The following is a 71,222-nucleotide window of genomic DNA, read 5'->3' on the forward strand; positions in this document are numbered from 1 at the left end:
AATAAAGAGATTCTTTACACTTTCTCCAGATCAGCCCATTCCTTTTGCCAACCATCTTCTACACCTTTAACATCTCAACATGCAACTTACTTTTATTTAACCAAAATCAGCAGCCAACATTCCTCCCATTCCTCCTTAGTTCTTCAATAGCCAAAGAAGAGATTGACTTCATTCAAAGCTCTTACACTAAACCTCAAGAGGTAAAACTTGCTTTAATACTCCATTAATTTTCAGTTTCTAACATTCTGATCCAAGCTATACGTTCTTATGCTTGAATTATAATTCACAGATTCCAGCTAGACACCAAATACCAGCTACATCGAGGTTACTCCAAATTTCTCTTTATATTTTTTTTCTAGTTAATATCGAATCAAGCATCAAAGCAGCAACAAATACACACATACGCATAATCACTATATTTTCCTAACTATTACGGTTAGGAGGTTCCAAAGAATTGATTTTGTTAAGAAAAGAAGAACAGAATAATACACACGCACACATTTTACTATATTCTCTAATCTATTACAAGTACAGATCAGTTTTTGTAAGTAGAAATGATGAAAGAACAGATTTCTAAACAAAACCCTAGCTTTGCTATACTTGTAAATTCTGGACTGAAATTTGGAGAGTTTCTTGTACTTTGTTTTGTGTGTGTGCTGTCGGAGTCGTGAGAGGGGAAGGAGAGAGCAGCAGGCGGCTGCTCGGCGCCGGCAACGGCGGCAGGGTCGCCTAGCCCCTGTTCTGCCAAAACGAGAGAGAGAGAGAGATTAAGTTTTTAAAAAAAAGGGGAAGAGAGAGAGAGAGAGAAGGGAGGACTCATCTTCTCCGGTGACGACGATGCGGCGGCATCGGCAGCGGCGACACGGCGGCGGGAGCAACGGGCTGTTCCTGACCGGCCGGAAAAGAGGAAAAGAGGGGGGAAATTTCAGATCTGGGTTTAAAAATAGAAAAGAGGAGAAAAGGAGGAAGATTTGGAGCCTACTTTTCCGGCGAGGCAAGGCTCGGCCATCCACCACGATTCCGGCCATGGCGGAGATGGCGGAGAACAGGGGAAGCGGCGCGGCGACGCTCGGCTTTTCACAACGGCCGGAGAAGGCACATGCAGCGGCGGAGAGGCCTCTGCCACCCTGTTCCAAGGCTGGGGACGACCAGGCGGCGCCGTGCTTGGCCACGGCGGAGGCGGCAGTGGCACGCGAAGGCGGCGGCGTGCGGCTGACTTCCGGCGAGACAGAGCGATGAGAGTGAGAGGGAGAGCGGAGACGTCCGGCGAGGCGGCGCGCCGGAGGCGGTGCCGCCCTCAACCGAGTGGGAGTAAGAGAGGCGAGAGAGAGAGCCGAGAGGGAGAGTGAGAGTGGCGTGAGGTGTGTGTGTGTGTGTGTTGTGTGCTGATGTGTGTGTTTTGTATATTTATATGAGTGTTATAGAATTAGGGTTTAAATTTTAGGATTTATTATTTAATTTGTGTGGGCCGAAAATTTTTATAAAAAAAGAAAGAGAGTGGGCCGATTTTTATTTCTATGTGGGCCGATTTTATTTTAATTCTGCTGGGCTCTTTTTGTTCTTAATTGATGGGTTTTTATTTTAGTTGTGTGGACTAATTTTATTTAAATGCTTGGGCTATTGTTTTAAATATAGGCCTACGAATCTTGGCCTTATTTTTTTTTTTTTTTTTAAAATGTGTTTGAATTTACACTAAATTATTTAGTGAATTTAAATCTCTTGATTTAAATTTTAATATTTAAAGTTGGGATTATTTATTCTAAATGAAGTCCATTCTATTATTTAAATTATTAATGGACTTTAAAGCAAATATTTTGGGATTAAGCCCCATTTATTATATGATAAAATTATTTTCAAAGCTTACGAGTATGGATTTTTTTTTAATGGTTAAAATGTTTTATTTCATCTCAATGGATTTTAAAATGTTTTATTATTTATAAATGAATAATGGAATTTCTTATTTATTTACATAAAAAAAAATGAAATGTATAGAATATTATAAATATGGCTTCTTTTAAAAGAAAAAGGATTAAATTATTTTATGAGTAATTCCATTATAATGGAATTAAAATGTCCTATTAGAATGGCTTCATGTTTTAAAAAAATATTGAGACTATTTATGTGGAATTGTGTTATAGAATGATTAAGTATATGATTTACTTTATCAAATGAGCTTGGGATTTAATTGAGATATTAAATTGCTAAGCATATGTTTATAAATGATTTATTTATTTAAGTGATGAAAATGTGCGAAGTATGAGAAAGCATGATTTATAATGATTAAATTTTTAGGGTAATAATATATAGCTTGTTCTTAATTGATGGAGTACTTGACTAAATGACGGGTGTAGAAGGAAGTTATGGATTATGTACATGTTGATGTTCGAACAATTGGGTTCGAACCTATATGATAGTTACATGATAAGTGATTACATTTTATTGATTGAATGAAACGAGATTAATATGGATGCTGCTAGAACCCTAAAACTTTAAAAGATACCCTAGGCACGTAGAATTAGACTTTGTCTTATGACAATTTCTTCACGAACTTATCGACTCTTCATCAATGAAGGTCCGGGCGACAGAAAGTGAAGCAGAAGAAGAAACGACTCCACGCCAGCTTTAAGAACAATTGAGGTGGGCATTATTTTATTATTACGTATATAGAGATCCCCTGCGTGACGTAGGCCTCATATGCGAATATATATGCATGATATGTTTTGACTATTTATTCAGTTCTTATGAAATGCTTATATGTTTAATGCCCTTTATGAAAATGAAAATGTTATGAAAATGAAATGTTTATGAAATGATTGACTGCCAAAATGTTTATGTTTTTATATGTATCCTATCTGTGTTGGTTCGCCAACTTTAAAGGAAATCCAATTGGGATCCTATGCTAGACAAAGGTCGCTAGCTAGGGTTAACGTGTACACTCATGGAGACCGCGAGTCGCTTGCGACCGGTCTTGGCGTCCGTGGTAAGGAGGCCTCCTTTCCGGCGCGTGATAGAAAGGGCAGATATGGATCATATAGACTGAAAATGGGATGCATCCACCTTTATGAAAATGAACGAAATGTTTTAGTAAGCGCAGGTCATTTATGAAAACCCCTGTGTGTTACTGTTATGGCAGTTCAATTTATATATGTATGCATGTTGTATTTCGGCTTATGTCACTGAGTATTTTTATACTCAGCCCTGCATGTATTTCTAAATGTGCAGGTTGAGCAGGCGATGGAATGGATTGGTGTTGAGCGGATTTCCCTTTTGATGTTTATGTAATGAAACCTTGAGTATGCATCTCCATATGCATAACTCACACGTTTTTCCGCTGCAAACACTCTGAATTTGTTATCGTATTGTGGAACTTATTACCCCTTCATTTTGTTTAACTTTCATTTGGGGTTTAGTCGTTATGGCTGGCTCATTTGTTAATTACCCAAGTGGTTATATATATATATATACCACTAGTTTGTTGTTATTAATGTTGGTTATTTAGTAAATCCCTTTTAAATTTCCATTTCTTATTGTTCACCCAAGTCATAACCCCGGTTAACCCGTCATTGGGATAGTGGGCTGTGACAGAGTGGTATCAGAGCAGTTCGTTTGCTCTGGCCCTAGAAACCATTTTCTAAAAAGTCATGTCTAGTTTGATTCACTAGACATATGTGGGATCATACGACACCGCTCAACACTCCATTGCATCGTGCTCAATCAAGGAAAAAGGTAACTGCAGTTACAAAGTTTTAAAGATGTTATTATTCTAAACTGTTTCATGAAAATGTTTATGTAAAGAGCATGCTATGATGAAATGTTGAATGTTTTGCCTTTCATTGAAATGTTGAATGTTTTGCCTTTCATGGCATATCATTGCAGTTATGATGTTATGATAAGAGAAGAATGATAGAGAATTGACACATGCTTTCCCCAGAAAACATAGATTGCTATAAGTTGCATGATCACTATTCTAAAAGAACATAGACTGCTGGATTAGTAGGATATCTCTACAATCTAGATTCTTAAAGTGATGATGTAGAAGAATGAAAGAGAACTTAGAGCATTTCAACTCCCACAAGAAAACAATGGTTCTTTTGAACTACAAAGAGGAATGAAAAGACATGTACGCGTTGAAGGAAAAATACGGGATGATGATACAAGACGAATTCAAGGCAAACGCTGCATCAAGGGTTTGAGCATAGTCTCTACGTTCAAATGTTCACACGCGATGGAACACCGAATCGACTTTTAGTACACGATAGATTTTAAGAACAGTATGCTTTGCCTATATATATGTATATATTTGTGTACATGTTATACGTGGGGGTTTGGGTTCAATAGGACATAGAACTTTAAATTAAGCTTTTGGTTTGCCAGTACGAACTTGAGTTTTATTATTATGAATAGTTGTCCACGGCTCTCTAAGTTCGGGATGATGTCTCCCGTGTGACTGGAAGGTGATGATGTTGGACCTAGCCAGTCCACATGATCCAAATATCAGTAGACGTATTTTGGGTTGAAAACCCATGTGTTTCAACTTTCGGTTGAAAAGCCAGATGAGTTTTTACTCTAGATCATTTTGTTCGACCTAGTAGTTACTCCTTTCTACCATCTGGTTATTCGTTTGAGTTTCTCAACAAATTTTTCTGCACCACTTTGTTTTGATACCGTTCAAGAATTGAGCCTTACAATTGTTGAGTTGTCCTAGTACCCTCTTGTGATCAATAAGGATTTAGATGTTTTGTTATGATGCTTTCATGATTAAATCAAGAGGAATATGTTATGAATTGAGGTAAGGAATATACTGAGGATCTTTTATTTTTGAAGCACAGAATGCCTCCCAGAAGAGCCCCAAGAAACAATGTGGGAACCGCAAACGAACCCCCACGAAGGGTTGAGGAACTTTTTCTTAAACAGAGCCCGCCAACATTCAACGGGACCGGCAACCCGACTGATGCCGAAATCTGGATTAGAGCAATGGAAAGGATTTTCGACTTTCTTTACTGTTCTGACCAAGAGAGACTCTCTTGTGTTGCATTCCAACTAACTGGGTCGGCAGATTTTTGGTGGGAAACCAAGAAGAGGGCAATGACCCTCGAACAATTGGAAAACCTGACTTGGGAAGACTTCAAGACGGAGATCTACGATAAATACATTCCCAAGAGCTACAGAAAGAAGAAAGAGACGGAGTTTTTCAATCTGAAACAAAACAAGATGTCCGTGACGGAATACGATCGCGCTTTCTGCGACATGTCTCGCTATGCCCCTCATCTGATCGACACTGATGAAAAGATGGCCGAGAAGTTTCGTTCAGGCCTTAGGCATGAGATCAAGATGGCGCTTGCTGGTCATGGTAATCTCACCCACTCTGAGGCACTTAGCAGAGCCCTGGATGTTGAAGCAGCCATGCCTGAAGACCGCCCAACCCAGACTCAAGCTTCGGGAAACAACGATCGTGGGAAGAGAAAATGGGATGGCAACAACAACAATAATAGGGGTTACTACAACAACCAAGATAACAAGAGGCCATGGCAAGGAAACATGATGCCACAAGGGCAATGGCAAGGACGACCAGTCAATCCAGGATCAGCTGGAAACAATCAGGGCCAGCTCAGGGCACCTTTGTGTCCCAAATGCTCCAAGTCACATCACGGCATATGCTTGGCTGGCAGCAATACCTGCTTTAAGTGTGGCCAGAAGGGCCATTTTGCCAGAGACTGCCAAGGAAAACCTCAAGGAGGAATGAGAGGGCCGAATCAGCCGGGCCAAGTACAACCACTCAGGGCTATCCAAGGCCAACAGTTACTCTACCCACCACCACAGCAGCAGTATCGACCTGCGGCACGTCCACCGCAAATTCCACAGGCAAGAGCCTATGCCTTGCACAAGAATAAGCAAGGAAACAACCAAGGGAATTTGGCAGGTATGGGCACATTACTCGACACACCTGTTATACTTCTGTTTGACACGGGTGCCTCGCATTCTTTTATTGCAAGTGCATGCATAAAAACTTTAAAGCTCCAACCTGAAAAGACTAATCAGGACTTGAGAATTTCTTCACCAATAGGAGGGACGACAGTAGTAACACATGCTTGCTTGAACCTAGAACTGACCATAGGATCGTTTAAGGTCATAGCGAACAACTTGCACGTCATATCGATGGAGGACGTTGATATAATCCTGGGGATGGACTGGCTAGCGGAGAACTATGCCACAATATTGTGCCAAGAGCGGAGAATCGCTTTCAACTTTCCAGGAAGGGACACTTTGAGTTTCCACGGAATATGCAGGAGGAACAGAGTGCCGACTATTTCAGCTTTACAGGCAAGAAAGATGATGAACAAGAAAGACTGCCAAGCCTTCCTCGTATACCTGAACGGGGGAATTGAGACCGAAAAGACAATGGAAGATGTAGAGATCGTGCGGGATTTTCAAGATGTTTTCCCAGAAAATTTGCCAGGATTACCACCTGACAGACAAGTAGAATTCACCATCGATCTAGAGCCAGGAGCGGCGCCGGTATCAAAAGCACCGTACAGAATGGGCCCGAAGGAATTGGAAGAGTTGAAAATCCAGTTACAAGAGTTGCTGGACCTAGGCTTCATCAGGCCTAGTGTGTCCCCATGGGGAGCGCCGGTGCTGTTTGTCAAGAAGAAAGATGGAACCTTGAGATTGTGCATCGATTATCGAGAGCTGAACAATCTAACGCTTAAGAACAAGTATCCATTGCCCAGAATTGATGATTTATTCGACCAACTCAAGGGCGCGAGTGTTTTCTCCAAAATCGATTTGAAGTCTGGGTATCATCAGTTAAAGGTTAGACATGAAGATATACCCAAAACGGCTTTCCGAACAAGATATGGTCACTACGAGTTCGTAGTTGTACCGTTCGGACTAACAAATGCACCAGCTGTGTTCATGGACCTCATGAACAGAGTATTTCATCCTTATTTGGATAAATTCGTCTTGGTGTTTATTGATGATATCCTCATTTACTCCAAGAATGAAGAAGAACACAGGGAACATCTGAGAACTATTTTGCAAACTCTTAGGGATGAACGCCTTTATGCCAAATTCAACAAATGTGAGTTTTGGCTCAAAGAAGTTACATTTCTGGGACATATTGTATCTTCAGAAGGTATTAAGGTGGACCTCGCCAAAGTGGAAGCAGTACAAGGATGGAAGTCGCCAACTACCCCAAACGAGATCAGAAGTTTCTTGGGATTGGCTGGCTACTATCGAAGATTCATTGAGGGATTTTCCAAGATAGCAAGGCCGATGACGCAATTGCTCCGAAAGGGAATTAAATACACATGGACTAACGAGTGTGAAGAAAGTTTTCAACTGCTCAAGGAAAAGCTAACTACAGCGCCAGTGCTAACAATTCCGGAACCAGACAAGGAGTATGTGGTCTACACGGATGCATCAAAGAACGGACTAGGATGCGTTTTGATGCAGGAAGGCAAAGTGATTGCATATGCATCGCGGAAACTTAGGCCACACGAATTGAATTATCCGACCCATGATCTTGAACTAGCGGCGGTAGTGCACGCACTAAAAATTTGGAGACATCATCTATATGGTGTCAGGTGTGAGATTTACACCGATCACAAAAGTCTGAAGTACTTCTTCGAGCAAAAAGATCTCAACATGAGACAGCGAAGGTGGCTCGAATTAGTAAAAGATTATGACTGTGGTATAAATTATCACCCGGGGAAGGCCAATGTAGTAGCCGACGCATTAAGCCGCAAGGTCCCATTGAAACTGGGATACATCCTTACAAAGGAAGAAGAGCTCATACGAGATTTTGATAGGATGAAATTAGAGGTGATAAACCCACCTGCTACAATAGCGGGGGTGGTCGCGATTATACCGAATTTGAGGAAATTGGTGGTAGAAGCTCAAAGGAAGGATGATAAATTGGAGAAATTACGAGCTAAGATAAGAGAAGGAGATCTTAATAACTACCACGAAGAAGCCGATAATGCTATTTTCTTTGAGAGGAGAATATGCATCCCTCATGACGAGGAACTCAAGAACAAGATCATGAGCGAAGCCCATGACACTCCTTATGTCGCCCACCCGGGAAGCACTAAGATGTATCAAGATCTAAAAGAGAATTTCTGGTGGGAAGGAATGAAACGAGACGTGGCTTTATTCGTCGAAAAGTGTCTAGTTTGCCAGCAAGTAAAGGCTTTACACCAACGACCTTACGGCGAGCTACAACCTTTGGAAATTCCAGAATGGAAGTGGGACGATATTGCAATGGACTTTGTTACAGGATTGCCAAAAACAAGACGAGGTAACACGGCAATATGGGTCATTATTGACAGACTCACGAAGAGCGCACACTTTCTGCCTATCCCTATCACGTATAGATCAGATAAGTTAGCCCAACTCTACATCAAGGAGATCGTGCGTTTACATGGGGTGCCGAAGACAATCACGTCCGACAGAGATTCTAAGTTTACCTCCAGATTCTGGATAAGCTTGCAGAAGGAATTGGGAACAAGGTTGAATTTCAGCACAGCTTTCCACCCGCAGACCGACGGTCAGTCCGAAAGGACAATTCAAACGCTAGAAGATATGTTAAGGACTGTTGTGCTAGATAGAGGAGAAGATTGGGAGCGTGTGTTGCCACTAATCGAATTTGCTTACAACAACAGCTATCAAGCAACTATCGCCATGGCACCTTATGAGGCGTTATACGGGAAGAAAGGTAGATCGCCGCTTTACTGGGATGAAGTCGGCGAAAGAAGAATCTTGGGGCCAGATACAGTAGGCGAGATGATTGAAATCGTCCTTCAGATTCGACAGCGTATTAAAGAGGCCCAAGATAGACAGAAGTCTTATGCCGACAAACGTCGAACCGACTTGCAGTTTGAGTGTGGGGATAAAGTCTTTTTGAAGATTTCTCCCTCTAAAGGGATTACAAGATTTGGCGTAAAGGGTAAGCTTAGACCCCGTTTTATAGGACCCTATGAGATCCTAGAAAGGGTGGGCCCGGTAGCTTACAGGCTGGCGTTGCCGCCAAGCCTTGGGAATGTGCATAATGTGTTTCATGTGTCGCAGTTGAGAAAATATGTTTATGATCCAAAACACGTGATCCAAAGGGACGACGTTATCCTTAGCCCAGATATGAGCTATGAAGAGAGACCCGAATCTATTTTAGATCGGAAGATTCAAGTACTAAGGAATAAATCGATACCCTTAGTAAAAGTCCTTTGGAAGCACCATGATCAAGAAGAGGCGACATGGGAACTCGAGTCTAGCATGAAGGAGAAATACCCAGAATTATTTCCTGAGGTACAAATTTCGGGACGAAATTTATTTTAAGGGGGATAGTATGTCATATCCCAGTTTTTAATCACTGATTAAAGACTTAATAATTAGGGTTCGGCATCCATTAATAATAAAACTGATTTGATTTATCTGATGTGATTTAATTGTTATATATGTGTTTTGATGTGCTAAATTCTTATTATTATTTGAATCCGTTTGAGATTTAAAGGATTATTGAGTAGTCAATAATTATTATTTCGGATTATAACTGACTTAGCAAAGTCATGTTATTTAATTTATATACGATAGAAATAGTATTTCTATTATTTACTTGAAGTCGTAATTAATTTTCGACTTATAAAACGAGTTATAAAATATGTAATTTATAGAGAGTTATAACGAAGCTTCGTTATATGGGAACCCGAAATTAGTATTACAAATACAGAATAAGGATTTTATTCATCACATTCATCTAGCACCTACACATACTTTTCATTTCCACATCCATCTTACTCTTAAATAAATTGATGGTGTTGGAAACACTCATCATATGCCAACCATTCCACTAAATAAAGAGATTCTTTACACTTTCTCCAGATCAGCCCATTCCTTTTGCCAGCCATCTTCTACACCTTTAACATCTCAACATGCAACTTACTTTTATTTAACCAAAATCAGCAGCCAACATTCCTCCCATTCCTCCTTAGTTCTTCAATAGCCAAAGAAGAGATTGACTTCATTCAAAGCTCTTACACTAAACCTCAAGAGGTAAAACTTGCTTTAATACTCCATTAATTTTCAGTTTCTAACATTCTGATCCAAGCTATACGTTCTTATGCTTGAATTATAATTCACAGATTCCAGCTAGACACCAAATACCAGCTACATCGAGGTTACTCCAAATTTCTCTTTATATTTTTTTTCTAGTTAATATCGAATCAAGCATCAAAGCAGCAACAAATACACACATACGCATAATCACTATATTTTCCTAACTATTACGGTTAGGAGGTTCCAAAGAATTGATTTTGTTAAGAAAAGAAGAACAGAATAATACACACGCACACATTTTACTATATTCTCTAATCTATTACAAGTACAGATCAGTTTTTGTAAGTAGAAATGATGAAAGAACAGATTTCTAAACAAAACCCTAGCTTTGCTATACTTGTAAATTCTGGACTGAAATTTGGAGAGTTTCTTGTACTTTGTTTTGTGTGTGTGCTGTCGGAGTCGTGAGAGGGGAAGGAGAGAGCAGCAGGCGGCTGCTCGGCGCCGACAACGGCGGCAGGGTCGCCTAGCCCCTGTTCTGCCAAAACGAGAGAGAGAGAGAGATTAAGTTTTTAAAAAAAAGGGGAAGAGAGAGAGAGAGAGAGAAGGGAGGACTCATCTTCTCCGGTGACGACGATGCGGCGGCATCGGCAGCGGCGACACGGCGGCGGGAGCAACGGGCTGTTCCTGACCGGCCGGAAAAGAGGAAAAGAGGGGGGAAATTTCAGATCTGGGTTTAAAAATAGAAAAGAGGAGAAAAGGAGGAAGATTTGGAGCCTACTTTTCCGGCGAGGCAAGGCTCGGCCATCCACCACGATTCCGGCCATGGCGGAGACGGCGGAGAACAGGGGAAGCGGCGCGGCGACGCTCGGCTTTTCACAACGGCCGGAGAAGGCACATGCAGCGGCGGAGAGGCCTCTGCCACCCTGTTCCAAGGCTGGGGACGACCAGGCGGCGCCGTGCTTGGCCACGGCGGAGGCGGCAGTGGCACGCGAAGGCGGCGGCGTGCGGCTGACTTCCGGCGAGACAGAGCGATGAGAGTGAGAGGGAGAGCGGAGACGTCCGGCGAGGCGGCGCGCCGGAGGCGGTGCCGCCCTCAACCGAGTGGGAGTAAGAGAGGCGAGAGAGAGAGCCGAGAGGGAGAGTGAGAGTGGCGTGAGGTGTGTGTGTGTGTGTGTTGTGTGCTGATGTGTGTGTTTTGTATATTTATATGAGTGTTATAGAATTAGGGTTTAAATTTTAGGATTTATTATTTAATTTGTGTGGGCCGAAAATTTTTATAAAAAAAGAAAGAGAGTGGGCCGATTTTTATTTCTATGTGGGCCGATTTTATTTTAATTCTGCTGGGCTCTTTTTGTTCTTAATTGATGGGTTTTTATTTTAGTTGTGTGGACTAATTTTATTTAAATGCTTGGGCTATTGTTTTAAATATAGGCCTACGAATCTTGGCCTTATTTTTTTTTTTTTTTTTAAATGTGTTTGAATTTACACTAAATTATTTAGTGAATTTAAATCTCTTGATTTAAATTTTAATATTTAAAGTTGGGATTATTTATTCTAAATGAAGTCCATTCTATTATTTAAATTATTAATGGACTTTAAAGCAAATATTTTGGGATTAAGCCCCATTTATTATATGATAAAATTATTTTCAAAGCTTACGAGTATGGATTTTTTTTTTTAATGGTTAAAATGTTTTATTTCATCTCAATGGATTTTAAAATGTTTTATTATTTATAAATGAATAATGGAATTTCTTATTTATTTACATAAAAAAAAATGAAATGTATAGAATATTATAAATATGGCTTCTTTTAAAAGAAAAAGGATTAAATTATTTTATGAGTAATTCCATTATAATGGAATTAAAATGTCCTATTAGAATGGCTTCATGTTTTAAAAAAATATTGAGACTATTTATGTGGAATTGTGTTATAGAATGATTAAGTATATGATTTACTTTATCAAATGAGCTTGGGATTTAATTGAGATATTAAATTGCTAAGCATATGTTTATAAATGATTTATTTATTTAAGTGATGAAAATGTGCGAAGTATGAGAAAGCATGATTTATAATGATTAAATTTTTAGGGTAATAATATATAGCTTGTTCTTAATTGATGGAGTACTTGACTAAATGACGGGTGTAGAAGGAAGTTATGGATTATGTACATGTTGATGTTCGAACAATTGGGTTCGAACCTATATGATAGTTACATGATAAGTGATTACATTTTATTGATTGAATGAAACGAGATTAATATGGATGCTGCTAGAACCCTAAAACTTTAAAAGATACCCTAGGCACGTAGAATTAGACTTTGTCTTATGACAATTTCTTCACGAACTTATCGACTCTTCATCAATGAAGGTCCGGGCGACAGAAAGTGAAGCAGAAGAAGAAACGACTCCACGCCAGCTTTAAGAACAATTGAGGTGGGCATTATTTTATTATTACGTATATAGAGATCCCCTGCGTGACGTAGGCCTCATATGCGAATATATATGCATGATATGTTTTGACTATTTATTCAGTTCTTATGAAATGCTTATATGTTTAATGCCCTTTATGAAAATGAAAATGTTATGAAAATGAAATGTTTATGAAATGATTGACTGCCAAAATGTTTATGTTTTTATATGTATCCTATCTGTGTTGGTTCGCCAACTTTAAAGGAAATCCAATTGGGATCCTATGCTAGACAAAGGTCGCTAGCTAGGGTTAACGTGTACACTCATGGAGACCGCGAGTCGCTTGCGACCGGTCTTGGCGTCCGTGGTAAGGAGGCCTCCTTTCCGGCGCGTGATAGAAAGGGCAGATATGGATCATATAGACTGAAAATGGGATGCATCCACCTTTATGAAAATGAACGAAATGTTTTAGTAAGCGCAGGTCATTTATGAAAACCCCTGTGTGTTACTGTTATGGCAGTTCAATTTATATATGTATGCATGTTGTATTTCGGCTTATGTCACTGAGTATTTTTATACTCAGCCCTGCATGTATTTCTAAATGTGCAGGTTGAGCAGGCGATGGAATGGATTGGTGTTGAGCGGATTTCCCTTTTGATGTTTATGTAATGAAACCTTGAGTATGCATCTCCATATGCATAACTCACACGTTTTTCCGCTGCAAACACTCTGAATTTGTTATCGTATTGTGGAACTTATTACCCCTTCATTTTGTTTAACTTTCATTTGGGGTTTAGTCGTTATGGCTGGCTCATTTGTTAATTACCCAAGTGGTTATATATATATATATACCACTAGTTTGTTGTTATTAATGTTGGTTATTTAGTAAATCCCTTTTAAATTTCCATTTCTTATTGTTCACCCAAGTCATAACCCCGGTTAACCCGTCATTGGGATAGTGGGCTGTGACATTAATCATCCATTTGAGTGATTATTTATCGCTCTAAAATTGAATAGATTATTGGGCAAATGTGCACATTAGCCCCTGAACTTGACACCCCTATAACTTTTACCCCCCTCAGGATCGGTCAAGGCGCGTTGACCTCCCTGAACTTTTGAAAGAAAGGTGCACTTAAACCCCTCCGTTAAACGGACCCTTAAACGCCGTTTTCTTTTAATTTTTTTATTTTTTTTAAAATTTTGGACGGGTCCAAGACAAACATGTCCGTCACATGTTTGACGAATTTCCCCAAAGAAATTCGCTCATAAAATTTGCAATCTTTATTCATTACGCGAAGGTGAAAACAAAAGGAATCAAGAATGGCGAGCATCCGCAACTCTTCTCGGGTGCATTCGATATCCTCGGCGCATCAGTCTTTGGCCAGATCAACCGATCACAAAATCCTACAGTGCACGGTGATGTGCGTGTACCAGACGCCCATCACCGGCTACTGGCACAACGTGACTGTGGTGTGGAGCAAGAACATCATGGTGAACTCGATCTGCATCTCCGTGGAGAGCGTGGAGCGCGATCAAGTCAGCACGTGCAAGCTCGAGCTTAAACCCTGGCATTTCTGGGGCAAGAAAAGGCTACAAAACTTTCATGGTCGATGGGAACCAGCTCAAGCTCTACTAGGATTTCCGATCAGCCAAATTCTCCGGCCCCAAGCCGAATAAAGACTTCTACGTCGCGTTAGTCTCCGACGATGAGCTCGTGTTGTTGCTCAGTGACATGGAGAAGAAGGCGCATAATTAGTGTCTGACTGTCTGTTGCTGCTTCAATACTGTCCCTCTGCACCATGAAATCATATCACACATGTACACCTCCAATTTATTTCAAGAAATTGGTGTTGAAAATTAGTAAATTGTTGATGCATGGTTAGAGAGATGCATATGAAGTGTGCAGTGCAGCAGCTCCAATGGAGGACGAGGTTGGTCATGTTAATGGTACAGGAGTTCACCGGCATCCCCGCCGCCTCCTTCTCCGGCAGCTCCCCCCTAATCGCAGTGACTCGATCTGTTCTCCGCCAAGGGCCGACGACGATCTGAGCCGGTGGAAGAGAGAGAGAACTGCAAAAAAAAAAAAGTTTAACAGCGTTTAACAACCGTTAAACACGGGGGCAATCTGCACCCTTCTTTTGAAAGTTCAGGGAGGTCAACACGCCTTGACCGATCCTGAGGGGTAAAAGCTATAGGGGTGTCATGTTTAGGGGCTAATGTGCACCTTTGCCCTAGATTATTTAATGACCGTTTAATTGTATCAATCTTATATTCTTTATCCACTAAATCAAATGCCCCACATATATATATATATATATATATATATATATATTGTTTATGTATGTTATGTGTTATCTATATTTCACAGTTCTCACGAAGAAAATTTATAATTTTCTCTGGATCTTATCCCGTCGCTCCTCTACTATTGTTACCCTCAATTAGTTTTGTAAAATGTCAAAACTGACCTTTTTTAACGAAGAAGACAAGGTTCAAATTTTAGTGTTCTTCCTCCCCCAACTAATAATAATAATAATAATAATAATAGATGAGGTGAAGTTTAAAATAGTGAAATAAGAGAAGACATTGATTTTATTTCGAATATATTCAATTATTTTTATTAAAATTTTGTTTTATCCTCTTTTACTACCAAAACAAACAAGAAAAAAGGAAAAAGTCATTTACGTAAAATTTGATCAAATTCTGCACATTTTCGCACACAATCGAAAAATCAAACGCTCTCAATTTTCAAGTTTTGTATAATCTACCACAGGCTAAAAGTCGTCGGAGCTCTCTCTACCAAATTCGTAATCAAAGCCTTCACCTCCACGTCTACCGCTGCGGATTTTGGATGCCTTGAGCTTTGGTTCCACAGAATAAGACGTCGCGACTGATGATATCTTCTTCGAAGGTCCGTGGATTTTTCATGATTGGATGATTTTTATGGATTCCAGGAGTTATTTATTTTTGTATTGCTTGTGCCTGATGAAATAAAGCCCTGTTTGACTTTGAAATGCGTAAAATGCCAATCTGAATCAGAAATTTGTCATGTATATATTGTTCCAAAACAAGTGATTGTCGAAATAGAACTACTTTAAAGAAGAAAAAAAATTAAAACAGATAGTCAATATCACCAGATTTTGTTTTCAATCTCCTTGAAATTTTGTTTTGTGTTTGTTGACAGTGTGCTCTTCTCTTGAGCCTTTGTTGTTCTTGTTTCCAAATGCTGGTACTTCACAAGCTCGCGCATAAAGCAGGCCTTAAATGTGTTGACGTTGGATGAGAATGATGCAAATCCTATGATAAAAATATATGAGCCATTATTGTGTTTGCCTCCTGTAATGTACGCATTCATGCTACCGGGTTTTTTTGTGTGTGTGTGTTTATCGAAGAACAGAATTATGTAATTCGAAGAAGAACAACAATAATATTCTTTAAAGCTTAAATGCAAAAGATGATGAAATTGAAAATGGCTCCAATCAGATTCTTTTGGAATTCAAAGTGTGCTCAGGAAGAATGTCTTGTTCTTCAGACGTAAACTGGAATTTGCAAAACTTTTGAAAAAGAAAAAAAAACTTCTATTGTTAGGCAGGATAAACTGTGTTATGGTTTTGCAATTATATACTGTACAGATTTCTAATAATCCCCAATTTCTTCTATTTCCTTTTTGCCCTTTTTGTTCACTTGAACTTTCGGGATCCTTTGGTTCCTTCTGCCATGGATTTCGTGACCACTATAGGCCGCAACTGTTCTCGGTCGACATCGCTCAAGGGCTAATGCTGGCCGTAATTGAAAACTGGGTTATGGATAACATCTAGCAATCGTCATGCCTAGTTATTAAGTGATCGTATTAGGATGTTAACATACTTAATTTATTTGAATTAAATTCTACTTTCTTATTATAGTTCTTCCTGTTTTGTTTGGCATATAATTTTGTGATGGATTTGCAGTATATTTATGTGTTGACTTAATATTTTGGTTTTGCTTTTAACTTTAGTTCATGAGAATTCCCTCCTGGATTTTGATGTATATTACTTTTCTGTTGTTTAGCTTTGACTTGTTACTCAATTTAGTCTTGCATAGGGAATAAATGGGAACAATTATGAGGATTTATCGTAACTTTCTCGAGTATGTCTAGTAATGTGCTTGCTTAAGGATTGCAGGCCTTCTTCTTCATGCTAATTGAAGAAGAATGAGAAAGAAAATTGAGTATTTTAGTTGTTGTATTATGTTGAATAATGCCTTTGCTGATGGTGATGGAAATGGAACATTTCTGTTTTATAGACAGTGGAGCTTCCAATAGTACTCCTATTTTTATTTTTATTTCATTCGAGTGAATAAATTAGAGACTGCTTTAAATTTTGGATATTCTAGGGCATTATTGTGACCTTATCATATCACTTGCTCCAGTTACACACCTGTCAGCACCCTCAAACACATGATATATAACCCCATTGACTCGTGGTCGTGATTGCTAATCCTATGCTGAAATGCAGGAGGAAGATCAATCGGCATCTGCTAATGAGGACCGTGAAACAAATTGTTGGGGTTGTGGGCTTCGTGTTAGCGTTGCTGCTTATGCATCAGTTTTCAAATGCGGCTGGTGCGGAGCTATAACTAAGGAACATGTAGTGAAAAATGATAACATCCGATTGAGACGCTGGCTCGACCGTTGTTTTGTTACCATCGTCATTTCATTTATGCTATTTTTTATATGTAAGCATGAACATATCTTGATTAATATCATTAAATCTTTCATCCTTTCCCACCCCAAGTTGCTAAGAGCAATTTCATTGTGATATGCTCTTAAATCTTGTTATATCAAAGTGCAATTACTACTTGATTCCCTTATTGGTAGATATAATTAGAGATGCTGAATAATTTTTCACTATCACGGACATTAACGTCCTATGCATTTATTTTTAACTGTTCCCCATGAAACAGTTGAATATTTAGCTGCAACTCCTAGCTGGTATTATTGAAATTTGAAGTTTTCTGCATAGCTGTTTTCCGTCTTTATGCATGTCAACAATCTGGCACATGGCGCTTTAATAAACTGCATTCCTTTAAAAAACTATAATACTTAGAAGCATTTCCAGATATTGCACCTGTTTAACTGTAAGATGAGTATATGCATTGTTTCATTTGTAACATAATTCATTTTCCTTTTCTGGATGTCTGTTGAAGTTATATTGATATATTAGATAATACTGATTTTATTTAAGAATATGATTTATCAAACATAATAATAGTAATGAGGCCTCAATCATAAGTGGTGTTTTCTCTGATGACTTGATTGTTTCATGCTCCTAATGCTGACTATAATATCTAGGTTAGGCTGAGAACAACTTTTCTGTTCTTGACTTTTGGATTGTGTATTTTGTATTTAATGATACTGGTGATACAGGTGCTGGTGTTTGGGCTGTTTATCCTGTCATCTTCTCCAATAGTTACTTCTTTGGTGTTTTTCACTTGGCCATTATAGTGATATTGTCTATATGTACTTTATCTTCATTTTGCCTTTCGGCGTTTCAACATGCTGGTGTTCCACCAATGATAATCTGGGGTAGCTTTCCGGCAGTAGGGCAAGGTGGACTTGAGAACTATACCTTCTGCCATTATTGCTCAAAGCCAAAATCACCTATAGCGCACCATTGTCGTTCGTGTGGGACGTGTGTATTGGACATGGATCATCATTGCCCTTTTGTAAGTCCTGGAATGCTTTTCACTTCTCGTAAAAATGTTATATGCCTGAATATGTTCTTGCCTGGATTAGTATCATTTAGGTCGCATGTGGAAACAACTCAATGTTTTCGTGAATCAGTTTCATGTCTTGAGTGGCTAGAGAACACAAACTGTAGAAGTGTGAACTGACTGCCTTTACTCCTGCTCCTGATATCATATTCACAATTGAAGGTTGGATACGGTCTGGAAACATTGAGAATAAACCAAACCATTGCATTGCCACAGGACATATCTGTTATTATCTATTTGAACTTTGAAGTAATAATGTGACCATTTGTTAGTTGACAAGGTTAAAGAACATATAATGCAACGCGATGTGTTGCTTCTCTGTTTGGGGATACTTTAGTATAATTGTGCCGGTAATGGGCTTCAGCTTCACAGATACATTTTTTTTTCTTTTTTATGAAAAAATGATTTATATGTATAATAAATAATTTCCTTGACTTATTGCAGATTGGAAATTGTGTTGGTGCTGCAAATCATCGGTGTTTTATTCTCTTTCTTTTATCAACAGTCATAAGTACGCTTTATGTTGCCGTTATGACTTCCTATTCTGCACTTCAAATCTGGCCTCCTCTGGAGCATAAATCTCTGATCCAATTGAGTCAGTTTGCGAACCCTGAGTTAATTTTTGTAGTTTTGAAAGACAACACTCTGGCCTTCTTGAGATCAGCAGTGTTTCTATCTGTGAGAGGACTTGTTCTTGTTTATCTATTTCTTTCTAGTTCCTCAGTGAGCATTGGTTTGAGTGTGCTCTTGTGGCAGCAGCTTAGTTACATATATGTTGGAAAGACATACTTGAGTCATCTAAGGGCGGTCGATAGTGAAGAAGTGATGGAAAGAGATTGCCAAAATCTTATAAATTTTTTTGGTTTTCCATCTAAGACAGCAGCATATTTGCCAAGTTATTGGAAGTCAAAGAAAGCTCACAAGAAGTGAAGATGAGAGGTAGGCCATTTCCCTTTACATTAATTTTCTTGAATTTTCAATTCAGTTGCCTTTACTTTGACTGGAAATACATTTGAGATTTTGAGGTAAACAAAAATCGAAGAGCTAGGAGCCATATACTTCATTCCACAGACCAGCTAGGAACACAGAGCCTTGTGGCTTAACTATTATGTTTTCCATGCTTAATCTAATTAAAGGTCATTTACATACTGCTTGAAGTCTTTTTTGCATTAAGAACTTAATAGTCTAAACTCCATGTGTTGCCTTAAGAACTTAATCTAGATAATCAAGAGTGTGTTACTTTTATATTCAACTATGTTTTTCTTGAGCAAGTAGTGGTTACACATACAATAGGAGAATATTTTTGGAAAAGATTAATTGGGAAGCAAGCATTAAACGTTATGACTTATGAGCAAATGGGAATTTAAAAGATTTGAGTCTCTTAGGACTGGCATGTGCAAACTGCAAAGACAGAATACTTCCGAGAATGGTCGACTCATGTGTGCTTATTACTTTGGGGTCACCACAAAATACTCATTGTGTGTAGTTATCTGTTGTTGTGAATACTGCAATAATCCCCTGAAAACTAACAACTCACAAAATTATTTTGATTTTTTTTCCCCTTAAACTTATGTGATACTCATCCTCAATGTTCGTTTGAGAAAGCTAATTCCCCAAATCTGCCGCTTATTTTGTTGCTGGTATATTTTTTATAGGTTGGAGAAAAATTGAATCAGTTTCTGGTAGTTCTATATCTTACTTTGCTCTCCATACCCAAGATTCATTAGAGCTGTAAATGTCCAACTCACAAACTCAATAATTGCATCTGAGTTTGCGTGCTTCATCACCCTTGCACAAATGGCCTCTAAAGGTTACAAAGTAGTGTGTTCAGTGGATCTACTGCTGAGACAAAATCCTGACTGCAGACTACTTCGTTGGCATACGAAGGCTTCTCTTTCTCTCTCTCTCTTTCTGGTTTGGGATAAGGTACTACCGATCTCATTGCAAAACAGTGTATGAGATATCTATAAATGGCTCCTGGGTTGAGCAAACTTTTGTTTCAGTTTTTCCCTTGTAGTTAATTATATTTCTTATGTCAACTTTCATTCCTCTATACTTGAAGGGTGTGTTTACCTTTTATCTCTCAAAATGGAGGGATAATATAATGAGGTATAAATTTATCATTTAAAGTGAGGACCATATTTTTTATATCTTGTTAGATTTGAAGGATAATATATTTATCCACTCCTTATAAGGTGGTATAAAATTAACCAGGGGGCTTAGCCCACTGGCCACCGGGTCCTCACTTAAGTGAAGTGACCCGAGTTCGATCCCTCTTGGGAACGAATTGGTGATTGGAGATATAAGGTGGAGTTTGGTGAATGGAGAGATAAGGTGGTTCTTGGAGTGGATGGGGAACTAACTACTAATATCTAACATGACTTTGCCCGATCAAAAAAAATAAAAAATAAAAAAAAAAATAAGGTGGTATAAAATTATACCACTCTTTCCCAAGGGATAAGGAGCTGTCTGAAAAATTATACAATCTGTTCGGATTTTTTCATCTATACTAATAGAAAAAGAGCTTAAGGCATAACTTGTGGATTGTCTATTTTACCCTTATTACATATTTTATTTTAATGTTATTTTACATATTATATATTTATAAGAATATATTAATTTATTAGATATTACACTTAATCTATGTGATATATATCTATAACTATTGATAAAGCTTATAGATAAACATATCTATTCAATAAATTATCTAATAAAAGTAATGAATTAATAAATTCTCGAAAATAATAGATTATCAAATAAAATAATATTAATTACACGTACAACGTATGTTCTTTCTGTTAGTATGTCAAAGTAAACGAGGTATAAAATGATAAATATAGTTTATCTCTTTCTTATACCTCAAAACAAACACACCCGAAATCAGTTATTATTTGCCTTGTTGCGAAGTTATTTTTGTGATGAGGTTATGAATCGCTATGTTCGAAAAAGAAGAAAACAAAAGAAACCATAATTCAGGGAGCAAATATGGTCAAGTGTGTCCCCTTGGGATGGCCTAGTGGTTAGGGTGGTTGCCTGTTGTCCAAGAGGTCACAGGTTCGAGTACTCTCGGCCACAATAACCACTAGGTGGGGTGTGTGTGTGATTTGTATTATTTATAATGTAATTTCATCAAAAAAAAAAAAAAATGGTCAAGTGTTTGGAGAATGTTGAAGGATTAAAATTAATCGAAAAAACATAATATTTGCTGGCAGTGGCCGATTCCCAAGCTAATTTGAGTTTTGCATTAACTAGCAGGATGGTATGTGCAAAGAAATAAAGGTTAAATATCGCTTTAAAGTTTAAATTATTTTTGCACTATTAATTATATTAGTATGAATTATTGAAAATATTATTTAAATCTTGAACTATAATTATTATACTCCCTTCATCCGCGATATCGTTTCCACATTTACTATTTCGGTCCATCCGCGATATCGTTTCCACTTTCATTTATAGAAATAAGGTTCACAAACTTCCACTCACAAGAATAGTGGGACCCAAACTCCACTTACTACAATATCTACTATACTATCAACCACTTTTCTTAAAACCCGCGCCGTCCACAATGTAGAAACGATATCGCGGACGGAGGGAGTATTAATTGTATCCATCCAATTTTCACCCTTTGTATTTTCAATTAGTACGGGTACGACATATAATAACATTGTTTTGTACAATGTAAATTAAAAAAAGAAAAATTCTAAATATATTGTGTCATTCGGCGGGTTACGTCAAATTTTCGGAGCAAAAAAATGGACGTGTATTGATAGGTTTATAAAAGTATTTTTAATAGTTCAAAATATAATTAATAGTGCGAAAATAGTTTGAGGTTTAAAGTGATGTTTATTTTTCAATATATAAATCTTACCATATTTTTGAAAAAGTTTGGATGCAAAGGATTCTTATGTTGTACTAAGGGCCAGTTTGATAGCTACTTGAAATAAAGAGTGATAAATAAAACCTAGTTAAAATAATATGAATTGAGTGAGATTAGTAATGTATTTTAGTGTTTGATAGATCAAAACTAAAACCTAGATAACATCATTTAGTTGTTTGATAGTTTAAATTAAAATTTTAATTAATAAGTGAAATTACTATTTTAACCTCATCACCTTCATCATCAATTCTCCACAAACCAAAAATTGGGGATCCACTCTCTGCGCCTCCCCCCAGATTTACCCAGCGCCGCCGCTCCCCCTCCTCCCCTCAAGATTCGCCCAGCGCCGTAACCCCCCACCCCTTTCCCGGCCGCCGCCCTCCACTCTCTTCTGCGGCGCGCCTCCCCCCAGATTTGCCCAGCGCCGCCGCTCCCCCTCCTCCCCTCAAGATTCGCCCAGCGCCGTAACCCCCCACCCCTTTCCCGGCCGCCGCCCTCCACTCTCTTCTGCGGCGCGCCTCCCCCCAGATTTGCCCAGCGCCGCCGTCGTTTCCCAATATGTGTGATCTATATTTTCAACAGTAATAAATACCGCAGTTGTGTACTAGTCTTCGTTCCTACCCCCTGAGACAAAAAAGCTCCAAAACCTCTGATTTTTTTTAATTTAATCCGCTACAGATTTCCCCTCCAATCTGCCCCCAATTCGACCGATCCCGCCGCCGCTCTCCCCGTCGCCGATAACGGACAGCGGAAATGGAGAGTGGAAGCGTTCTGGAAACCATCGGCCAAGAGATAATCGGCGTGATGGCGCCTGTCTCCGTCTGCATGCTTCTCGTCGTCCTCCTCGTCTACACTGTCTACAACCCCTCCTCCTCCGCGCCTCCCCCCAGATTTGCCCAGCGCCGTCGTTCCCCCATCCCGAATGCTCTCGTCTGCCTTCATATACATCACCACGCCCCCAAACAATACACCGACGCGCCTCCTCCCTCCCCGTTTAACACGCCGCCGTCAAAAAAGAAAAAGAAATGGATGAAATGAGTGAAATGAATTCAGGGACAAAGTCGACAACTTCAATGTAATCTCAGACACTGTAGAAATAGAGATTAAATATATGGTGGTGGGCGCTGGATCAATTATGTAGCTGGAACAGTGAAATTGCTGCGGGCCTTGAATTAAATGCGGGCTTGGCTTATAATTAAACTACCCCATCAAACAGCAGATAAGGAGAGATAAACCAGGAATATAGGGCTTATATCCCCTATCAATAAATCCTCTTTATATTAAATTATTAAACAATTCTTAAAATTTAAAATAAATTGTATTATATTTTTAATCGAAACTTGTAAAACTACACAATTTTATAATTAATGAAAAAGAAGAAGATATAATACGAGGGAAATGTAAAAATAGCCATAAAAATATTAGTAGTAGTTTTTTTAGAAGAAATATTTTATTTTTTAAAAATTACATAAATAAATAAAATAAATAAAGAAAGAAATTCTAAAAATCATTTTTTTAGACAATTTTTTTTTAATACATTACATAAGTAAAATAAATTTTAAAAGTCGCATCAATTTTTTACCTTTTGCCTAAAGGTAAAACAAAAGGACCGAAAATCTTCCCCTGGTAGATAAAAACCAGAAAATCACATTACCCAGCCCCGACTGCTGTTCCTTTAAACTCGAGAGGAATGAATGAATCATTTTGAGATTTTGCGTCAAATAAAGCAATGTATAAAGCTTCGTCTCCCAATGGAGGGCAAGAAACTCCATGCCCATGTCGTGAAATCCGGCTTCGACCGTCACGGCCCCCTTTTCTCCAACACGCTAATAGATATGTACGGCAAGTGCGGCTGCCTCAAAGACGCACTCCAACTGTTCGACGAAATGCCCAACAGAGACTTAGCGTCTTGGGCCTCGATTTTCACCTCACACAACCACGCCAACCTCCCCAAGAAAACCCTCTTCTTGTATTCCGATGCGGTGTCTAAGGATAATTTACGGCCCGACGATTTCATCTATGCCACTCTGTTTAATGCTTGCGCTGGCTGTACTGCTTTGAAAATCGGCGAGCAATTGCACGCGCAGTTTATTGTGTCAATATCTTCAGATGATGATGTAGTTAAGTCGAGTCTAGTTGATTTCTACGCGAAATGCGGGTTCCCTGATAGAGCTCGTAAAGTTTTCGATTCAATTGTATCGAAGAATGTGGTTTGTTGGACTAGCTTGATATACGGGTATGCAAAGGTGGGCAAGAAGAGCGAATCGCTCGATCTTTTACGTGATATGCCTTGCAAAAATTCCTACACTTGGAAAGCGTTGATATCGGGCTTCATGCAGGCTGGGCTGTGTCTTGACTCATTCAATCTTTTCAAAGAGTTGAGGAGAGAAGGAGTTGATCTAGATGGACCATTTGTTCTTTCGAGTTTGATTGTTGGTTCGGCTACTTTAGCTATGTTAGAACTCGGGAAACAAGTTCATCGCTTAGTTATTGGTCTTGGCTATGAGTCCAACTCGTATGTTGGTAATACCTTGATTGATATGTATGCTAAATGCAGCGATGTATCAGCTGCAGAGAAGATTTTTGGGAATATGAGGAAGAGGGATATTGTTTCTTGGACCTCGATTATAGTTGGGATGGCACAGCATGGCCGGGCTGTTGAAGCACTGTCGTTGTATGATAAGATGACTTTGGCTGGTTTGAAGCCTAATGAAGTGACATTCACTGGGATAATCTATGCCTGTAGTCATGCTGGCTTAGTTGACAAAGGCCGTCATCTTTTCAATTCTATGGTTAAGGATTATGGATTGAGACCATCGCTCCACCATTATACATGCTTAGTAGATCTTTATAGTCGTTCTGGATTGATTGAAGAGGCCGAGGATGTGCTTAACACCATGCCATTCAAACCCGATGAAGCTGCTTGGGCTGCTATATTGAGTTCTTGTTGTCAAGGAGAGCAAAAGGAAATAGGGGTTCGAATTGCAGATCATGTGCTCCAGTTAGGACCAGAGGAATCGTCAACATGTATACTAATGTCTAACATCTATGCACGTGCTGCTATGTGGGAACGAGTGTCTCAAGTGAGAAGACTGATGGCTTCAATGGAGTTGAAGAAGAAACCTGGCTACAGCTGTGTTGATCTAGGGAAGGAGATCCAAGTGTTTTATGCCGGTGAGGCGACACATCCCATGATGGATGAGATTTTCCGTCTTCTGGAAGAGTTGGATGTGGAGATGAGGAGGAGAGGCTATGTGCCCGACACTTCTTTGGTGTTGCACGACATGGGACTGCAAGAGAAGGAGACACAGTTGTTTTGGCATAGTGAGAGATCAGCTGTTGCTTATGGGCTGCTCAAATCTGCTCCGGGGACATCCATACGTATTCTTAAGAACCTTCGTGTTTGTGGTGACTGCCACACTGTCTTCAAGTTCATCTGCAGCATCGTTAGTAGGGAAATCATTGTGAGAGATATCAATAGGTTCCATCATTTTAAGGATGGCGAGTGCTCTTGTCGCGACTTCTGGTGATCATCCAACATCTGATGGTAAGAACTAAGAACTAAGCCTCTGTTTCAATTTGAGTTGAGTATTTTGGTTGCTTATGTGTTAGTTACACTCAGGTGGCCTTCCTGGACTTGTCTTGATCAGTTATGTGATGACTTTCTTGCAAAATTTAGAGACTTTTTTGAGGTAATATTTGAATTGAGAAGATTCTAGTTGATGCTTGATCATTATATTTGTCGAAATGTATCTGAACTCACTGTCTTTCAAAAACTGTTTTCTTCTACACTTGATTATAACCAATATACTATTAATCATTATATTCTCTCTCTCTCTCTCTTTTTGTGGGAATATTTTGAAGTATTAATACTTGTATAGTTATATGTGGACTTCTCAAACAAATGTGGACTACCCGTGAGATAGTCTAACAAGAACTGTATTAACAAGAACTGGTGATTAAACATGAAACCACCACAACATACAGAAATCACAATAGAGTTTTAACCATTCTGCCCAGAAAGCAGGTAATCATACAGTTATGAACAAGGAAGACTTGGCTTTATTTTTAGTTGCCTTCATTCAAGATGAAGACATTAGCATTTAACTATAATGTTTCCATTACATGGTCTTTGACAGAGAGCTCAAATCCAAATATCAGAGGTGCAGTCACCACCGGGATATCTCATCTCATGAGCCAAAGACGGGCCGTCCGGCTCAGCCCCGAAGTCCACGAAGAACTCGGGGTTGATCACAAGGCCTCCTTCCTCTGTATCAACATCAATCTGTAACATATGGCCACCTTTCTGAACAAGGTCGGGATAGAATTGACGATCCCAAGCGCTGAAGAGAGAATTTGTGACGTAAAGCCTCTTCCCATCCAAACTCAGCTGTAACATATGTGGTCCTCCTCTTAATTCATGTCCCTAAATGGAAACAAAATGAGTTATTAGCTTCCTATTTTTAATGGCGACTCACCAAAATGATTTAAGGTGCGATTTATATATTTTTGATGCAAATATATATTATTGATATTAAAATTGAATAGTTTTAGGTGATGTACCTGAAGTTGTGGATGATCAACCTGGTAAGTGGAACCATCTTGGTTGTGAGCAACGATAAGACTACCTTTAAGAATGAGACCTCCAACCCAGATTTGGGCTGTGAGGCGAGGGTTTGTAGGATCTTGAATATCATACTGTCTTACATCACCATGGAACCAATTGGCTAAGTACATGAAACGATCGTCAAGAGATATCACAACATCACATACAAGACTAGGCATTTCCGGAAGAATCCAGTTCTGCACCTTGATGGCCTTCATTGCAATTGCTACCTGTAAATTAATTAAGCCTTTTTTTTTTTTTTCAGATTTCAATCTCCTAGCTAGCTAGTCTTGAAAATATATATACCTCGTGATCCCATGATCCATCTTGCTTCTGGAAGAATCTAATGACGTTGCCTGACAAAGCACAGCCCACAAATCCAGTATCCTTGGCTGGATCATGCAAGAATTTGAGCTGTAATAATGCATGCATGGTTTAGTAAATAGAGTAGTTATTAATTTGGGGAGTCAGAGTCAGAGAGAAATGATACGTATTTACCTGAATAGGTATGAGACCAGTGTCTCCAAGATCCAATATCTGTTTCAAGTGGGCATTGGGCCAATCGTAGACGTGCAGATGTTTTCCATAAAGACCCTGGGAAACATGGTGGAGGTGGAAACCTTTGGTGAAAGCAGCAGGCGCTCCAAAGGAAGAGCTGATCATCGTATTATGGCGAGGTTGGTACCAGAAATCATGCCCGAAAAGGGGACTGTGCCCATCTTTCTCCCACCTAATTAATCATCCAATTAATCCAATCTTCTCTTACAAAATCATATACTATGCATATCAATATACCTTCCTTTAACATTAAAATGGGAGTCCAACAAGAAGAATCCGCTTCCTTGAGCGTTGCCGTGTTCGTCTCCGAGACATGAAACCATGATATCACCGGAAGGCAGACAGTGAGAAGTGTGTAAGTATGCGAGTCCAGTTTTGTGGAGAATAGTGTGAGGTTCAACAATCTTGTGTAAGCTTGGAGCCCTTGGATCTTTCAACGTCTCAACCACATATAGGCGGCTCGACCTGAGACATATATACCATTTTCTTACTTGCTATCCAAGAATTCCATCTCAAGAGCCCTCGTATCATGTGTGTGTTTTTAAAGCCAAAACAAACTACATATCTTGTGTTTTACATATTCTTTTAATTATACTACTCCCTCCCCCCACTTTGGTGTGGCCACAGGGACTAAGAAAGCTGAAAAAAGTGATGTGGATAAAGTGATAAAGATAATTGACTAAAGTGATAAATGTGTTGTGAGTGGGTTCACTAGTGATAAAATGAAGTAGTAAACATAGAATATAAAAACGATAAAGGTGTTTAAGGTGGGTCCATTAGTGGCAAATGATAGTAAATATAGGAAAAGAACAAGAATAAAAAAGTACAAAAAATAGAATATGAATTTAATTTGTGGACAAAAAATTAAGAGCAAGTAGGGCTTTAATTAAATTGTGGACGGAGGGAGTAATAGTTTAGAATATAACTCTTATTTAAAAATATTTTGTTTGTATTAATTTTAATATAAGTTTGTAGATGAATAATTAGTTATATATATATATTAAAAGGATTAATTTGTTTTAAATTCACAAACTTTACATAATTTTTTATTTTTCCCAAACCAAATAAAAATTTGTTCTAAATACAGAAATTTTCATAATTTCCAAAATTTTCTAGGAAAGTCAACTCAGATGAAATTGAATCTAAAATGGCGTCAAATTATTTTGATGCGGATTATCTTAAAGGTTTAATTTGGTACAATTTATTTCACAATAATTGAACTATCCAAATTTTAAAGTATTTAACATCATATATATCTTTCACGTCAAATTCAACTTCATCGGAGTTGACTTTTCGTTGGAAATTTCAAAAAATGCGAAAGTTTGTGTATTTAAAATAATTTTTTATTTATTTTTGAGAAAAATCAAAAATCGTGTAAAAAATCATAAATAAAAAATCATATTTGAAAGTATATTTATAATAATAATGTGTAATGATAATTTTCATTATCAAATAATTTTTAAATATTTATTAACTATAATTATTATTACACTTTATACAAAGTTAAAAATTTATATTTCCAAATTCGAGTTTTTATTGAGTAATTAATGTGGATTATTTTATTTTTATTTTAAAAATATTATTTTGCATTTGCTTATATTTTTATTTTTAAAATATAGTTTGGTCTATTCGTTTTCCTTTTCTTTTATAATAGCATCATTTTAATAATGATTATGTTTATATTTATATTTATGTATTTAAATATGTCATTTAAAATATTTTTATATTTCATTATATATAGAATTGATATTAATTTGATTATTATATAAAAAAAATTCTAAATATAATTAAAAATTAATGTAATTTAAGATAAATATTTTAGTTTAATATAAAAATAAAGAACAATTCACATTAATAAAAAAAATTTATTGATATTGTGAAAAAAGAAAACAATATAAGTTAAAAGATAATTGAAAAAAGTAGATTTATTCAAAAAATAGAGGAGAGAGGAGAGAGAATTTTCTTAAGTTTTAATCTTTAAATAAATACTCCCTCCGTCCCGTCCAAGACGCTACATTTGCTTTTTGGCATGGGATTTAAAGAGTTGTAGATTAATGTTCTAAGTGTGTAATAATAATTAATAAAGTGATAAAATAATAAATTAAGGAAGAGAATGTAATAAAGTGATAAAGTAGGAGAAAGAAAGTAATAAGAAAATACTTAATTAGTGTTAATTAAGTGTTTAAAATTCTTTATTTTTGCCAAATATAGAAATGTAACATCTTCCTTGGGACGGCCCGAAAAGGAATATGTAGCATTTTGGGCGGGACGGAGGGAGTATAATTTTTATATTTTAAATCTAATATTTACATAACATATATCAAATTAAAGCTCTTGTCATGATTTTTAATTTGATATGCATATCAAATATTTTATAATTAGTTGAATTTCATAATTTTAGAAAAGAAATAAAATAGATAAATAAAAAGTTAATGAAAAAGAAAAAAAGATGTATAACTTATAAATAAATCTTATTAATAAATTTTTAATTTTATTATAATTACAAATTTTTTACTTAATTTTAAAATTAATTTGAAATCAATTTAAAATTGAGAACTCTATTTTTAATATAACATATAACCGAAACTTGATGAATTTGCTGGATTGATATCTATAATCATTTCTATGTGATGGATAAATAAATTTTGAGGAACCTCCAATCATTTAACAAGGAAATAAAATAACCCGCACGTTAACTTCCCGTGTACGTGGCAAGTGGTGAGAAAATTGGGCCGTTATTAATTAATTAATTCTATGAAAGATGAAAGATAAGCCTTACGTACTATTGTCCAGGTTTCTTTTAATAAAATTTCTATTACAGCAGTACTATTGTCCAGGTCAACTGACATTAAATCAATGTTAAATGACGACAGTGAAAAATAAAATAAAAGTACTCCCTCCGTCCCATAATAAGTGGCCACATTTCCTTTTTCGTCTGTCCCACTATAAGTGGCTGCTTTCTAAAAATGGCAAAAGTTTACTTTAATTAAGTCAACAATTACTCACTAATTTGGTCAACAATTGTAGGCCACTTTCTAAAAATGCCAAAATTACTTTAATTAAGTCAACAATTACTCACTAATTTGGTCAACAATTGTAGGCCACACTCTATTAAAACATATAACACTCAATTTCTTAATCTCCGTGCCGAAAAGAATGTGGCCACTTATTATGGGACGGAGGGAGTAGTATTTATACTGGTGTAACATACAAAAAATATTTTTATATTTTATTATTATATAAAGTTGATACTAATTTAATTATTAAAAAATTATTACTCCCTCCATCTCAATTTTTAATATCCATTTGAGAACGACACGTATTTTAATAAAATAGTTGGGTGTATTGTGAGTAAAATAAAAGTCTCACATTTTATATGAATATTAAAATAATTAAAGTGGAGTAAAAGTCTCACATATTTTTACTAAAAATATAATTAGATACCAAAATATGCATACAAAATAATTTTATTAAAAAAAAAAGGAGATGGAAGAATCTTTAAATAAATATAACTTTGATATTTTAAATCTAATACTTACATAACATGTATCAAATTAAAGCACTTGTCATGATATTTAATTTGATATGCATATTAAATATTTTATAATTAACTGAATTATGTAATTTTCAAAAGAAATAAAATAGAAAAATAAGAGAAAGAAAATAATATATATATATATATATATATATATATACTTTTATTATGATCACAAATTTGCCATTCAATTTTGAAATTAATTTTTAATTGAAATTTATTTTTTAATACTCTCTCTGTTCATGAAAGAACTTCTTATCTTTCCTTTTTGGGACGTTCACAAAAAAACTTTCTACCTATTTTTAGACTATACCCCACCACTTATAATTACTTATTTTTCACTTTTTTCACAACTCTCAATATTAATTATATCACATTTTCACCACTCTCAATACACTCACCAATTTTTTCTCTACTCTCAATACACTCAACAACCTTTTTTGAAATGAGACCTATTATTTTATTATAGATTAACATTATGTTTTTCCAGAATAAAACATAAATTAGATTTAACAAAGTTGATTAAATTAGTATAAACAATAGTATATCCAAATTGAAGCAGTCCTGCGAGAAGAAGGAAAGGTGGTAGGCTTACAGTAGCGAGGGTAGGATAAGAAAACGACGCGTGGCTTGATGGCAAGAACTGCAGGCGTTCCATCCAGAATGATGAAGTTCATCACCAACGTAAGGCATCGCCAGTCTGTGTATCACTTCACAATAAGTCGCCGAAACTGGATCCACGTCCACCGTCGCAAGGTAATCAGGCTTCTCCCTTCCTGTTCCTCAACAAATTTATTCAAATAAAAATTTATAGCTATATTTTTTTTGAATCATAATATACTTATTCATTTTTTATAAAGTGATATAAAATTATAAGTTAAGTATAAAATTTATCTAGCCCAAGAAAAAAGATTTTGCCCGATATTTTATATGGCATATCCAAATATTTTATTACGTCAAAATAAATGAGATAAAACTCCTTCCGTTCGTTAAACATTTTTTTGAAGAAGTGGACATGAATTTTAAGCAAAGTAAGTTGTGTATTTGTAAGTGCCATAAATTAGAAAATGTGATGTTAATTAATAATAGGGTTGTTTTTAAAAATGATGGGTCCATTAGTAACAATGTGTGTAAATATATGTGAAAAGATGATATATAGTTAGTGAGTTGTTTTGGAAAATAAACTAGGAAGATGTTTTAATTTGTAGAGGAGCAAAAATGAAAAATGTAAATACCAGTGTAAATACAAGTAACGTAAAGAAGAGTTTCTTTGGGACCGGACATGGCTTCCATGGGACTAGCGTATCCAGCTCCCTTCTTGCAGCATCCATTTTTAGCCATGTTTTATTTTAAAATTTTGGAATATTGTTGGTTTCTTGCAATGGTTTTTGTTTTAAACTAGTACTAGGTTTTATTTATAGGTGAGCACACAACTACGCACGAAATATAGAAAACGTTTACCTTTTGTGTTTGGCTTGGAATTGGAGGTGTGCAACACATGTTTCAGCATCGTCACCTATAATCAGGGCCAATGGCCCCACTAGGATTTACTATTATTTTCTTTGATTTATTAGTATTACTCTCTTGTCCACAAATTATTCTTCTAATTTTTCGTTTTCATTTATCCATAAAACATCTTCTATTTATTTTTTATACATAATTTTATCAAAATTTGTGTCTCGCAAATTATAACATACTTTTCGTCGACACAGGGTAAATTATATTATAGTTCATATGTTTTCATTTATATAGGTTGATTAGAATTTATATAATGATTAAGAAAATCATTAAAAATAAAAATAAACAAGTAAATTTTCTAATATATCAATATTAATTATTATTTAATGATAAATTAAAGTTGGAGTAAATAAAAAAATTAAATAAGATTATAGAAAAATAATTCAGTGAGAATGACCAAATGTGGTAAGATATGAGAATGAATTTGGAACATCAGATATTCAAATCCTATAGCTGATATTAATTTATTCAAAGTTATCGTGTAAAATGAAAATACAAATAAGCTGCTTGCTTGTAATACACGAATAGTCATTCAAATCTAGGTTTAAATCTTGGACGGACAAAAATTTCATTATATTAACTGAGCACATTCTTCGTATATTACAAACAGTTTATTCGTAAACATATACTCCCTCTGTCCCATTAGAATTGACACTTTTGAGTTGGGCACGGAGATTAAGAATAAAAGGTTAAGAGTGTAAAGTAGGTAGGGTCCACTTATTTTATGTGTGTAGAGAATGTAGGGACCACATACCATTTTAGGAAAGTGTCAATTCTAGTGGGACAAACAAAAAAGGCAAGTGTGTCAATTCTAGTGGAATGGAGGGAGTAATAACTTATTCGTTATTCTTATTTATCACGAAAATAATTATTATCACTATAACTTAGCCCTAGGGATATATTAGTAAATACGTAAAAACATTACCTATAATGAAAACAAACCTAAATATTTAAGATATTCGAAAAAAAAAACAAGCCCGTATGAATGGGATGGGAGAGTATATTATATTCAATGGTAGAGCCACATATATACTCACTTTTTATGCGTTCCCTACATATCCTTAGTTATGTGTAAGTGTTACTAGGTAATAATGCCATAATTCTTAAATTGTATATGAAAAATGCTTATACTTTTACTTTTATATTTTATATAGTAAATTAACATAAAAAGTAAATTTCATGAAACTTTTCCATACCTTTCTAAACAAGTAAATTAAGTGGACAAACTTAAATATGCTTAAATGTTAGTGGAAAAGCCTCCACTTATACTTTTACTTTTATATTTTATATAGTAAATTAACATAAAAAGTAAATTTCATGAAACTTTTCCATACCTTTTTAAACAAGTACTCCATCCGTTCATTATTTCTTGACCATTTAATAATGACACTGCAGGTTTTAAGAAATATGTGGAGTTATTGTGAATGGAATGAGGGTCCCACATTATTGTGAGTGAAGAAGTTATTAAAAATAGAATGAGTCAAGAATTAGTGGACGGAGGGAGTAATTTTTGGCATTAGCTATAACTAGTTTATTACTCCCTCGGTCTAAAATAAGAAAGTGAATGCCACCACTTTTTACTTTTTTACCTTTAATAATTTCTACTTTAATTTATTTTTTTCACAAAAAACATGTATGCGCACTATGCCACTTTTTATATTTTTACTCTTTAATCATACTCAGCAAAATTCTCGTGCCTAAATAAACTAGAACACTTATTATGAGACCGACGAAGTATATATTATTGGAGAGGTTTCGGGGATGAGATTGATAAGATTTGAGAGTGGATAAATAATTTATCCAAGTATAGGGTGATAAACTGATAAATAATCACTCAATTGCATTATTAGAATATAGATCGAGTTATTCATCACGGACTATGCCAATAAAGACTTGATTAAGTTGAGTTATTTTATGAATTATATCTTATTACTTAAAACAAACACCTCATTTATATTTTAATTTCCTACAAAATGTTTTGAAGTTAATTAATTACAGTGGAGATTAATTTTTTAAAAAGAAAATCGCAGAGGAAAACTATTGTACTAGCTAGGTTGGAAAGTAATGCTTTTTCTTGGACTTGGAAAATAATAAACTGGGAAAGAGAAAAGAATACATAGAGGATCTTAAATGCAGTTTGAGTAGTTGTAGTAATTAAAAGTATTCGTACAAAAGACATTAATTAAGGATTGGAAATTTCGGAATATGGTTAATTAAAAGTAAATTTTATATTCTTAAATGTTAGTGGAAAAGCCTCCACTTATACTTTTACTTTTATATTTTATATAGTAAATTAACATAAAAAGTAAATTTCATGAAACTTTTCCATACCTTTCTAAACAAGTACTTCATCCGTTCATTATTTCTTGACCATTTAATAATGATATTGCAGGTTTTAAGAAATATGTGAAGTTATTGTGAATGGAATGAGGGTCCCACATTGTTGTGAGTGAAGTTATTAAAAATAGAATGTGTCAAGAATTAGTGGACGGAGGGAATAATTTTTTTTTTCCATCACGCTTCTTCAATTTTTCACAAGGCGAAAATTGAATATTCAAAGTATACATGATATCTTTTTTTATCATTTAATTTTACTTGTTTAATGTTTACGGTTCAAATTATTTTGAGAATATTAATAATAGAGAAATTAATTATTTTAACGGGAGCCTATAAGTAGTTGAAACAAGATAGAGCTAGTTTTGTGTGCGTGTATTGACCAAGTGGTAAGAGATTAATGTCTTAGGCCAAAGATCTTGGGTTCGCATTCCCTGTGGGCCGGCCTTTAAAATTTCTTTATTCAATAATGTTAATTTATCCAAAAGAAGAAGAAGAAGAAGATAGAGCAAGTTTTAATGAGATGCTTAAATCCAAATGTCGGAGGTGCAATCCCCACCAGGATATCTCATCTCATGCGCCAAAGAAGGGCCATTTGGTTCAGCTCCAAAATCCACGAAGAAGTTAGGGTTGATCATAAGCCCACCTTCCTCTGTATTCACATCAATTTGTATCATATGGCTACCTTTCTCTACAAGCTCCGGATAGAATTGTTTGTCCCAACTGCTAAACACTGAGTTCGTAATGTAGGCTCTTTTTCCATCCAAGCTCAATTGTATCATTTGAGGTCCTCCTCTTAATTCATTTCCCTAAAAGAAAAACAAAAGATTCAAAGTGATGATTAATGTTGTAGTAATTAAAAGAAACATAACTAACAAGTACGTACCTGAAGTTGTGGTGCATCAAGCTGGTGCGTGGAACCATCTTCGGCCTCAATAAGTATAGGACTTCCCTTTCGGACCAAACCTCCTAAGTGTAGTTGTCCGGTTAGCCGAGGATTTGACGGATCTTCAATGTTATATTGTCTGAAATCGCCGTGAAACCAGTTGGAAAGGTACAAGAAACGGTCGTCTAATGAGATGACGATGTCAGTTATAAGACTCGGCATCTCAGGAAGAATCCAATTCTGTACCTTCAGTGGCTCCACTGATATACATACCTGCAAGTGCAACCACCCCATCTCTCAAATTTTTACGTCTTCACTTTCACTCATAATTTACATACATCAAGATATATAATGTAAATAAATCCTTTAATTAACTTAATTTTATATTTTCCGAGGTGTCAGAATATTAAACACACATATATATATACATGATTGTTTTTTTTTTCATCATTAGAATTTATCCAATCATGTCTCTTTAAATTGGCCATATAAGTCAAGCAAGTTATCTCTGAAATTATGTAAATTATTAAGGGTATTAGAATCAGGCCCGTACCTGAGGACACGCTCAACATGCTACCGCATAAGGCCCCAAATTTTTGGGGGCCCAATTTTTTTTTTATATAGTATATATATATATTATTTTTGTTTAATAATAAAATAGTATTCTAAAAACATATGCAGTAACTTATCTTTTCTTCTCTTTTCATTGAAAACTCTTTCGAATAATTGTTTGAAAAAGTTAAAGTTAATATATTATTGTTGTTTCGTCAATATAAAAGAAAATTATAAGGGACCATTTTTAAATTTTTGCTTAGGGCCATGTGAGATACAGGACCGACCCTGATTAGAATATTTCAAAATTGTATAATCTATTAATATCGTAAAGGGCGTTTACTTTTGAGAATATAAATAGTATAGTTTATTGAAATTTTGGAAGCCTTTGAATAATTTCTATTATTTGAATTAATTTTGCTTTATTCATATCTCATTCAAAGCATGGACGTGATCGAAAAAAATCCTAACAATAAAGATAGCAAATATATCAATTTATGCATGAAAAAGTAAAACAATCCTATATAAAGTATTGTCAATATAATCTATCATTCTTAATAAAGAAACTAAAAAATAAATGCGCGCTTGAAGAAGTTTTGTCTGGTACCTGGTGATCCCATGAGCCGTCGAGCTTCTTGAAAAATCTTATAACATTACCTGACAAAGCGCACCCCACATATCCAGTATCTTTGGTTGGATCATGCAAAAATCTTAGCTGTGCAATACATCAACATATTCATGATATTTAAAATAGAGTCATACTCTATATTACACTCGGATGTATAATGCCTTTAATCTAATTAATTATGGTTAAAAAAATTAATTGAGGATCAATAAACTCTATTGAAGATTGACAATCCTAATTATGTTTAATTAGAACGGACGATGTACACAATTTTTTGGCTTTAAAGAATGGTATGAGCAAATTAAATTAAGTTTACCTCAAGAGGTACAAGACCAGCGTTTCCAAGATCCAGTATCTGTTTGAGTTGGCCCTCTGGCCAATTGTAAACATGCAAATGCCTCCCATAAAGCCCATTTGATACATCCTCGATGTTGAAATCTTTGGTAAGCACAACCGGAGCTCCCAACGAGCTACTCATCATCGTCTTATGCCGAGGTTGGTACCAGAAATCATAACCGAAAACTGGGCTGTGTCCGGGTTTTTCCCACCTAATTAACATAAAAATGGGGCGATTATGTTGGATGATAGTAGATCAATACATAAGATTAAACATTGTTTGCCATTTTGGTATGTCACACAATAGTGTGCACTTTCCTTTTTTGGACCCCTTCTTCCACTAATAAATGTGGAGCCCTTCCTCCATTAATAACACACTCACCTAACATTTATTAAAACTTGTGTCACCAACGATCATGCACACACTTGTGAGACGGGAGAATTATGATTAAACAAACTCGTTATTCAACCCTTCACAAGATGTGGTAAATATAGCCTAAATTAATTATTTTTAGATTTAATGGTCATTCTATCCCATGTCTCTTATTATTACATATGTAGGTAAACACACAATTTAAATTAAAAGAATATATTGATTAAGGAGCGATGCAAATTATGATAAGTCTGCAATGTATATATACCTTCCTTTAACATTAAAATCGGAGTCAAGTAGAAGAAATCCACATCCTTGAGCAGTAGCATTTTTGCCCCCAAGAAAGGAGACCATGATATCACCAGAAGGCAAGCAGTGAGTAGTGTGCGGGTATGTCAATCCCGTCTTTTCAACTATATCTTCAGCCTCTACGACTTTATGCAAACTTGGAGCCTTTGGGTCTTTTTGGGTATCCACTACATAGATGCGGCTAGACCTATCATCATCATCAATATTTTAATTTCATTCTAATTATATTGATTGAATAAGATAACGAAGCAAATGCAAGTTTGCAAGTAGCTTACAATAGCGAAAGCAGGATAAGAAAGCGACGTGAAGCTAAGGGATATTGATGATAGCAAGAGCTGCAGGCATTCCATCCAGAATGATGAAGTTCGTCACCAATGTAAGGCATTGGCAGCCTATGTATAACTTTTGAGTAAGTGCTAGAACTTGGATTAACATCAATTGTTGCAAGATAGTCTGCCTTTTCCCCTCCTATTCGCAAAATCACCCCACATTTTATCTCCAAAAGGAAACAATTGCATACAAAATTTATAGAAAAAGTGCAATTTCGATCTCACCTACAACCTTTTAAATAAATACCAAACTGAATAGAATGTAATTACAATATCAAATTTATCAATAAAATAAATAAATAGACGATGGGGCTCAGCCGCATCTCAGATTGAATAAGTCGTGAAATATTGATGATTACAACAAAATTTCCAACACATACCTTGAATTTTTTTTCTCTTTAACTATTTTTTTTGGTTTCTAACTCGTTACATTATCTCTAGCCTATAAACTTAATTATGCAAACAGTTTGACATCTTACAAATAATTGAAACATTACATCTTATAAACTTTTAAAACATCAGAGTCAGAAGATTTTTTAGGACAATATAAGTTAGGTTGATTTGGAAATTAGGACAATAACTTTTGGACTTGTAAAAATAGGACATTAATTAATAAGCGTTATACCCGCAGAATATTTATGAGCCAATTATTGAATTTTGAGATTTTTCTGCACGGATCAAACACATGACAACCCGCATGGAGGGGTTGATTATGTGGCAAGCACGTCATTTTTACAGCTCCAGATAGGATATCATGTGTTTGGTCCATGCGGGAAAGTCCGAAAATTCGATAATTGGCCGAGAAATGTCCTGCGCGTGCAACTTATTAATTTGTATCCTATTTTTACAAGTTCAAAAGTTATTGTCCTAATTTCAAAATCAACCTAAGTTACTGTCCTAAAAAACCCTCTTACTCTAAAACATCATATAAATTATTGAAGCTTATAAGCTCGTAAAATAAGTAGGGCCAAGTACCCCTTAATCTTAATTGAACAGCATGTGAGAATACATAATTAATACTTCTTATATCCCATTAATAATGTCTCATTATTTTTTAGTACGAAATTAAGAAAAAGTGTAGTTATAGTGTATAAAATGATAATGGACGGGGGGAGTTGAATTAAAATTGGCGAACTCATGGATTCAGCGAACAGATTTACACAATTTTTTGGCGCACATAAACACACAAAACTAATTAAAAAAGAGGTAATAAAACTAAAAATTAATACCTGTGTTAACACAATTAACGTAAATAAGAGTTTCCCTCGGACCGAACATGGCTTCAAGCGGGCTAGCATAACCTGGCCCCTTACTGCAGCATCCTTTTTCCACCGCATCACTATCTCTTCCCATTTTCTGCAACTTCTTCAACCTCAGATAACAGACCTCAATGCCAATCCGCTTTTATGTATTGTGTACGTGTGTGGTAGATATGTATACACGTTTTATGTATTTAAGACTTTGGAAATTTAGTGCTCTTGATAAATACTTCTTCCGATCCGTCCGCATAAAATGTATTCAATTTGTCATTTTCGTCCGTCCACATAAAATATATTCAATTTATGTTTGATAAATTTTTTGCTCACTATAAAGTGGAACCCTTACTACACTCACAATACATTCAATTATTTTATTAAAACTCATACCATTTAAAAATAGATACTTTTTTATAAGTACAGAGGGAGTATATATCAACAACACTTATAGTTTCCAAAGTCTTCGCTATATTAATCTATATATATATATATATATATATATATATATATAACTGGAGGACTATAAGCTCAAATTAATTTTCTGCCAAAACTCACATTAATTATTTTGTGTAAATATCATTAATTTTTGTCTCCTCTAAGTCTCTAACTATATTTATCTCTTTTCTTTTTCTTTCTTCGCCTTTCATTCTTTCATAAAATTGAGCAATATTTCATTAATAAAAGTATATGTCATATGCATCTTTAAATAAAAATCTCAACAAGAGCTTCAATTTAATACACATATGTAAATTGAGATTAAGGGGGGTGTATTAGTTGTGGAGTTTAATAGATTTCCACGGATTTTAAAAGTCTGGGTGTATTCGTTCCAGACTTTTAAAAGTCTGCAGAAATCTGGGTGTATTCGTTCCAGACTTTTAAAAGTCCATATAAATCTGGGTGTATTCGTTTCAGACTTTTTAAAATCCATACAAATCTAGGTGTATTCGTTATTCCATTGACTTCAAATCCGGAATGACTTTCATGGATTTCATCCAAAAAATACACACGACGAAATCCGGCCAAGAAACACGAGAATTGAAATCCATGGAGTTTTGAGCGTGCGCTGAGTTCCAGCACCCGCGGCCAAGAAGCCAACGAGCGCCAGAACTCAGCACACGCTGAGAAAGGCCAGCGCTCGCTGGGTTTGAGCGTGCGCTGGGTTCCCAGCGGCCGCTGGGTTGCAGCGGTCGCTGGGCCCAGGCAGCCCAGCCCAGCAACACTTTTAAATACCCATCTTCGATGGTTTTCTCCTCACATTCGCCAGACGCCTACCACGCCTTCAAAAAAGAGTTCAGGGTTCTACTTTACCTTTTAGCAAGGTATTTTTTCATAAATTTTATATCTTCATAGTATTTTAATTATGCAATTTTTCTATAGCATGAATATTGTACCTTTATAAATTATTAGCAACTGTATGCTGTGTTTCTATTGCATGTGAGTTGATTTTTGTTTTTTGTTGATGTTTTTTATTTTTTATTTTTATTCATTCATATAGTACTGTTCGGTGTCTAGTAATATTATTATGGGAGACTCTCAACCACAAGAATCCAAAAAAAGGGCAGTGTATGAAGCATGGACACAGGAACAAAGTGATGCCTTGTTACGAATTCTGGTTGAATCTGCAATTAGGGGATGGCGCGATAATAGTGGTATATTTAGCAAAGCAACAGTAGAGGAAAGAATATTGCCTGTTCTGAATGACAAACTTAGGTGCAATAAAAATTATAATCACTACCAAAGTCGTATCAAATGGTTTAAGAGCCGTTGGACTGCGTATTCAAACCTCATGAAGTCTAACTCTGGTTTTGGTTATGACAACGACACCAAAAAATTCACGGCCCCAGATGAAGTATGGGATGCGTATATAGAGGTAAATTTGTTATCAATTATTTTTTAAACACAATTTAATTTAAATAATATAGTTAATTAATAATTTTGTTATTTATGTTTTTAGGCTCACCCAAAAGATGCATACTTACGCACTGGGAGTTTTTCGGATTATGATGACTTGAGACTTGCTGTTGGAAACGGTGTGGCTGTAAGAAGAAACGCAATTGGAGTTGGCAGTGCTACTGATGCTAGGACAATAGGAGTTGATGAAAGTAGAGGTCCAACCATAGAGGAGTTGAATTACGATACTGCTACTGAGGCGTTTGTAGTACTGGGTGAAGATGATCCACCGTTATCCGGCTCCAAATCACCTTTGGAGCCCACTGAAGTGCCTGTGGAGTCCACTCAGAGAAGAGCTCCCGCCAAGAGAAGCAGAGGCCAGTTTGAGACAAATTCAGGCCACACTGAAAATAGTTCGCATCAGGAGCTCCTGGTAGAAATTAAAAAAGTATTATTTTAGGATTGTATAACACATTCACCTATTATTTTAGGATTGTATCGGGGCTATAGATGGCACTCATATCCCGGCCATGATAAGAGGAAAAGACGTGAGCTGTTATCGTAACCGTCATGGGGTGAATTCGCAAAATGTTTTGGCAGCTTGCAACTTTGATTTGCAGTTCATTTATGTGCTTAGTGGATGGGAAGGCTCAGCCCATGATTCCAAAATTTTAAGTGATGCATTGTCTAGACCAAATGGACTCCACGTGCCTCAAGGTAAATATTTTCTAGTAGATTGTGGATTTGCTAATCGTCGACAGTTTTTGGCTCCGTTACGTGGCGTTCGATATCATCTCAAAGATTTTGGTGGTGACGGTCGTAAACCAAGAAATGCAGATGAGTTGTTCAATCTTCGACACGCATCATTGCGAAACGTGATTGAACGCATTTTTGGAATATTCAAATCACGTTTCACAATTTTCAAAACAGCTCCTCCGTTTCCTTTTCAAACACAAGCAGAGTTAGTTTTGGCTTGTGCTGGATTGCATAACTTTCTCCGAAAGGAATGTCGTTCTGATGAATTTCCAGTCGAAGTTGAAGAAGGAAATGCTGCAGCAGATGTTGAAAACGATGCGGACATTTTGGATTATCTTTCTCAAAGCCAGCTGTCTCAGAGGAATGAAGCTAATGCATGGAGAACAAGTATTGCTAATGCTATGTGGGAAAATAGACATATAACTGAAACCGATCAAGACACACAGGCGGAGACCGAAGATAATAGTTAGGGAGGTGTTTTTATGTTTTCGTTGAATTAACGTTTTTTTTTCAATGTTGAAATTTTTATGAATGTTGACGTTATTTTGTTTTCTTTTTTAAATGGATATTGGTTGATTTTATGGAGCATGAATTATATAATTATGGGTATATAGTTGGGGATTTGATGAATTCCACGGAATTGAGCATGAATTAGGGGGTATTTGTTTGTGATTAGAGTAAAATCAGAGAATTCGAGCATTCTGAATTAGGGGTCCAGCGGCCGCTGGAAGGCAGAGCTCGCTGGGTTCCCAGCGCTCGCTGGGTTTCCAGCGCTCGCTGGGTTCCCAGCGAGTTCTGCCTTCCAGCGGCCGCTGGACCCCTAATTCAGAATGCTCGAATTGGATGGATTTTAATCAAATCCCAAACAAATACCCCCTAATTCATGCTCAATTCCGTGGAATTCATATTTTTTGGGGTGCTTATGTTAAGAATTTTTGTATATTTTTTTTATTTTCAGTTCATCATACATTATATTCATGTAAAATTGTATGATCATACTATAATTCTTTGACATGATTAAAATGTAATGAAAACATGAAAATCATGAATCAAATGCAAACATAATTCATGAAAACAAACATTAATCATTGTTCAAAAGATAAAATTATCCAAACTCATAAAACAATGTCAACATTAATATAAAAACTCAAAAACGTGGTCTCCAAGAATCCCACTGGCGCTGCAGCTCGGCAATCTGCTGGTCTTGTGCATCAAAGCGAGCATTCATATCATTCCTCATTGATGTCATCGATGAGTCAAAATGAGCTCGGAATGCTCCCATGGATGAATCAAAGTGTGCACGGAATGATGTGAGATCATTCTGAACCTGCTGATGGTAGTCTCTCGGGATTGAACCACCAGCTGCCTCGTCTTCTTCCTCTGCCTCTTCGGCTTCCTCTTCAGCTTCTTCTTCGTTCTCCTCTTCTTCATCATCACCGGCGGTCCCAGATGGACCAGCACCAGGATCAAATTAGTAATCAACTCCCAATCAAAGTAATGCGGAGGAGTAATATCGTTCTCGTTAAATTTCTTAAATATTTCTCCCTCTAATTCGCTATGCAATTCAAATGGACATTCATACCTTTGGCTCAAAGTAAGCTCCCCTCTACCGACGTTTACGTTCTTCGTTCGGACCATTATATCGTTGAAGGTGATTTTAGAGGGTAGTGGTATGTAAAAATTGTAGTTGAAGGTGATTTTTTGGGAGGAGGGGTGTTCTGGAGCGGCGCTGGAGAAGTAGAATGAAATTAGGGCACCAGCGCTCGCTGGCCCTTTATATAGCATTTATTTGGTCCCAGCGCTCGCTGGGTTTCCAGCGCTGCTGGGTTTCAGCGTGCGTTGGCATCCTGGATTTCAATTCAAGAATTATCCCCCAAATTCTTCGAAAATCTGTGAAAATCGGGGTGAAATCCAACCACGAATTCTTCGAAAGTCGTCTGGAATCTATGTGAATTCCATGGAATTTAAAATCCATGGACTTTTTAAAGTCTGTGGAAATCCACAACGAATACACCCCCCTAAGATTTCAAAATTGGAACGGATGTCTCATCGAAATTTTTAGATGTGGGACTAGAATCTATATTATATTAAAACAGCAGTTTTCAATTAGAAATTGATTTCAAATCAATTTGAAATTGATTTGAATGACAATTTTGATAATACTTTTAATATGAAGGTTAAAAAAAATTATTAACACCACTAATATAAGTATAAAACGCTATTGTGAAAATAAATAAATCCCACGATCGAGAAACATGCGGGCTACCACAGAGCAATTGAGCTACCATTCAATCAATTTCTTATAGAAAATTATTAAAATTCACTTCAAAATTAAAAGGAAAAGAAGAAAAAATATTAATAGGAATATAGTGGGTACCGTTGAGGGTGGTAGAAAAATAAACAAATAAAAGGGAAAAAAATTTGATAACCCTAAACTTTCGAAATGAACAATTAGAATTAGTACTAAATGAAGTCAAATCTATACTATATTAAAACAGCAGTTTTCAATTAGAAATTGATTTCAAATCAATTTGAAATTAATTTGAATGACAATTTTGATAATACTTTTAATATGAAGGTTAAAAAAACTTATTAACACCACTAACTCATTTCACACGTTCACACTAATTCAACAAAAATATATTAATTACTTAGAAAGCACTATTCAAATATATTTATTCAATTTGATTTTCTTTTAAATTCATCAACTTTAATTTATAAAAAAATATTCAATATGGATGTTAAATTAAAGATAATGAAGTTATCTTTAATTTGATGTAAAAATTATAAAAAATAAATTTAAAACCAATAAGTTATTATAGTTTAAAGTCACCAAATTATTTTTTTCTCTCTCCTCTCTCTTCTCTCCTCTATCATCTCCTCTCTCACTTCTCATTTTTTAAAATTCACGGTTCTTTCATTCCTTTTTCCATATTTTTTTATTTTATTTTTTTATGTTTTTACTATAGGTCAGTATTTTTTATATTTTACTATTTATATTTTTATTATATCAGTTTAATGCAATTACAATGATGAAACTTATATTTGTTCATTTTAGAAATCTTTAGCTTAAAAATATTTTTTTAAAGGTCAACTTTATATTAATATAAATTTGTAGATAAATAACTAATATATAGAATATCTTAAAAATCGAATTTTTAAGCTTCAAAATTACTCATTGGAAAATCAGTAATTAGAGAACCATTATCGATTTTCTTTAAAAATAAAAAATAAAAGTAAATTGAAGAGTTTAATTTTTTAGTAGCACATTTATTTAAATTTACTGAAATTGTATACATTTTATTTTGGAAAATGAACGACACATATCTCATGTTAAACCCTTTATTTTTTCACTTTCCAATTGAAAAAAAAAATGTATACATTGTAACTTTATTTTAAAATTTGAGCATAAACAAAATGACCTCATAAATATGCATTCGAAAACTATATTAAACTACAGTTATACTATATGTAAATAAATAGTTTTGTACATCTTAGAATATTATATGATCCATAATGATACTCATTATCATCTATACTTGCTTTTGATATTTCATAATTTATTTATTTATAAATTTATACACATTATCAATTAAATCAATTAATTGCTATTTCAATAATTGAAAATTCGAATTATTTCAGATTGATATTTTTATTGAGATTATATTGTGAATAATTTATTTTTTCTTGAGATCATTTATGTTTATATTTACTTATATATATATATATATATATATATATATATATATATATATTATGTTTAACATTTTTATTTATTTATTTAAATTATCGTTCAATTTCGATGATGGTCGTGCATCGCACGAGCGGGCACATACTAGTTTATAGAAATTGGGGCTATAGCTAGGTTACTGAAAATTTCGATATCACGTTTATTTATTTTGATTTGGGCGGAATCTTAATGTTGGAAATTTTCAATAATAATCACAGTACATGTATTATTCATCAACTTTATAGAGTACCAAAAAATTGGCTAATAGTCTATGAATTTAAAGCTAATGCTCAAACTTTAAATAAGATAATGCTCAGAAATTAATTACGATAGTTCAAGCAGTAGACGAGATTATGCTCAACAATTAATTTTAATCTCACAAACTCCAGATAATATAATTTTACGTCAAATTTACACATTTTCTTCTTTTTATTTTTCTAACATCTACAATTCCACATTGACTTTTTATAAAACTACATCAAATGAAAATTGATATAACAAGGTATTTTATATCCCAACCAAAAATTAATACTATTAATGAAAGTGGTTGAGATTAATTAATATAATTTGAAATATACCACCAATATAATTTGATTAAATTAAATTAATTAAAGAAACAATTTATATAATAACTATTAATTTGATAAACTATAATCATAAAAACAATTATATATAAAGCACGATATAATTGTGATACACGTGTTACACTCTAGCTTTGATACTAAGGTCAGAAACTTGACTTATATGCACTCAAATTTATTAGGTAGAGTCATATACTTATTTTTATTTTATTTTTGAGAGCAGAGTGATAGTTATTGGTTTTGGGCATTTTGGCTAGCTATATGAACGTAATTCATCAAAAGAATCCCATAAATAAGTGGGACAGTGAGGAAACAAGGGAGAAATGTCGTTGTAGGTAGTATTGGCGGCGGCGGCCACCGCCGCCTCCGTGGGGTGGACTCCATCCCAGAACCTATACTCGTCTCTGCTGCTGCATGGAACACTTCCCTCAAGGCACAACGGCAGCAACGTCCTCTCCTTGCAACATGCCTCACTAACAATCTTTATATCACCTGAAAATGAAATCATCATCGTACAAGTTGATTGGATGTGTTGGAAAGAAAAGGAAATAAAGCTAAAATATGTACGAGTTGATGCAGAGAAAGGGGTGTATCTGGTGTACACGAATTTTGCTTTTGGATAATCATGATTGAGGTCGTTGATGAGAAGCTTGAGTTGTTGATTGAAAATTTGGAGAATATTGTTGATGGATTCGATGCAGGACGAGGAATTAGGGGAGCCGTAGGTGCGGATGAGGAACGGTGTGCATCCTATCTTATCCACTCCAACAACGGCTACTTTTCTTGCTCCATTTTCGTACAGCCTCTGGTGATCAATATATATGAGTGGAATTCGTTATAACTTTAGTCTTTAAAGCTTAAAACAAAAGGAAAAGAAACCAAACTTGAAGATGGTTTGAATATTGAGTAATGAGAAGTGCGGCGAAGTGATTTGGGGTATAAATTGTGGCCAACTGAGGCAGATAGTTTAGTAGGTAGTCCTTGCTGCCGATTCCGACGTAGTATAAACACGAACTCAGGTGTTTCTTGGTGGCACTTTGTTCTTCTAGTAATTTCTGGATTCTTGAAATTGTGATTTCGTGATTCGAAATTTGGTCGCTCAAATTGGTTACACCCTACAATGGTTTCAAATAATTAAAATTGTTTTGTTTAATTGTGTAGAAGAGAGAGAAAGGGATTACATATTGGCTTCCGGTTTCATTAAGAATTCCACTTCCCCCGGAGGCATAGTTGAGGCCTCGGAGAATGTCATCAGTTGTACCATTGGCAAATGGAGGGATGAAATTCTTAAAGCCCAACATTTTTGCTGTTGCCAAACACCACAATCAATATATAGAATATGGTATTATTATCAAATAAACATAAGCGAAGAAGTAATTAGAAGATCGTACCAATAAAATCTGCAATATTCCGACCATTGGTAAATCTACCGGTAGGGCCAGCCGGAAAATCGATACCGTAAGGTAAGTAGTTAACTCTGAACGAGGGGTGAAGATAGTTATTGTTGCCATTGTCGACAAATGAGTCTCCGAAAATGAACAAGCATGGAAATTGTGGTTCTGCAACAATCAAGGTTTGAAAAATCACAAGATTTTGCAGGAATAAGCACACACAAAACTTTGAACTACATGACTTAATTTGCGCTGAAGCCATTATGAAAACTTGAATATAGCATAAAGCAAATTGTAAGCCTCTTTATAAGCAGGGTTTTCACATCTACAATTGCAGTAGGGTTAATATTAAATAGACATGTTTTCTTTCAAATATACTTGTACGCATTCACGTGCGATGAAATATAAAATTTACATATATAATTTGTAGTGATAGTATAAAAATATATTTAAAAAAATACTTGCTACCAAAATGAATATTGGATATTAATACTATAAAACTAGACATAGTTAAAACAATTACATAGATGTAAATTAATGTCGGCTTTCGTAAGCGATAAAAGAAGCAGTATATTGCAACTTCAAAATAGTTGCAAGGTTATTTTGAATTATATGCAAAAGAGATAGTATAACCTTCTCCGTCGTCTCAAAAAAAAAAGATAAAACCTTCTCCGTTTGTTGGTTTTTGCTTTAGTTATATTGTCTTCTTATTGGTTTTTCGGTCATGGAAATTTAATAAATATATATGGATAACTGATCAGTTTGCATATTTTAATAACATGCTTATAAGGATAGTGAAATGGTGCTATTACCTCAGTAAAATGAAAAAAGTTATTCATTCAATTTTAAAATAACAATATTACGATAAGATCATTTTTTGGTGGGTAAACAAAATAAAAAATATAAAATACTACTTCCTCCGTCGCACTATAAGTGAGACTCTTTCTATCTTGGGTGTCCCACCAAAAGTGAGACTTTTTTCTTTGTCTTTTTGAGAGTTTTACCCTTTAAACATTTTTTCACTTTTTCACTTAAACACAAAATACACATTTCTTAATTCTCGTGTCAAAAAAAAAAATCTCACTTACAGTGGGATGGAGGGAATAACATACAACATACTAGGGCATATCCTAGAAAAAACAACTTAGAGAATAAAGATAGGGAGTAGTTTGGGAGGACTAAAACAAGCATTTTCTATGGCCTCATTAAAACATGTGATAAAATTTATATTTGGGCAAAATCTTATGAAGCAAAAAGAGTATCAATATAGAGCACCAAAATCTCCCAAATTAGATCAAAATAAACGATATTGACAATTCAACAAAACTCTAACTTGAAACATAAGCACAAACTTCTTCTATTGGATGGAGGGTGCAAGGAATCTACTGACTTCAACTCGATGAGTCTCATCACAAACTTTATTTCGAGCAATGCAAATACTGTGAATAGTAGCTAATAGAACAATAGGACCTATGTATGTGCGGATGTATAGACAATAATGTTCACTAAATGCATTGGTTTACTCACAAGGTTTTAATGCAAATGGGATCCTCTGTTCCAAAATATACTCTGTACTACCGTGTACCACTCTTATTATGTTATAATTTTTAATTATTTTTTATTCAATTTTAATTTATTATGCTTTTATATAATATAAAGATAATTAACAAGGATTCACTCATCCATTTTAGGGTTTATAATTATTTTTATATATTTATTTGAATTAATAATATATTATTTGGGTTCATTAATTCAAAGTTAAGTTATATAACTTTTTAAATTTTAATTTTTCAATGATAAATATTAATTAGAGTTTATAATATAATAATAATTTTTATTTTTATAAAAAAAATTTATAAAATAAAGAAATGAAGAGTGGTACACGTGGTACACACTATATTCTGGGACAGAGGATCCCATCTGATTTTAATGAGGCCGTAATCTGTCCGTTTTGTTTAAGTTGATTGGATCCACCTTTTGATGAGTTGTATTCCTTAATATATTGTATTTCTTTCATTATTTTATTTTTTCATTTCCCAAAAAAATATATCAGTTAATATATAAAAATGACCAATTTTCTATAGCAAAAATAAAAATTGTCCACTAACATAAATTTTTTAAAATTAACCTTTTTTCATGTAAAATACAAATTTACCCCAAAAATAAAAATAAGAAAAACTAAAAAATGGCCTATCTCGGTTCTCTCTCTCCTGAAATTTCCTCTCTCAAAATCAGCTATGGCCGCTGCATTGACTTTCCTGATCTCCAACACCTCCTCTGAATCTCAGCCTCCCACCACCACCCTCGCGTTCTGCGCCTTTCTCGTCTGCCTCAATTTATTTAATGTAATTTCTCATCGAATTTCGACGAGTTAGCCGCTAGTTATTTTTATATTTCAATGTCAAATCCATGTCAGCGTGTTACGAGCCATGTAATTTTACTGACATCAAAATTTGAATTTTGAGATATATATGTTAGTTTTCTAAATCTATGTACATGAAATCAACAATAATTATCCTCAATTCAAAATACTCGTTTTATTAAATTAAGATTTTATTAAAAAGGAAAAGAAAAAACCTAGCACCCTTGAAAGCACAAAAAAGCAGACTAATGGCCGAGCCTCGTTAAAACCTCTCTAAGGTAAACTTAAAAGGGAAAACCCTTAAAATGGAAAAAGAGTGCTCGTCTAGCAAAGACAAACAAGACCAAAAAAAAAATGAAAACGGCAACGGAAGCGGGGGAATACTTCGGGAGCTCCGACCTAACCATCGCCCCCAAGCATTCCCGACATCTTCTGTGCCCAGAAAAATAAAACCCATGCCAACAACAAAAAACCTCCAACTAACTTGGAAGTCCTTAGAAGTCGAAATCCAAACCATAGTCGTCCAGATGAAGAGATTATTATTCACAGAAGCACTAGACATCAAAATCCAAATGCCACCAAGAGAATGCCGAAAATACCAAAACCAAGCAGCCGACTACCGACTAGCAACAATAGACCAAGTGCTCGACAAAGGTCTGGGCCCAGCAACATATCAAAGATAGAGGCTCGCCGGCCTGAAGAACACAACGCCGATAAGGACTTAAAAAGAGAGACGCCGCCCATATAGCAATTGGCTGCCAATTGGTGAGAACAGACCCTGAGGTCGTTGAAATAATGAGCCCCAAAACGGGCCAGACACGGCGCATCAACGAAAAAATCTCGTCGGCCAAAAAAAGACAACGTCGATAAGGTAAGAGCTCCCCTATCGCGAAGCTACCAAAAAGACCCGACCACTCCGGCTCCAACCTTGAGCGCACCGAAGAACTGTAAAAAAGCTGGAATGACGCCCCAAAACCACACCAAACCACCAACCTTCCGAAAATTCGAATGTCCCAACCCCATGTAGCATCCCAGCAATTGGGGGAGATAACAGTGTCCCAACCAGCCGCAGCCCCCAAAAAAACCAAACCGCGACATCATCAAAAGAAACACTACCACACCCGCACATAGACGTCTGCCAACTGTATGTCAGAAAAATCGAAAGAGAAAGAACCATGTAGCTCGAGTTAAATAACCATGCGAAGGTGGCTGTGTGACGACATATCTAGACGAACAGCACCCTTGATAGCATCAATCTCAAAAGGCCACCACTCCTCTTGCATGTTGTTGACAACAAGAATATCCACAACTTTATTACCTTCCCGGTAAATGTGTGTGACATGAATGTGGAAACTATGCAACAACTTAAGAATCCGCTTCCAGGAGGCCATAAATCTCCAATGAACAATCGAAGAGCATACATTGAGAAGGCGCACAATATAAGTAGAGTCACATTCAATCCAAAGTGATAAACATGCATTTTTACCTCTTGGTGTGTCATTTTTGATGTTTAGTTATGAGGATTTTGTGTGTTTGTTGATTTATTTGAGCTTATATTGGTTTATGGTCAAGAACTTGTCACTTGCTCGTTGTTTGAACGAATTTTCAGATATAATGAAGCAGAATTTGGAAGAATTGGCTGAAATACAAGTTGTAGTTCGTCTCGATAGGAGTTCGTGAGCGCAAACGGATCGTAAATCGGAGTTCGAACGAAACAGAACGAGCCAAAACAAAATTGCTGCGCAAAGCGTCAGAGCTCGCGCGGCCGCATGCCACGGCCGCGCGACAGAGCAGATTTTGCTGGAAGACCGCGCGGTCCAGGCGCGCGGCCGCGCGCGAGTCGCCGAGTTTTCGCCCAAAAGTCCGTTTTTCAGCCTTTTACGCGGTTTTTGGGTATTTTTGAGTCCTACTTGACCTAGGGCATATAAATACTCCTCAAGAACTTATTCTAAAGACCTTTTTATCATCTTTTATCATATTTTACATCTTTTGGAGAGCTTTGAGAAGACGGAGAACACCATTGGAGCAAGAACTGAAGATTCTCAATTTGACTACGGTTTTATTGTTGAATGTTTTACAGTTTTATTGAGATATTGATTTTTAGTCATATGTCTATGTGTGGCTAGAATCCCTTTTTCCCAGGGTTTAGGGAGTAGACGTGATTTGAATTTCTGACTGTTTGATTCAATTAATTGAGATTGTTATTCCTTTTTTATGTTCTTGTTATAATTGTTTGCTTTATTGATTGGCCACCAATTTAGCATAATCATAGGTTTTAATTTGAGATCGGGAGATGATAATTATTACCTGAACTAAGAACATAGAACACATTTATTTTAATTCTAAAGGGAATTGATATTTGTGAGGGCATTAATCCTATGAGCTTTTAGGAGTAGCATGTTAGAAGTGCGATCCGGGGACGGTAGCCTTGCATGTAATCAACGGTTTGTATGCCACGGGAGTGGGTATGAACTTGCTTAGAAATTGTCTTAGGAATCATCTGATTAATTGAATTGAACATGTTAGTTAGGAAAATCTGTTGAAACCTTTGCCTTGGGAAATCTTCTCTTATTTGTTTCTCTGTTTCACAGCTTGATTTATTTTGTTACCAGTATTTATTAATTTTTTTTAGTTTTAAAAATAAAACTCTTAATTTCGTTTGTCCAAATATAGTAGAATTAGGATAGGAATTGGTTAATTCAGTATCTGTGGAATACGACCTTGCTTGCTACTGTACACAATTGCACCCGTACACTTGCGGCGTGTTAAATAAAATAGCGAACAAGTTTTTGGCGCCGTTGCCGGGGACTGATTTTTATCAGTACTATCTGTTAATTGTTTGATACTACTCTGGATTTTTTTTTTCTATTTATTTAGATTCTGTTCTTTATTTTTTTTCCTGTGGTCCTGATTTTTGGTTCTGAAGTTTGCTAGGTAGTTCTATGGCTACCGCAGAAGAAGTCCGTGCTCTCAAGGAGCAACTGCAACGTTTGATTGAGTCGCAGGAAAACCGCGATGCTCAGAAGCAGCCTCCCATCAATGAGGCGTTCACCCCGCAGTATCAGTTTCATGAGCCTCCAAGAGTCAACGCAAATAATTTTGAGCTCAAAACTGGTTTGATCACGATGGTGCAGCAAAACCAGTATGGAGGCAAAGCTGTGGAAGATACCAATGCGCATCTGGCGCAATTCCTGGAGCTGTGCAGCACTGTTAAGATGAATGGAGTCCCTGATGACATTATACGACTCCGTCTTTTCCCATTCTCACTCAGGGATAAGGCAAAGTCGTGGTATGAAACTCTACAGCTGGGAGCCAATCCAGTATGGGAGGACCTGGCAGATCTTTTCCTGCGGAAATTCCATCATCCCGGGCTCACATTGAAGTTAAAGATGGAGATTCTCCAATTCCAATAGTGCGATGGAGAGACACTAGCAGAGACATGGGAGAGATACCAGGAGAAGTTGAGAAAGTGCCCGTCCCATGGTTTTGATGAGGGGACTCTGGTGGTCATGTTTTATAACGCTTGTGGAGAGCGCACCAGGATGTTCATGGATGCAGCTGCAGGGGGCTCATTGCTCAAGAAAGGGAGTTCTGAAGCTATGGAGATTATTGAGAGCATGGCCACCACGAGCTATCAATGGCCATCCGAGAGAGTTCACTTGAAGAAAGTTGCTGCTACCTCCAGTTCGGACCCTATGGCGCTGATTTTGACTCAGCTGGCAGAGATGAACTCGAAGATTAATGCTATAACTGTTAGCAATCCTGAGCCGGCTGTGGAGATCCCAACAAGCGTAGAAGACGCCAACTACATCAATGGCAGAAACTATGGGAACTTTCAGCATGGGCAACAGGGTGGATATAATAGTGGACAGCAGTTTCATCATGGAGGGCGTCCACATCCTAATTTGGCTTATGGGAATCCGAATAATGCGCTTCAAGCTCCACCAGGCTTCTCTGTCACCAATGGAGTCATCAATGAGGAGAAGAAGCTTAATTTGGAAGAGTTGCTGATGAAATTTATCTCCAAGTCCGACGAGAGGATGGAAAAGCTAGAGTCCAATGCCGTTGCAGTGGGGACTCAAATGAAGCTGTTCGAGACCCAATTGGGTCAAATAGCCACCGCCGTCAATAAACTCCAACAGTCGGGTAACCTCTTAAACAATGGCAAAGTGAACCCAAAGGAGCAGTGCATGGCCATTGGGTTAAAGAGTGAAGTCACCTCAGAGTGCAGCCATGGATCTCATGAGATGGAGAAAAGAGAGCTCTCGTGGAGAGTCCATGAGGAAGGTCGACGACTTCCACCACATCTGCGTCCTCCTGGGTGGATGCCGTTTCCCCAGCGTCATTTCAAGATGGTCGATTTGCCGAGCGGGACTACACAGGAATGGGCCATGACGGCAAAAGATGAGAGTGCACAGCTGATTGAAAAAAGAGCTGAGGAGGTCACTGTTGAGGTTTCTGGCAGAAAGAAGGATGAAAAGCAAAAACCTACTTCGCCAGCAACTGTGACTACACCTCTCCCTCAGCGCCAGAAGAAAGAGATGGGACAAGAGCAGTTCTCCAAATTCTTAGAGATCTTCAGGAAAGTACATATTAATATTCCATTGGTGGAAGCACTGCAGGAGATGCCGCAGTATGCTAGATTCCTGAAGGACATTATCTCGAGGAAGAGGAGGCTGGGAGAGTTTGAGACGGTGAATCTCAATGAAGAATGCAGCGCAATCTTGCAGAGGAAGTTGCCAGCAAAGGTCAAAGATCCGGGCAGCTTCACACTTTCCAGCATTATTGGAGGCCAGCATTTCGGAAGGTCACTCTGAGACCTGGGGGCGAGCATAAATCTTATGCCTCTATCTGTTTTTCAGCAGCTGGCGATTGGAGAGTTGAAGCAGACATCTATGAGGCTACAGATGGCGGACAGGTCGGTCACCTATCCTCGTGGAATTGTGGAGAATGTGCTCGTGAAGGTGGGGGATTTTATTTTCCCTGCAGATTTTGTGGTTCTAGACATTGAGGACGAGAACAAAATTCCGCTGATTTTGGGGCGCCCGTTCCTTGCAACGGGAAGAGCTTTGATTGATGTGGAGAAAGGAGAGCTCACGTTGAGAGTTCATGAGGAAAGTCAAACGTTCCATGTCTATGAACCATGCCACATCCAAGAAGGTGAAGTGCCCAAGAAAGCTAAAGATCCGGGCAAGGTAAGTGTTGATATTTTTAATACATTTAATACGGATCATTTTTCTTGGCAGGACCCAGGTGATCGAAAGTTTAAAGGAAGAGCTCTGGATGAAAAGCATGGAGTAGGAAGCAGCTGGTCGCAGCACTGCTTGTACCAGCCACCTTGAAGAGGTTGTTGTTCTGTCGAGCTAACGACGTTAAAAATAACGCTTATTGGGAGGCAACCCAATTTTTGGTTAGTTTGTTCCTTTTTGTTTGTTTTTTGTTTTCGTGCCCCACAAATCCTTTTCAAACTTATTCTCCTTAGTGGTGAATAAGTTTGGGGGGATGTGTCTTTGCGGGTGCACTTTTTGTTTTGATTGTTTTTGTTTTGTCGTTGAGTTTGTTTTAGTCTTACTTTGGTAGTTTCTCTGTGATGTTACCTTGATGATGATATAAGTAGTGTAGAGATTGGTTGGATAACTGGTTCATGATGATTTCTGTTTAAAACTTGTGAAATTGCACGCGTTTGTGTTGATATCGTTGTGATTGAGCATGAATGATGAATGATAAGCATGGTCTCTATGTATTTGCAATCAATGAAATAAGCTGTGAGGATTTGAGCCTTGACTGTCATTATTTTACAGTCTTATTTCCTATTCTTGAGTGATTGTTCGAGCTTGCATGTTTCTCACTAGAACTTGTCTTGATTTCTCCCTCGAGGTCACATAGTGTGCTTAATAACTGTGAGATGATAGAAGGCCATCTTTGCTAGCCTATTTATCCCTTATTTGTCCTATATCTTTATATGATCCTAGTTCACCCCCTTTGAGCCTTATTTTTCCATATTCTTTGAGTTAGCTATGGGTGGGAGCTTGGAAATTATTTGATAGGAGATAATTGGGTTGTGGAGATAAATGATCATGAGTTATGTTTTGTGGTTTTAAATTGAAAATCCTAGTACCCTACAAGTTGTTGAAAGAAAAAAAAAAGAAAAAAGAAAAAAAAAAAAAAGAGAAAAGAATTGGAAAAAAAAGGGTACATAGGATGCACTAGAGAGACATAATGTTATGAGGAATAATTGATGAGTTGTGATGGTTCTCGTATTGAAAAATCTGGTTTTATGGAAGGTGGAGGATAGAGTTGAGTAAGAATGCTATAAGGTTGGTGATTATGCTACATTAAGCTGTATCTTTTAGTCACTTAGCCAAATATATTCTACCCTACCAAAGAGCCTACATTACAACCCTCAATAAAGACCTTTTTTATCTTAGTTATAGGAGCACACATTAAGTGGTGGAGAGGTGAGACGATTGACAAGCTTATGGTTGAGTACTTGTTTTGCTTGAACTGAGCGTAAACACGTCCATATCTTTGATTGATACACTTGAGAGTTGAGAGTTCTTATTTTCTTTATCTTTTTGGTGAGGATTGCAAGTCATTGAGACCACAATTTGAAGTTTGTCATGAGTGTGATATCTTGATGATTGGAGATACAAATGCATGTTGGTAATTTTGTTGACAAATCTGAAGCCATAATGTTATCCACTTTTCTCTACGCTCTTGTTGATTCATTCTTGGTTCATCTTTGTTTTGTCCGAGGACGGACAATAGTTCAAGTTTGGGGGGTTGATAAACATGCATTTTTACCTCTTGGTGTGTCATTTTTGATGTTTAGTTATGAGGATTTTGTGTGTTTGTTGATTTATTTGAGCTTATATTGGTTTATGGTCAAGAACTTGTCACTTGCTTGTTGTTTGAACGAATTTTCAGATATAATGAAGCAGAATTTGGAAGAATTGGCTGACATACAAGTTGTAGTTCGTCTCGATAGAAGTTCGTGAGCGCAAACGGATCGTAAATCGGAGTTCGGACGAAGGAGAACGAGCCAAAACAAAATTGCTGCGCAAAGCGTCAGAGCTCGCGCGGTCGGCTCGCGCGGCCGCATGCCACGGCCGCGCGACGGAGCAGATTTTGCTGGAAGACCGCGCGAGTCGCCGAGTTTTCGCCCAAAAGTCCGTTTTTCAGCCTTTTCCGCGATTTTTGGGTATTTTTAGGGCATATAAATACTCCCCAAGAACTTATTCTAAAGACCTTTTATCATCTTTTATCATATTTTACATCTTTTGGAGAGCTTTGAGAAGACGGAGAACACCATTGGAGCAAGAACTGAAGATTCTCAATTTGACTACAGTTTTATTGTTGAATGTTTTACAGTTTTATTGAGATATTGATTTTTAGTCATATGTCTATGTGTGGCTAGAATCCCTTTTCCCAGGGTTTAGGGAGTAGACGTGATTTGAATTTCTGACTGTTTGATTCAATTAATTGAGATTGTTATTCCTTTCTATGTCCTTGTTATAATTGTTTGCTTTATTGATTGGCCACCAATTTAGCATAATCATAGGTTTTAATTTGAGATCGGGAGATGATAATTATTACCTGAACTAAGAACATAGAACACATTTATTTTAATTCTAAAGGGAATTGATATTTGTGGGGGGCGTTAATCCTATGAGCTTTTAGGAGTAGCATGTTAGAAGTGCGATCCGGGGACGGTAGCCTTGCATGTAATCAACGGTTTGTATGCCACGGGAGTGGGTATGAACTAGCTTAGAGATTGTCTTAGGAATCATCTGATTAATTGAATTGAACATGTTAGTTAGGAAAATCTGTTGAAACCTTTGCCTTGGGAAATCTTCTCTTATTTGTTTCTCTGTTTCACAGCTTGATTTATTTTGTTACCAGTATTTATTAATTTTTTTTAGTTTTAAAAACAAAACTCTTAATTTCGTTTGTCCAGATAGAGTAGAATAATTTAGGATAGGAATTGGTTAATTCAGTATCTGTGGAATACGACCTTGCTTGCTACTGTACACAATTGCACCCGTACACTTGCGGCGTGTTAAATAAAATAGCGAACAAGTTTTTGGCGCCGTTGCCGGGGACTGATTTTTATCAGTACTATCTGTTAATTGTTTGATACTACTCTGGATTTTTTTTTTCTATTTATTTAAATTCTGTTCTTTATTTTTTTTCCTGTGGTCCTGATTTTTGGTTCTGAAGTTTGCTAGGTAGTTCTATGGCTACCGCAGAAGAAGTCCGTGCTCTCAAGGAGCAACTGCAACGTTTGATTGAGTCGCAGGAAAACCGCGATGCTCAGAAGCAGCCTCCCATCAATGAGGCGTTCACCCCGCAGTATCAGTTTCATGAGCCTCCAAGAGTCAACGCAAATAATTTTGAGCTCAAAACTGGTTTGATCACGATGGTGCAGCAAAACCAGTATGGAGGCAAAGCTGTGGAAGATCCCAATGCGCATCTGGCGCAATTCCTGGAGCTGTGCAGCACTGTTAAGATGAATGGAGTCCCTGATGACATTATACGACTCCGTCTTTTCCCATTCTCACTCAGGGATAAGGCAAAGTCGTGGTATGAAACTCTACAGCTGGGAGCCAATCCAGTATGGGAGGACCTGGCAGATCTTTTCCTGCGGAAATTCCATCCTCCCGGGCTCACATTGAAGTTAAAGATGGAGATTCTCCAATTCCAATAGTTCGATGGAGAGACACTAGCAGAGACATGGGAGAGATACCAGGAGAAGTTGAGAAAGTGCCCGTCCCATGGTTTTGATGAGGGGACTCTGGTGGTCATGTTTTATAACGCTTGTGGAGAGCGCACCAGGATGTTCATGGATGCAGCTGCAGGGGGCTCATTGCTCAAGAAAGGGAGTTCTGAAGCTATGGAGATTATTGAGAGCATGGCCACCACGAGCTATCAATGGCCATCCGAGAGAGTTCACTTGAAGAAAGTTGCTGCTACCTCCAGTTCGGACCCTATGGCGCTGATTTTGACTCAGCTGGCAGAGATGAACTCGAAGATTAATGCTATAACTGTTAGCAATCCTGAGCCGGCTGTGGAGATCCCAACAAGCGTAGAAGACGCCAACTACATCAATGGCAGAAACTATGGGAACTTTCAGCATGGGCAACAGGGTGGATATAATAGTGGACAGCAGTTTCATCATGGAGGGCGTCCACATCCTAATTTGGCTTATGGGAATCCGAATAATGCGCTTCAAGCTCCACCAGGCTTCTCTGTCACCAATGGAGTCATCAATGAGGAGAAGAAGCTTAATTTGGAAGAGTTGCTGATGAAATTTATCTCCAAGTCCGACGAGAGGATGGAAAAGCTAGAGTCCAATGCCGTTGCAGTGGGGACTCAAATGAAGCTGTTCGAGACCCAATTGGGTCAAATAGCCACCGCCGTCAATAAACTCCAACAGTCGGGTAACCTCTTAAACAATGGCAAAGTGAACCCAAAGGAGCAGTGCATGGCCATTGGGTTAAAGAGTGAAGTCACCTCAGAGTGCAGCCATGGATCTCATGAGATGGAGAAAAGAGAGCTCTCGTGGAGAGTCCATGAGGAAGGTCGACGACTTCCACCACATCTGCGTCCTCCTGGGTGGATGCCGTTTCCCCAGCGTCATTTCAAGATGGTCGATTTGCCGAGCGGGACTACACAGGAATGGGCCATGACGGCAAAAGATGAGAGTGCACAGCTGATTGAAAAAAGAGCTGAGGAGGTCACTGTTGAGGTTTCTGGCAGAAAGAAGGATGAAAAGCAAAAACCTACTTCGCCAGCAACTGTGACTACACCTCTCCCTCAGCGCCAGAAGAAAGAGATGGGACAAGAGCAGTTCTCCAAATTCTTAGAGATCTTCAGGAAAGTACATATTAATATTCCATTGGTGGAAGCACTGCAGGAGATGCCGCAGTATGCTAGATTCCTGAAGGACATTATCTCGAGGAAGAGGAGGCTGGGAGAGTTTGAGACGGTGAATCTCAATGAAGAATGCAGCGCAATCTTGCAGAGGAAGTTGCCAGCAAAGGTCAAAGATCCGGGCAGCTTCACACTTTCCAGCATTATTGGAGGCCAGCATTTCGGAAGGTCACTCTGAGACCTGGGGGCGAGCATAAATCTTATGCCTCTATCTGTTTTTCAGCAGCTGGCGATTGGAGAGTTGAAGCAGACATCTATGAGGCTACAGATGGCGGACAGGTCGGTCACCTATCCTCGTGGAATTGTGGAGAATGTGCTCGTGAAGGTGGGGGATTTTATTTTCCCTGCAGATTTTGTGGTTCTAGACATTGAGGACGAGAACAAAATTCCGCTGATTTTGGGGCGCCCGTTCCTTGCAACGGGAAGAGCTTTGATTGATGTGGAGAAAGGAGAGCTCACGTTGAGAGTTCATGAGGAAAGTCAAACGTTCCATGTCTATGAACCATGCCACATCCAAGAAGGTGAAGTGCCCAAGAAAGCTAAAGATCCGGGCAAGGTAAGTGTTGATATTTTTAATACATTTAATACGGATCATTTTTCTTGGCAGGACCCAGGTGATCGAAAGTTTAAAGGAAGAGCTCTGGATGAAAAGCATGGAGTAGGAAGCAGCTGGTCGCAGCACTGCTTGTACCAGCCACCTTGAAGAGGTTGTTGTTCTGTCGAGCTAACGACGTTAAAAATAACGCTTATTGGGAGGCAACCCAATTTTTGGTTAGTTTGTTCCTTTTTGTTTGTTTTTTGTTTTCGTGCCCCACAAATCCTTTTCAAACTTATTCTCCTTAGTGGTGAATAAGTTTGGGGGGATGTGTCTTTGCGGGTGCACTTTTTGTTTTGATTGTTTTTGTTTTGTCGTTGAGTTTGTTTTAGTCTTACTTTGGTAGTTTCTCTGTGATGTTACCTTGATGATGATATAAGTAGTGTAGAGATTGGTTGGATAACTGGTTCATGATGATTTCTGTTTAAAACTTGTGAAATTGCACGCGTTTGTGTTGATATCGTTGTGATTGAGCATGAATGATGAATGATAAGCATGGTCTCTATGTATTTGCAATCAATGAAATAAGCTGTGAGGATTTGAGCCTTGACTGTCATTATTTTACAGTCTTATTTCCTATTCTTGAGTGATTGTTCGAGCTTGCATGTTTCTCACTAGAACTTGTCTTGATTTCTCCCTCGAGGTCACATAGTGTGCTTAATAACTGTGAGATGATAGAAGGCCATCTTTGCTAGCCTATTTATCCCTTATTTGTCCTATATCTTTATATGATCCTAGTTCACCCCCTTTGAGCCTTATTTTTCCATATTCTTTGAGTTAGCTATGGGTGGGAGCTTGGAAATTATTTGATAGGAGATAATTGGGTTGTGGAGATAAATGATCATGAGTTATGTTTTGTGGTTTTAAATTGAAAATCCTAGTACCCTACAAGTTGTTGAAAGAAAAAAAAAAGAAAAAAGAAAAAAAAAAAAAGAGAAAAGAATTGGAAAAAAAAGGGTACATAGGATGCACTAGAGAGACATAATGTTATGAGGAATAATTGATGAGTTGTGATGGTTCTCGTATTGAAAAATCTGGTTTTATGGAAGGTGGAGGATAGAGTTGAGTAAGAATGCTATAAGGTTGGTGATTATGCTACATTAAGCTGTATCTTTTAGTCACTTAGCCAAATATATTCTACCCTACCAAAGAGCCTACATTACAACCCTCAATAAAGACCTTTTTTATCTTAGTTATAGGAGCACACATTAAGTGGTGGAGAGGTGAGACGATTGACAAGCTTATGGTTGAGTACTTGTTTTGCTTGAACTGAGCGTAAACACGTCCATATCTTTGATTGATACACTTGAGAGTTGAGAGTTCTTATTTTCTTTATCTTTTTGGTGAGGATTGCAAGTCATTGAGACCACAATTTGAAGTTTGTCATGAGTGTGATATCTTGATGATTGGAGATACAAATGCATGTTGGTAATTTTGTTGACAAATCTGAAGCCATAATGTTATCCACTTTTCTCTACGCTCTTGTTGATTCATTCTTGGTTCATCTTTGTTTTGTCCGAGGACGGACAATAGTTCAAGTTTGGGGGGTTGATAAACATGCATTTTTACCTCTTGGTGTGTCATTTTTGATGTTTAGTTATGAGGATTTTGTGTGTTTGTTGATTTATTTGAGCTTATATTGGTTTATGGTCAAGAACTTGTCACTTGCTTGTTGTTTGAACGAATTTTCAGATATAATGAAGCAGAATTTGGAAGAATTGGCTGACATACAAGTTGTAGTTCGTCTCGATAGAAGTTCGTGAGCGCAAACGGATCGTAAATCGGAGTTCGGACGAAGGAGAACGAGCCAAAACAAAATTGCTGCGCAAAGCGTCAGAGCTCGCGCGGTCGGCTCGCGCGGCCGCATGCCACGGCCGCGCGACGGAGCAGATTTTGCTGGAAGACCGCGCGAGTCGCCGAGTTTTCGCCCAAAAGTCCGTTTTTCAGCCTTTTCCGCGATTTTTGGGTATTTTTAGGGCATATAAATACTCCCCAAGAACTTATTCTAAAGACCTTTTATCATCTTTTATCATATTTTACATCTTTTGGAGAGCTTTGAGAAGACGGAGAACACCATTGGAGCAAGAACTGAAGATTCTCAATTTGACTACAGTTTTATTGTTGAATGTTTTACAGTTTTATTGAGATATTGATTTTTAGTCATATGTCTATGTGTGGCTAGAATCCCTTTTCCCAGGGTTTAGGGAGTAGACGTGATTTGAATTTCTGACTGTTTGATTCAATTAATTGAGATTGTTATTCCTTTCTATGTCCTTGTTATAATTGTTTGCTTTATTGATTGGCCACCAATTTAGCATAATCATAGGTTTTAATTTGAGATCGGGAGATGATAATTATTACCTGAACTAAGAACATAGAACACATTTATTTTAATTCTAAAGGGAATTGATATTTGTGGGGGGCGTTAATCCTATGAGCTTTTAGGAGTAGCATGTTAGAAGTGCGATCCGGGGACGGTAGCCTTGCATGTAATCAACGGTTTGTATGCCACGGGAGTGGGTATGAACTAGCTTAGAGATTGTCTTAGGAATCATCTGATTAATTGAATTGAACATGTTAGTTAGGAAAATCTGTTGAAACCTTTGCCTTGGGAAATCTTCTCTTATTTGTTTCTCTGGTTCACAGCTTGATTTATTTTGTTACCAGTATTTATTAATTTTTTTTAGTTTTAAAAACAAAACTCTTAATTTCGTTTGTCCAGATAGAGTAGAATAATTTAGGATAGGAATTGGTTAATTCAGTATCTGTGGAATACGACCTTGCTTGCTACTGTACACAATTGCACCCGTACACTTGCGGCGTGTTAAATAAAATAGCGAACAAGTTTTTGGCGCCGTTGCCGGGGACTGATTTTTATCAGTACTATCTGTTAATTGTTTGATACTACTCTGGATTTTTTTTTTCTATTTATTTAAATTCTGTTCTTTATTTTTTTTCCTGTGGTCCTGATTTTTGGTTCTGAAGTTTGCTAGGTAGTTCTATGGCTACCGCAGAAGAAGTCCGTGCTCTCAAGGAGCAACTGCAACGTTTGATTGAGTCGCAGGAAAACCGCGATGCTCAGAAGCAGCCTCCCATCAATGAGGCGTTCACCCCGCAGTATCAGTTTCATGAGCCTCCAAGAGTCAACGCAAATAATTTTGAGCTCAAAACTGGTTTGATCACGATGGTGCAGCAAAACCAGTATGGAGGCAAAGCTGTGGAAGATCCCAATGCGCATCTGGCGCAATTCCTGGAGCTGTGCAGCACTGTTAAGATGAATGGAGTCCCTGATGACATTATACGACTCCGTCTTTTCCCATTCTCACTCAGGGATAAGGCAAAGTCGTGGTATGAAACTCTACAGCTGGGAGCCAATCCAGTATGGGAGGACCTGGCAGATCTTTTCCTGCGGAAATTCCATCCTCCCGGGCTCACATTGAAGTTAAAGATGGAGATTCTCCAATTCCAATAGTTCGATGGAGAGACACTAGCAGAGACATGGGAGAGATACCAGGAGAAGTTGAGAAAGTGCCCGTCCCATGGTTTTGATGAGGGGACTCTGGTGGTCATGTTTTATAACGCTTGTGGAGAGCGCACCAGGATGTTCATGGATGCAGCTGCAGGGGGCTCATTGCTCAAGAAAGGGAGTTCTGAAGCTATGGAGATTATTGAGAGCATGGCCACCACGAGCTATCAATGGCCATCCGAGAGAGTTCACTTGAAGAAAGTTGCTGCTACCTCCAGTTCGGACCCTATGGCGCTGATTTTGACTCAGCTGGCAGAGATGAACTCGAAGATTAATGCTATAACTGTTAGCAATCCTGAGCCGGCTGTGGAGATCCCAACAAGCGTAGAAGACGCCAACTACATCAATGGCAGAAACTATGGGAACTTTCAGCATGGGCAACAGGGTGGATATAATAGTGGACAGCAGTTTCATCATGGAGGGCGTCCACATCCTAATTTGGCTTATGGGAATCCGAATAATGCGCTTCAAGCTCCACCAGGCTTCTCTGTCACCAATGGAGTCATCAATGAGGAGAAGAAGCCTAATTTGGAAGAGTTGCTGATGAAATTTATCTCCAAGTCCGACGAGAGGATGGAAAAGCTAGAGTCCAATGCCGTTGCTGTGGGGACTCAAATGAAGCTGTTCGAGACCCAATTGGGTCAAATAGCCACCGCCGTCAATAAACTCCAACAGTCGGGTAACCTCTTAAACAATGGCAAAGTGAACCCAAAGGAGCAGTGCATGGCCATTAGGTTAAAGAGTGAAGTCACCTCAGAGTGCAGCCATGGATCTCATGAGATGGAGAAAAGAGAGCTCTCGTGGAGAGTCCATGAGGAAGGTCGACGACTTCCACCACATCTGCGTCCTCCTGGGTGGATGCCGTTTCCCCAGCGTCATTTCAAGATGGTCGATTTGCCGAGCGGGACTACACAGGAATGGGCCATGACGGCAAAAGATGAGAGTGCACAGCTGATTGAAAAAAGAGCTGAGGAGGTCACTGTTGAGGTTTCTGGCAGAAAGAAGGATGAAAAGCAAAAAACTACTTCGCCAGCAACTGTGACTACACCTCTCCCTCAGCGCCAGAAGAAAGAGATGGGACAAGAGCAGTTCTCCAAATTCTTAGAGATCTTCAGGAAAGTACATATTAATATTCCATTGGTGGAAGCACTGCAGGAGATGCCGCAGTATGCTAGATTCCTGAAGGACATTATCTCGAGGAAGAGGAGGCTGGGAGAGTTTGAGACGGTGAATCTCAATGAAGAATACAGCGCAATCTTGCAGAGGAAGTTGCCAGCAAAGGTCAAAGATCCGGGCAGCTTCACACTTTCCTGCATTATTGGAGGCCAGCATTTCGGAAGGTCACTCTGAGACCTGGGGGCGAGCATAAATCTTATGCCTCTATCTGTTTTTCAGCAGCTGGCGATTGGAGAGTTGAAGCAGACATCTATGAGGCTGCAGATGGCGGACAGGTCGGTCACCTATCCTCGTGGAATTGTGGAGAATGTGCTCGTGAAGGTGGGGGATTTTATTTTCCCTGCAGATTTTGTGGTTCTAGACATTGAGGACGAGAACAAAATTCCGCTGATTTTGGGGCGCCCGTTCCTTGCAACGGGAAGAGCTTTGATTGATGTGGAGAAAGGAGAGCTCACGTTGAGAGTTCATGAGGAAAGTCAAACGTTCCATGTCTATGAACCATGCCACATCCAAGAAGATGAAGTGCCCAAGAAAGCTAAAGATCCGGGCAAGATAAGTGTTGATATTTTTAATACATTTAATACGGATCATTTTTCTTGGTAGGACCCAGGTGATCGAAAGTTTAAAGGAAGAGCTCTGGATGAAAAGCATGGAGTAGGAAGCAGCTGGTCGCAGCACTGCTTGTACCAGCCACCTTGAAGAGGTTGTTGTTCTGTCGAGCTAACGACGTTAAAAATAGCGCTTATTGGGAGGCAACCCAATTTTTGGTTAGTTTGTTCCTTTTTGTTTGTTTTTTGTTTTCGTGCCCCACAAATCCTTTTCAAACTTATTCTCCTTAGTGGTGAATAAGTTTGGGGGGATGTGTCTTTGCGGGTGCACTTTTTGTTTTGATTGTTTTTGTTTTGTCGTTGAGTTTGTTTTAGTCTTACTTTGGTAGTTTCTCTGTGATGTTACCTTGATGATGATATAAGTAGTGTAGAGATTGGTTGGATAACTGGTTCATGATGATTTCTGTTTAAAACTTGTGAAATTGCACGCGTTTGTGTTGATATCGTTGTGATTGAGCATGAATGATGAATGATAAGCATGGTCTCTATGTATTTGCAATCAATGAAATAAGCTGTGAGGATTTGAGCCTTGACTGTCATTATTTTACAGTCTTATTTCCTATTCTTGAGTGATTGTTCGAGCTTGCATGTTTCTCACTAGAACTTGTCTTGATTTCTCCCTCGAGGTCACATAGTGTGCTTAATAACTGTGAGATGATAGAAGGCCATCTTTGCTAGCCTATTTATCCCTTATTTGTCCTATATCTTTATATGATCCTAGTTCACCCCCTTTGAGCCTTATTTTTCCATATTCTTTGAGTTAGCTATGGGTGGGAGCTTGGAGATTATTTGATAGGAGATAATTGGGTTGTGGAGATAAATGATCATGAGTTATGTTTTGTGGTTTTAAATTGAAAATCCTAGTACCCTACAAGTTGTTGAAAGAAAAAAAGAAAAAAAAAAAGAGAAAAGAATTGGAAAAAAAAGGGGTACATAGGATGCACTAGAGAGACATAATGTTATGAGGAATAATTGATGAGTTGTGATGGTTCTCGTATTGAAAAATCTGGTTTTATGGAAGGTGGAGGATAGAGTTGAGTAAGAATGCTATAAGGTTGGTGATTATGCTACATTAAGCTGTATCTTTTAGTCACTTAGCCAAATATATTCTACCCTACCAAAGAGCCTACATTACAACCCTCAATAAAGACCTTTTTTATCTTAGTTATAGGAGCACACATTAAGTGGTGGAGAGGTGAGACGATTGACAAGCTTATGGTTGAGTACTTGTTTTGCTTGAACTGAGCGTAAACACGTCCATATCTTTGATTGATACACTTGAGAGTTGAGAGTTCTTATTTTCTTTATCTTTTTGGTGAGGATTGCAAGTCATTGAGACCACAATTTGAAGTTTGTCATGAGTGTGATATCTTGATGATTGGAGATACAAATGCATGTTGGTAATTTTGTTGACAAATCTGAAGCCATAATGTTATCCACTTTTCTCTACGCTCTTGTTGATTCATTCTTGGTTCATCTTTGTTTTGTCCGAGGACGGACAATAGTTCAAGTTTGGGGGGTTGATAAACATGCATTTTTACCTCTTGGTGTGTCATTTTTGATGTTTAGTTATGAGGATTTTGTGTGTTTGTTGATTTATTTGAGCTTATATTGGTTTATGGTCAAGAACTTGTCACTTGCTTGTTGTTTGAACGAATTTTCAGATATAATGAAGCAGAATTTGGAAGCATTGGCTGAAATACAAGTTGTAGTTCGTCTCGATAGAAGTTCGTGAGCGCAAACGGATCGTAAATCGGAGTTCGGACGAAGGAGAACGAGCCAAAACAAAATTGCTGCGCAAAGCGTCAGAGCTCGCGCGGCCGCATGCCACGGCCGCGCGACGGAGCAGATTTTGCTGGAAGACCGCGCGAGTCGCCGAGTTTTCGCCCAAAAGTCCGTTTTTCAGCCTTTTCCGCGATTTTTGGGTATTTTTAGGGCATATAAATACTCCCCAAGAACTTATTCTAGAGACCTTTTATCATCTTTTATCATATTTTACATCTTTTGGAGAGCTTTGAGAAGACGGAGAACACCATTGGAGCAAGAACCGAAGATTCTCAATTTGACTACGGTTTTATTGTTGAATGTTTTACAGTTTTATTGAGATATTGATTTTTAGTCATATGTCTATGTGTGGCTAGAATCCTTTTTTCCCAGGGTTTAGGGAGTAGACGTGATTTGAATTTCTGACTGTTTGATTCAATTAATTGAGATTGTTATTCCTTTCTATGTCCTTGTTATAATTGTTTGCTTTATTGATTGGCCACCAATTTAGCATAATCATAGGTTTTAATTTGAGATCGGGAGATGATAATTATTACCTGAACTAAGAACATAGAACACATTTATTTTAATTCTAAAGGGAATTGATATTTGTGAGGGCGTTAATCCTATGAGCTTTTAGGAGTAGCATGTTAGAAGTGCGATCCGGGGACGGTAGCCTTGCATGTAATCAACGGTTTGTATGCCACGGGAGTGGGTATGAACTAGCTTAGAGATTGTCTTAGGAATCATCTGATTAATTGAATTGAACATGTTAGTTAGGAAAATCTGTTGAAACCTTTGCCTTGGGAAATCTTCTCTTATTTGTTTCTATGTTTCACAGCTTGATTTATTTTGTTACCAGTATTTATAAATTTTTTTTAGTTTTAAAAACAAAACTCTTAATTTCGTTTGTCCAGATAGAGTAGAATAATTTAGGATAAGAATTGGTTAATTCAGTCTCTGTGGAATACGACCTTGCTTGCTACTGTACACAATTGCACCCGTACACTTGCGGCGTGTTAAATAAAATAGCGAACAAGTTTTTGGCGCCGTTGCCGGGGACTGATTTTTATCAGTACTATCTGTTAATTGTTTGATACTACTCTGGATTTTTTTTTTCTATTTATTTAAATTCTGTTCTTTATTTTTTTTCCTGTGGTCCTGATTTTTGGTTCTGAAGTTTGCTAGGTAGTTCTATGGCTACCGCAGAAGAAGTCCGTGCTCTCAAGGAGCAACTGCAACGTTTGATTGAGTCGCAGGAAAACCGCGATGCTCAGAAGCAGCCTCCCATCAATGAGGCGTTCACCCCGCAGTATCAGTTTCATGAGCCTCCAAGAGTCAACGCAAATAATTTTGAGCTCAAAACTGGTTTGATCACGATGGTGCAGCAAAACCAGTATAGAGGCAAAGCTGTGGAAGATCCCAATGCGCATCTGGCGCAATTCCTGGAGCTATGCAGCACTGTTAAGATGAATGGAGTCCCTGATGACATTATACGACTCCGTCTTTTCTCATTCTCACTCAGGGATAAGGCAAAGTCGTGGTATGAAACTCTACAGCTGGGAGCCAATCCAGTATGGGGAGACCTGGCAGATCTTTTCCTGCGGAAATTCCATCATCCCGGGCTCACATTGAAGTTAAAGATGGAGATTCTCCAATTCCAACAGTTCGATGAAGAGACACTAGCAGAGACATGGGAGAGATACCAGGAGAAGTTGAGAAAGTGCCCGTCCCATGGTTTTGATGAGGGGACTCTGGTGGTCATGTTTTATAACGCTTGTGGAGAGCGCACCAGGATGTTCATGGATACAGCTGCAGGGGGCTCATTGCTCAAGAAAGGGAGTTCTGAAGCTATGGAGATTATTGAGAGCATGGCCACCACGAGCTATCAATGGCCATCCGAGAGAGTTCACTTGAAGAAAGTTGCTGCTACCTCCAGTTCGGACCCTATGGCGCTGATTTTGACTCAGCTGGCAGAGATGAACTCGAAGATTAATGCTATAACTGTTAGCAATCCTGAGCCGGCTGTGGAGATCCCAACAAGCGTAGAAGACGCCAACTACATCAATGGCAGAAGCTATGGGAACTTTCAGCATGGGCAACAGGGTGGATATAATAGTGGACAGCAGTTTCATCATGGAGGGCGTCCACATCCTAATTTGGCTTATGGGAATCCGAATAATGCGCTTCAAGCTCCACCAGGCTTCTCTGTCACCAATGGAGTCATCAATGAGGAGAAGAAGCCTAATTTGGAAGAGTTGCTGATGAAATTTATCTCCAAGTCCGACGAGAGGATGGAAAAGCTAGAGTCCAATGCCGTTGCTGTGGGGACTCAAATGAAGCTGTTCGAGACCCAATTGGGTCAAATAGCCACCGCCGTCAATAAACTCCAACAGTCGGGTAACCTCTTAAACAATGGCAAAGTGAACCCAAAGGAGCAGTGCATGGCCATTGGGTTAAAGAGTGAAGTCACCTCAGAGTGCAGCCATGGATCTCATGAGATGGAGAAAAGAGAGCTCTCGTGGAGAGTCCATGAGGAAGGTCGACGACTTCCACCACATCTGCGTCCTCCTGGGTGGATGCCGTTTCCCCAGCGTCATTTCAAGATGGTCGATTTGCCGAGCGGGACTACACAGGAATGGGCCATGACGGCAAAAGATGAGAGTGCACAGCTGATTGAAAAAAGAGCTGAGGAGGTCACTGTTGAGGTTTCTGGCAGAAAGAATGATGAAAAGCAAAAAACTACTTCACCAGTAACTGTGACTACACCTCTCCCTCAGCGCCAGAAGAAAGAGATGGGACAAGAGCAGTTCTCCAAATTCTTAGAGATCTTCAGGAAAGTACATATTAATATTCCATTGGTGGAAGCACTGCAGGAGATGCCGCAGTATGTGACTCATCCAAAAACACCTAGCGGATAGACTCGGATTTATATGAGGTCGTCCTAGGGTGGTAAGGTGACTCAAGTCGTCTCTCAAGGAAGACTTAGCAGGGCTTCAATTGTGCTACTCACAATAACTGAAATGAAATCTAAACACTCTAATCGGGTAATTGGGTCTGGCACTCTCTCTCTTTAAATCTAGGCGTAATTTAATAAAGCTTGTAAAATTATCTAGTGCAGAATCAACGGGAAGCATATAAATCTATCTAGGCGAATTAAAAAGGAAGCAGATTAAGAACGCAGTAAGACTAATAAACCTAGGGTTCTAACTAGCGATCTAGAAAACGATAATTAAATCAACGATCATGGACAACGATTATCTAGGCGGGATAAACGAACAAACCATTCGTTGGATAAACACGAAGCAACAATAATCTATGCAGAGGAAATAAACTACCATTCACTTCTAAAGAAAACATAAACAGAGTTCTTACAGCGAGAACGATCCAAATCTTCAATCCGATGTAAAGAAAACTAAATTGATCTTCAATCCACAAAGCTAAAGATGTTTGATTATGTTTTAACTACTCTAAAACTAAGGAAAAATAGGAGGAAATCGCCTGGAGGCTGCTGGGGTCGTCAATGGGTCCAAAAACCCTAAAAATCGGCTTTTAAATGGAGAAACACGTAACTGCCGACTTCCAGCGACGGCGGCCGCCGT

General features: G+C 37.5%; 5 protein-coding genes and 1 long non-coding RNA gene across 11 annotated transcripts; 3 read left to right on the forward strand and 3 right to left on the reverse strand.

Moving 5' to 3' along the window:
* Window positions 1-12,416: 12,416 nt before the first annotated feature.
* Window positions 12,417-13,351, forward strand: LOC130986724 (uncharacterized). The gene is made up of 2 exons (XR_009089348.1): window positions 12,417-12,487; window positions 13,073-13,351. It is a non-coding gene; the product is annotated as an uncharacterized LOC130986724 (long non-coding RNA).
* Window positions 13,352-15,064: 1,713 nt separating this feature from the next.
* LOC130986725 (protein S-acyltransferase 11-like) lies at window positions 15,065-20,343 on the forward strand. 2 transcript variants are annotated; one of them, XM_057910217.1, is made up of 5 exons: window positions 15,065-15,371; window positions 16,957-17,176; window positions 17,868-18,166; window positions 18,659-19,153; window positions 19,870-20,343. In XM_057910217.1, exons 1-4 carry the CDS (start codon window positions 15,354-15,356, stop codon window positions 19,142-19,144), a joined length of 1,023 nt encoding a protein of 340 aa, XP_057766200.1. In that variant the 5' UTR covers window positions 15,065-15,353; the 3' UTR covers window positions 19,145-19,153; window positions 19,870-20,343. The 2 variants fall into 2 exon arrangements, with proteins under 2 accessions (XP_057766200.1, XP_057766202.1); XM_057910219.1 differs by having other exon boundaries at window positions 15,096-15,371; window positions 18,659-20,343.
* A 3,317-nt stretch (window positions 20,344-23,660) lies between these two features.
* On the forward strand, window positions 23,661-26,631 carry LOC130986726 (pentatricopeptide repeat-containing protein At4g14050, mitochondrial). Of its 5 annotated transcripts, XR_009089349.1 has the most exons (4): window positions 23,667-25,638; window positions 25,714-25,783; window positions 25,973-26,118; window positions 26,231-26,631. XR_009089349.1 is itself a non-coding variant. In XM_057910220.1 (2 exons), the coding sequence occupies exon 1, from the start codon at window positions 23,786-23,788 to the stop codon at window positions 25,619-25,621; it is 1,836 nt and encodes a 611-aa protein (XP_057766203.1). In that variant the 5' UTR covers window positions 23,661-23,785; the 3' UTR covers window positions 25,622-25,638; window positions 26,231-26,631. The 5 variants fall into 5 exon arrangements, 2 of the variants coding, with proteins under 2 accessions (XP_057766203.1, XP_057766204.1); XR_009089350.1 differs by lacking the exon at window positions 25,973-26,118; XR_009089351.1 differs by lacking the exon at window positions 25,714-25,783.
* Window positions 25,985-32,214, reverse strand: LOC130986727 (selenium-binding protein 2-like). The gene is made up of 7 exons (XM_057910222.1): window positions 32,026-32,214; window positions 31,386-31,566; window positions 27,493-27,720; window positions 27,196-27,427; window positions 27,004-27,111; window positions 26,655-26,927; window positions 25,985-26,517 (listed from the first exon to the last, which is right to left on the reverse strand). Exons 1-7 carry the CDS (start codon window positions 32,129-32,131, stop codon window positions 26,236-26,238), a joined length of 1,410 nt encoding a protein of 469 aa, XP_057766205.1. The 5' UTR covers window positions 32,132-32,214; the 3' UTR covers window positions 25,985-26,235.
* A 2,825-nt stretch (window positions 32,215-35,039) lies between these two features.
* LOC130986728 (selenium-binding protein 2-like) lies at window positions 35,040-39,498 on the reverse strand. The gene is made up of 7 exons (XM_057910223.1): window positions 39,282-39,498; window positions 37,999-38,191; window positions 37,683-37,910; window positions 37,022-37,253; window positions 36,688-36,795; window positions 35,529-35,801; window positions 35,040-35,451 (listed from the first exon to the last, which is right to left on the reverse strand). Exons 1-7 carry the CDS (start codon window positions 39,403-39,405, stop codon window positions 35,170-35,172), a joined length of 1,440 nt encoding a protein of 479 aa, XP_057766206.1. The 5' UTR covers window positions 39,406-39,498; the 3' UTR covers window positions 35,040-35,169.
* A 6,863-nt stretch (window positions 39,499-46,361) lies between these two features.
* On the reverse strand, window positions 46,362-47,929 carry LOC130986729 (GDSL esterase/lipase At1g29670-like). Its single transcript, XM_057910224.1, has 5 exons — window positions 47,657-47,929; window positions 47,447-47,571; window positions 47,150-47,380; window positions 46,833-47,070; window positions 46,362-46,757 (listed from the first exon to the last, which is right to left on the reverse strand). The coding sequence occupies exons 1-5, from the start codon at window positions 47,916-47,918 to the stop codon at window positions 46,519-46,521; spliced, it is 1,095 nt and encodes a 364-aa protein (XP_057766207.1). The 5' UTR covers window positions 47,919-47,929; the 3' UTR covers window positions 46,362-46,518.
* Between the last annotated feature and the right edge of the window lie 23,293 nt (window positions 47,930-71,222).

This window comes from Salvia miltiorrhiza, chromosome 5 (genome assembly GCF_028751815.1).
Source record: "Salvia miltiorrhiza cultivar Shanhuang (shh) chromosome 5, IMPLAD_Smil_shh, whole genome shotgun sequence".
Classification (NCBI taxonomy): domain Eukaryota; kingdom Viridiplantae; phylum Streptophyta; class Magnoliopsida; order Lamiales; family Lamiaceae; genus Salvia; species Salvia miltiorrhiza.

Excerpts from the sequence above, each read along its gene's own strand:
- LOC130986725 (XM_057910217.1), top strand. Across the intron at positions 17,177-17,867 it reads ATTTATGCTATTTTTTATAT|GTGCTGGTGTTTGGGCTGTT; the intron begins GTAAGCATGAAC and ends CTGGTGATACAG. Across the intron at positions 18,167-18,658 it reads TGGATCATCATTGCCCTTTT|ATTGGAAATTGTGTTGGTGC; the intron begins GTAAGTCCTGGA and ends GACTTATTGCAG.
- LOC130986726 (XM_057910220.1), top strand. The coding sequence starts at position 23,786 with ATGAATCATTTTGAGATTTTGCGTCAAATAAAGCAATGTATAAAGCTT.
- LOC130986727 (XM_057910222.1), bottom strand. The coding sequence starts at position 32,131 with ATGGCTAAAAATGGATGCTGCAAGAAGGGAGCTGGATACGCTAGTCCC. Across the intron at positions 27,112-27,195 it reads CTGGTCTCATACCTATTCAG|CTCAAATTCTTGCATGATCC; the intron begins GTAAATACGTAT and ends GCATTATTACAG. Across the intron at positions 26,518-26,654 it reads TTGATCATCCACAACTTCAG|GGACATGAATTAAGAGGAGG; the intron begins GTACATCACCTA and ends GTTTCCATTTAG.
- LOC130986728 (XM_057910223.1), bottom strand. The coding sequence starts at position 39,405 with ATGGGAAGAGATAGTGATGCGGTGGAAAAAGGATGCTGCAGTAAGGGG. Across the intron at positions 35,802-36,687 it reads ACGGCTCATGGGATCACCAG|GTATGTATATCAGTGGAGCC; the intron begins GTACCAGACAAA and ends TTGCACTTGCAG. Across the intron at positions 35,452-35,528 it reads TTGATGCACCACAACTTCAG|GGAAATGAATTAAGAGGAGG; the intron begins GTACGTACTTGT and ends TTTTTCTTTTAG.
- LOC130986729 (XM_057910224.1), bottom strand. The coding sequence starts at position 47,918 with ATGGCTTCAGCGCAAATTAAGTCATGTAGTTCAAAGTTTTGTGTGTGC. Across the intron at positions 47,381-47,446 it reads ATGAAACCGGAAGCCAATAT|GGTGTAACCAATTTGAGCGA; the intron begins GTAATCCCTTTC and ends AAACCATTGTAG. Across the intron at positions 47,071-47,149 it reads AATATTCAAACCATCTTCAA|AGGCTGTACGAAAATGGAGC; the intron begins GTTTGGTTTCTT and ends ATTGATCACCAG.